The 62,026-nt window shown below is 44.6% G+C and overlaps 2 protein-coding genes across 2 annotated transcripts; both read right to left on the minus strand.

The window, feature by feature from the left end:
* Positions 1 to 4,549: 4,549 nt before the first annotated feature.
* LOC123023293 (C-type lectin domain family 2 member D-like) lies at positions 4,550 to 10,933 on the minus strand. The gene is made up of 6 exons (XM_044429785.1): positions 10,912 to 10,933; positions 9,933 to 10,089; positions 9,413 to 9,535; positions 8,375 to 8,574; positions 7,067 to 7,164; positions 4,550 to 5,095 (listed from the first exon to the last, which is right to left on the minus strand). Exons 2-6 carry the CDS (start codon positions 10,021 to 10,023, stop codon positions 4,951 to 4,953), a joined length of 657 nt encoding a protein of 218 aa, XP_044285720.1. The 5' UTR covers positions 10,024 to 10,089; positions 10,912 to 10,933; the 3' UTR covers positions 4,550 to 4,950.
* Positions 10,934 to 28,322: 17,389 nt separating this feature from the next.
* On the minus strand, positions 28,323 to 50,138 carry LOC123023291 (killer cell lectin-like receptor subfamily G member 2). The gene is made up of 10 exons (XM_044429784.1): positions 49,442 to 50,138; positions 48,554 to 48,651; positions 46,703 to 46,817; positions 36,957 to 37,057; positions 36,527 to 36,579; positions 35,831 to 35,875; positions 34,619 to 34,678; positions 32,934 to 33,136; positions 30,411 to 30,514; positions 28,323 to 29,227 (listed from the first exon to the last, which is right to left on the minus strand). The coding sequence occupies exons 1-10, from the start codon at positions 49,664 to 49,666 to the stop codon at positions 29,053 to 29,055; spliced, it is 1,179 nt and encodes a 392-aa protein (XP_044285719.1). The 5' UTR covers positions 49,667 to 50,138; the 3' UTR covers positions 28,323 to 29,052.
* Positions 50,139 to 62,026: the final 11,888 nt, after the last annotated feature.

Genomic DNA, 62,026 nt, shown 5'->3' on the forward strand with positions numbered 1-62,026 from the left:
CTGGTTTTTCGGCGCCAGGTAAAGACCTTTTTATTGAAACATCATTTCAATTGTTAAAACATATGATCTGGCCAGGGCAACTTCTTCTTCCTTCTCTTTCTCCTCCTATATTTTTATTTTATACTGATAATTTTAATTTTATATTTGTAAATCAATGTATTTTTTGTATTTTTATATTTAATGGTAATTTATTATGTACTATTGTATTTCAATGTATTTTATCATGTTGTAAGCCGCCCCGAGGTTTCAGCAAAGGGCGGCATAGAAATGTTATAATAACAACAACAACAACAACAACAACAGAGGGAAATAAATTCAATTAATATACCCATTTTTGCTTTGCTGCAGCCTGAGTTGTGTTTCATACAGGATCTCTTTTGTGCTCAGTATGTCTCTCTGGGCTGGTTTCTGGGGATGAGCAATGCAACCTTAGGCCTGTCCACTCAAAAGCAATCTCCCCTGAGGTCAATGGGCCTTAATTTTGAGCAGACAAACACAGCATTTCTTAAACACAAGAGACTGGTTAAAGAAATGAATTCATTTCCAATGCCATAATTTATGTAATCTAATACAGTGGTATCTTGGTCCATAAACTTAATCCATTCCAGGACTCTGGGTCTGACCCAAATTGGTCGAGAGCCAAATTAAATTTCCCCATTAGGTTCAATGTAAATAAGGTTAATCCTTTCTGTAAGTTTTTTAATCAGAAAAAATTATTTATTTATTTATTTAAAACATTTCTATGCCGTTCCCATTGCAACAAAGCCTCAGGGCGGCTCACAAAGAATACATAAATAATAACAATGTAACATTTTTTTAAAAATTGTTTAAAAACCCCCGGTGCATTCTCAGTTAAAAATTTTAAAATCCTATTAATCCAAATAATTTAACAATTAAAATAAGTTTTAAATAAAAAAGGTCTTAGCCTGGTGCCGAAAAACAAATAACGACGGCCAGGTGGACCTCTCTGGGGAGCGCATTCCATAGATGGGGCACCACCACAGAGAAAGCCCTCCTCCGGGTACTCACCCTCCTAATATCCTTCACAGAGGGTTCCTGGAGAAGGGCATCTGTTGTTGATCTCAAGGGGCAGGAAGGCATATATGGGCGCAAGCGTTCCTTTAGCTATCCAGGTCCCAAGTCGTTGAGGGCTTTATAGGTCATAACCAACACCTTGAATTGGGCCTGGACTTCAATCGGGAGCCAGTGGAGCTGACGGAGAACTGGGGTTATATGAGAACAATGCCCAATCCCCGTCATCAACCTGGCAGCTCTATTCTGCACCAATTGAAGTATCCGGACCGTCTTCAAGGGTAGCCCCACGTAGAGCGCATTACAGAAATCTAATCGGGAGGTTACCAGTGCGTATGTCACTGTTGCCAGGCAGTAGTTCTCCAGGAAAGGACGCAGCTGATGTATCAGCTGAAGCTGAAGGAAGGCACTCCTTACCACCGCTGTCACCTGAGCTTCTAGAAACAGCTCAGGGTCGAGGAGCACTCCTAAGCTGCGAACCCTGTCCCTCAGAGGGAGTGCAACCCCATTTAGGACAAGGCCCGAGTCACCCACCAACAGGACCTCCATCTTGTCTGGATTGAGCTTCAGTTTATTGGCCCTCATCCAGCCCATTACCTTGGGTTCAGCACAGCCACTGCCGCACCTGAATTGGTGGAAAACAAGAGGCAGAGCTGGGTATCATCAACATACTGATGATTCCGCAGCCCACACCTCCAAATGACCTCTCCCAGCGGTTTCATGTAGATGTTAAATAGGAAAGGGGACAAAATGACCCCTGCGGTACTCCATGGCATAGCTGCCATGGCGCAGAGCCATAGTCCCCCAGCACCACCTTCTGGAATCGGCCATTGAGATTGGAGCGGAACCACCACAAAGCGGTGCCTCCAACTCCCAATCCCGCTAACCTATTCAGAAGGATACCATGGTCGATGGTATCGAAAGCCGCTGAGAGGTCCAGGAGAACTAACAGGGACACACTCCCCCTGTCTCTCTCCCTGCACAGGTCATCGTACAGGGCGACCAAGGCAGATTCAGTGCCATACCTGGGTCTGAAGCCGGACTGAAATGGGTCCAGGTAATCAGTTTCATCCAAGAGTGCTTGGAGTTGTCCCGCCACCACCCGCTCTAGCACCTTGCCCAGAAACAGGATGTTGGCCACTGGTCTATAATTGGCGGCCACCTCTGGATCCAGGAATGTCTTCTTTAGGACTGGCCGGACTACTGCCTCCTTTAAAGGGGCAGGTACCTGGCCGTCTCTTAAAGAGGCGTTGACCACCTCCAGGGTCCAGGTCCCAATCCCATCCTTGGCTTTTTTAAGTAGTCAAGATGGGCATGGATCTAGTAAGCAAGTGGTAGGACGTACTTGTCCAAGCACCTTGTCCACATCACCAGGCCGCAACAACTGAAAAATGTCACTTTGCTTCACAACAACAAAGATCCGTGGCCATCTTGCCCCCCCACACAGAGAACAAGTGCAGCTATCTCTCTGCCCCCCCCCCCCACAGCATGACCGCGATTGTGCCCATCATCCCAGCATGCTGGGGCGGGGGGGGACAGGTGTGAATGCAGGCGCACTGGAAGGGAGAGAGTGGTGTGAACGTGGGTGTGCTTGTGGGGGGAGACAGGCATGATTGTGCTGCGGGGGGAGATGGCCGAGATCATGGGTGCACTCCTGCAGGAAAGACGGGCACAATCTCGACCATCTCCCTCTTGCTGCCCACTCGGGGGGGGGGGGGGGATGGCCACAATTGCAGTCACCACTCAATGTGGAGTTTGCGACCTGAGTCAAAATTTTTATGAAATTTTTGTTCGCAACCCGATTTGGTCTTGAACTGAGGCATTCGTGAGGCGAGGTACCGCTGTACACTGGTTGTGTAGGACTGGAAGTGAAGATCTGCCACTCTCTTGTAAATGGCTACTGAGAACTTGTTCCTGCTTGTGAAGGGGACTACTCATGAGCTGCTGGCCAGAATGGCTTCTCCATACTGCCATGGCTGGAGGAAAGCTTCTGAAAGCAGCTCCCAGGTGAGCATTTTGCAGATTGCTGACGGCTAAGCTCACCCAGCTGCCATTTGTCAAAAGCAGCAAGGATTTTTGCTGCTGTCTCCAAGTGGCTCATTGGCTATTGGGGCCCACCCAAGGTGGGTCATGTTGTCTGGGTTCAGATGACATGGCAACCTACCATGGGTGGCAAGAACCATGGAACAGTCCAGCAATGATGGACCAGATGGTGCTCTGGACACCTCCACTACAGGACTACACTACTAACTCTGGAATTTAACTTGTGGTGAATCTGAGCAACTTTATGCTTAAAGTTCTGTGCAAGTTCATCACAGTGGGCCACCAAGGGTTTGATAGGATCCGTCTTGGGCCAAGAATGGAAGAACTCCTCAGGATGGCACTGTACAGAGGCAACGGAGATGTTTAAAACCAGAAGGAACTATAAGGAGCTCCAAAGGGATTTCTCCAAGCTAGGAGAATGGGCAACAAAATGGCAAATTTAGTTCAATGTAAGCAGGTGTAAAAAAATGAATATTGGAGTAAAAAAAAAAAAATCCAACTTCAAGTGTACACTGATGGGGTCTGAGCTAGTAATGAGTGAGCAAGAAAGGGATCTTGCGGGTGGGGGATGGGCAGCTCAATTAAAACGTTGGCCCAGTACTTGGCTGCTGTGAAAAAGGCAAACTCCATGCTAGGCATAATTCCGAATGGCACAGAAATTATAACTGCTGGGATCTTTCTCCCCTAATACAAATCCTTGCTGGATAATTCTATTATCTTTCTTTCTCAACTAATCCAGGTGAGGCAGTGACAGTTTTGAATCGGTGCCTGAATGGTGTGATGATCATACCACAAAAATGCAAATCATTTCCTCTCTAAAAGGCGGAAGGGGGAAATAATGTGGTTTGGCTTACTTAAGCTAAATGATTTTCTGTTAGTGATTCACAAATCCAGCATTCACATAGTCCAGCGGTGGTGAACCTATGGCATGTGTGCCACAGCGGGCACACAGAGCCCTCTCTGTCAGCACGCAGGCCAAGTCGCCCCAGCAGCACCCCAGCAGCTGAGCATCAGATAACAGTGTACATAGGGGCCATGTGCATGCTTGGAAAGGAGTAGCGGCGCCAGATGATAACATCACGAGCTGTGACTCATTAGCCGTGACTCGTCTGAGCTTTCGCATGGCAGGTCAGTGCACTGCCAAAGATGGATGGATGGATGGATAGATCAATAGATTTATTTATTTGCTTTCTTGCTTGGACTGGCTGTGAGTTGTTTTTTCTAAACTAAAACCTCAGTATTCAGGTTTTATTGCAGTACTGGCACTTTGCAATAAATAAGTGGGTTTTGGGTTGCAGTTTGGGCACTCAGTCTCTAAAAGGTTCACCATCACTGAGATAGTGAATTTTGCACTGATATATTGACTAATAGAACAGGAATGATGCCACATCAGATGTTTTTAAAGCCCCGAGAGAATAACAAAAACAGCTTTTGCTTAACATAGCCAATAACCAACAGTCAATAAAACTGCAAGTTTTAGTTCTCGCACACCTGGTGCTAGCAGGAATTTATTCACTTCTGAATAAGTGGAAGCCCAGAGAAGGCAGTGTACCCGCAGCAACACTCTTACTTGTTGCTGGCTCTTGTTCCTCACATTTCCCCAATGTGTATGCTTGGGTATTTGTGTTAAAGGCACCAACTTTATCCATTCCCTTGATGTGCTTACCCCTGACAGCAGGGATGTAGCACCAGGGATCCTCTCTGGCACTGTCCATGTGCAATGCTGTTCTCAGACTTTCAGACATGCAGGGGGTAAACGTGCAGTTCACACTCTACCCAGTCAAACAGTAAAAGTAAGGGCAGCATTATTTTCTTGGCCTACTGCCTGCCAGCTAGCTCTGTATTTATTTCTCCTCCTATAGGCCAGAAGTCTGCCTATGGGTCTGGTGTATTGCTTGGGATTGTATATGCAGCAGGTTTGCTGCAGATCCACGGCAATTTTGTATGGCACCCTGATGAGATGGCTCTGGCGTCATTGTCTAGGTATGCGCAGTCTCCTCCTTCCCCAGAGACCTCCATTCTGCAACACAAACACACAAACCTGGAGTTAAGTGAGATAATGTGCATTTCCAGCAGAAACGGACCTCAGCACTCTAAGAAAATGCAGCACAATCACTTGCAAAGAGAGGACCAACACAAATTGTACCCATGAACCCAGCAGCCTTGGGTGGCATGCAGGGCCTAACTGAAACTGGCCTCTTTCCTGCCAGAGCTCCAGTGTGTGCTGAGCAGCTTGCTGTTGCCAGTTTAACTTCTCATGGAGCACCCGCAAAACAGTGGCCCTCCCCTGAGGCCCTGAAATGGTGGGACATGGAGGGGGGCAGGGATTTGTGAGAAATCCAAATAGAAGATGAAAGCTGCCTGGGATACTGTACATGACATACCGCCCCTTGTCTTTAACGTTTTTCTGCTGGGGTGGGGGCAACAGAGACGCCAGTCAGAGCCTGGTGGGCTTCAGCCGGGACAGTCACGGCTTGGGACCAGGATACCTGAAGGAACGTCTTCTTATATGCCCTCCCACCCTTAAGATCTGAGGCAGAGGCCCTGCTCCGGGAACCCTCCTTGAAGGAGGTTAGGAGAGTGGCCTTCTCTATGGTGGCGCCCCGACTGTGGAATTCGCTCCCCAGAGAGGTTTGCCTGGCACCAATGTTATATTCTTTTTGGCACCAGGCAAAAACCTTTTTATTTGCCCAATATTTTAATATTTAATTATTTTAACTAGATTTTAACGTTGTTATGCTCAGCTATCCTGGGCTCCAAGATCACCACAGATGGTTACTGCAACCAAGAAATTAAAAGACGCTTGCTCCTTGGGATGAAAGCTATGGCAATTCTAGACAGCATACTCAAAAGCAGAGACATCACCCTGCCAACAAAAGTGCGTATAGTCAAGGCTATGGTTTTCCCATTTGCAACGTACAGCTGTGAAAGCTGGACCATAAGAAAGGCTGAGCGACGGAGTGAGGTCTTTGAATTGTGGTGCTGGAGGAGACTCCTGCGAGTCCCTTGGACCGCAAGGTGATCAAACTGGTCAGTACTAGAGGAGATCAACCCTGACTGCTCTTTAGAAGGCCAGATCCTGAAGATGAAACTCAAATACTTTGGCCACCTAATGAGAAGGAAGGACTCCCCGGAGAAGAGCCTAATGCTGGGAACAATTGATGGCAAAAGAAGAAGGGGACAGCAGAGGTTGAGGTGGCTAGATGGAGTCACTGAAGCAGTTGGTGTGAGCTTGGGTGGACTCTGGGGGATGGTGGAGGACAGGAAGGCCTGGAGAAATATCCATGGGATCATGATGGGTCGGACACAACTTTGTGAATAACATAACATAACAAATGTAACAGAGCATGTTATGTTGTATTTTGTTGAACTTATTTATTGTTTGATTTATTTATGGTTGTAAGCGATTCTGGGACATTTTGTAAAGGACGGGGTATAAATATTGTAAATAAATACATAAATAAATGCCAAGTGACTTTTGAAAAGCCACTTGGAACTCTTCTGACTTCTGCTGCTTCTGCTATGGCTGGAAGCCATGCACTGAAATACTGCTCAGCCATCATTGCCCTCAAGCTCCCGCCCTCGCAGAATGGTGCCCTGTCGTCCCCACTGCCCACCCATCCATGGAATAGGGATAGGAAAGACATCAGTTTTCTTCTTAAACTCAACTTGATCTCCTCTGGAATTCCCAAGCAACAGAGAAAAGCAGGTGGTTCACTGCTGCAAAGTCATCCTCAGAGACCTAATGAAACTGGGCTTTATGCCCGATATTCATTGCATAGAATCTGGTCCCCAGCTTGAGGTTAGTGCTCTTGCACAATTATACTGGCAAGAGCAGTCATAAGCTCCATCATACAAGCAGTGAATTGCAGACCTGCCTACGGTAGAGCACCTTATGGCTAATGGGACAGCGTATCAATCAATCACTCAAAAGACACTCCGATCTCTGAGGACACAGAACCAAAGACTAAAGAGAAGGAGGGTGACTCACACTGAATTTGCTCCATCTGACCATGTCCATGGCTTCCCAGGGTGTTTTTGGAGACCAATCCAATAAAGGTCTTTTCCTATGAGTCGCATCACAATTTCCTTCAAGTCAGAAAAGGTGACAGTCAGCATCAAGATCTGTGATCGGCCACCAAAACAGGAAACCAGTCGCTCCCCAAGCTGCTGTCCTCTACATGTGTTGGATGTCAACATCCATCACCCCTAGACAGCATGGCCATCGGCCAAGAATGCTGGGAGCTGCCATCCAAAACATCTGGAGGCCATCTGGCTGGGGAAAACTGAAGGCTACGATCATTTCAGATAAAAAAATAACAACAAGCAAAAGTATTGAAAAGAAGCCTTTGGGCTACTGTGGATTTGATCCTCTGCCTGAAAGACGACCCAAAGTTTGTAGCTATAGGTGTGGGTTTCTATTCCCCTAAGTCCTAGGCATAAACTGCATTAGGGGGAATGCTGTGGACCAATCCTGCTATTAAGCTTGGCATTCTGGTGAAAAAGAGTTAAAGTTAGGGCTGAATTTCATAACCTGCCATCACTACAGGTTAATCGGTGCCTTCCATGTACGCCTTATACTCACTGTCATCTGAAACAATATTATGAATGGTGGGTGATCCTTTGCAAAGGACTCTGTGGTAGCAGCTGTTCTGTGCTGACTCTTTTTTCCTAGGGGTAGATTCAAATTAAGCTGAATCCTGAACCAAACTGAGCAGATTCAGAAAGACTTGAGAGATATCCAAAGCTCCTTCCCAGTAGACTTTGGCCACTCTGGATGTGGAGAGCCAGACAGTGTCTATCAAAATGGAAGCATTTCTCTTCAAACTCCCCCAACAGACGAGGGAGTGTAGTTTTGTGCTGGGCAGTTCCAGGTTCTGATCACACTGGATGGTTTTACGAGGGCTCTCCAAACACAGTGCTTTGCTGCAGGGATGCTGAAGCAATATGTTTCAGGGCTGCTTCGGTTGTCAGTGTTCTTGGCTAGTTCTCTCTCGCAAGAGCAGGGATATTACAGAATGGATTTTCTTGACTGTAAGGAAAATGAAGCTGAGGGTAAGGATCTGATGTCCCCGTAGTCCCAGTAGACTTTGCTAGCCTTGCCTTGATGAAAACAACTGCACCAATTCATCGAGGGGTACAAGATATAAATGCAATGTAATAATAATATCTGGCATAGCAGCAGACAGCCATCCAAACTGGTTCACAGGACTGTCCTGCCCCCAAACTTTATTGAATGTGTGTTTTATATGCATAAGCTCAGAGAATTCTCTGACAATGGAATGCTTTCCTCGCTTACCAGTTCTTCACCTTCAATCTTCACCAATGTGGCATTGTGCAAGGAACAGAATTTCTGACTGTATGTCCAGTTCCTTTTTTCTTTTGAAAAGAAGTAGCACTTCCCTTCATATCCAATCCAATAACGTGGGCATGGTGGACCACAGGTTGCAGCAGAATTCATATGAAGGGTCAGTTGCTGAATCATTTTTGCTGCCATTGCTAAGGAAGGAACAATATCAGCTCAGTTTTCTTCTCTAACAGACAAATCAGGATGAGAAGACTAGTTGAGCCCTTCCATCCACCCTTCTCAAAAAATCTCAGGCTCTCTGAGCAATATTTGTAAAGTAGTGCACAGCTAGGGGGTGACATGTTTACAAAGAGCTGTTGCTCAGAGTGATACAAAACAGTTCGATAACACAGTGATGGATGGGCTCTGAGGAGTTACGGGTTCAAGAAAATTCTGGTTCTGGCTTTCTGTGTGAATGTCACAGACTTCCCATAAGAATTTCTGCAAATCATTTGAAGCTCACAACCTTGCGTGTGTTGAGTATGGCTGCCTGGAACAGGGAAGCTTTGAGCAAGACAATAGCAATTAAGGGAATATTAGTGAGCAAAATGTTTTGGGTGGTCCTACACCAGGCTCCACCTGTTAGCCTGCTACTTGGAGGAAGTGTAAGAAAGTTGGAGCCACACCACATCTAGTTTAGCTTAATATCGTTTGTTTCTTGGATCGTTTGCGATGACATTATCCTGCAAGCAGAATCCAGCTCTTCTGTTATGGCAACTGAGGTGTCGCAGAACCGATGCCAAGCTAGCTGAGATTAGATTCCAAATCATGTGCAAGAAGAGACTACAGCCAAAATCATTGTTGCTGAACTGGCTGGGCAACCAGTTGGGCATAATGCTCATGCAACCAAGTGTGCCAGCAGTTCTGCCTTAAGCCGATGCAAGCCATTGTGCAACCAGCTGATGCACATTATGTTTATGCACCCCATTGTGCAATTGTTACATGAAGAGGAATTTCAAGAGAAAAGTACCAAACTTTTGCATAACTTACCAACTGCAATGCCAATGCCAATGAGTAGGAATAGGATAACAACACGATACAGGAAGGCGATGACTCTGAGAAAGGTAATTTCCCCTGCAAGTGCCTTGATCTTGCTTACTGCACGGTCACAAACTGAGAGAGGAAACAACTTGTGAATCACCATTTACCACATAAAGTCTTTCTTCAGCCTTTTTGGTTAACTTGAGAAGGTTTATGGAACAAGCGGGACTGATGTGCACATTCTGTTTCCCCCCACCCCAATTTTTGAACCCCTGAATGAAGTTGCTCATGTTGCAGTATCAACTTAATAGTTGATTAAGTTGCTGCTTAATAGTTTAGAGAAAAACTCCTTTGAAACCAATAAACAGCCATGTTAAGAGTGTGACAAGAATAATTTCTTACTTGTACAGCCCGTTATTGCAGGAGGAAGGCAATGGGCACACACAGTTTTGCTCTATACATTGGTTCTCCTTATCTGCTTATACGAGTCTATCTGCTACTTGCTCCCAGGAAAATAAGTGGCCAGTACCTGTCCCCTTTTCTTTTTCTTCCTTCCCCACTCTTGGAATAAAATTCGTCCGTTCTCGTGGGTCTGTCTCAGGAGTTCCTTTGTTTGCCATTTCACTCTGAGAATAGCAGCACTCCAGAAACAGTTCTGAATGGTAAAGCTCCTGTTTTGGGCTCTCCTGGATCAAAAGGAAACATTCAGAGCATAAAAGCATACTTAAGAACAATTTGGTTAATAAACTAGGGCAGCATTAATAGGAAATTTTACTAAAATCCTAATGTCATTTAGCTTCAGTAATATTAGCATAAGTATTGGTTTTAGTATTAATGTTGGTTTTATTATTTGTATGTGAAAACTCTGTGGACAATTCACAATAATAAGGCAAAACCACAGACCACAAACACAATAAAATAAAATATCACATAAAAGGTTTTTACGAAGTCCTTGGAAGAAGGCCTAAACTTAATCAGGGGTGACTTGACCAATGTCAGGTGTTGGTCTAAAATCTTGACCAAATTAGCCTTCCCAGAGAGCACCTGCTTGCCTCTGTTTGCACCTGCTCATGATGCAGGTTGTGCTCTGGGGCATTTTGATAAGCTTTTCCCCCCATCCTCTGGCAGAGCAGAGCTCAGAGCCTAGTGGTGGAGAATGTTGCATCTGCAGGCCAAATCCATCTCTCCAGGTTTGCAAAGACGGATACACACGTGGCCTGACCATTCATCATTTAGTCTCCTTCCAGCTTCGGCATATTTCCCCTCCCATCTGAAATGGTGAAAATGCCCCTGCTGAAGCTAAGTGAGAGCCTTCAGCTAAAATATGCCAGTATGCTGGCCTCTTCCAATGTGCCTTTGACCCTGTCCCTTTTCTCCTTGAAAGCCAGTGTGGTGGAGGGGTTGAGAGCGCAGGACCGGACTCAAGGGGATCTGGGTTTGGGTCCCCACTTGGCCATGGAGCTTATGGGGTGACTTTTGGCCAGTCACAGACTCTCAGCCCAACCTACCTCACAGGGTTGTTGTTGTAAGGATCAGATTGAGAGGAGGAGAATTCTGTAAGCTACTTTGAATTCCCCGGAAGGAAAAAAATTCAGAATATAAATATATGAAAAAATTATTGGCCCTTCCTACTACTGGAATACAGTCTCTGCAAGCTTCTCTTAAACTGAGCTCAGCTCTTGGGCTGAAAAAGGTTCCCTATTCCTGCCCTAGCACCTGCCTGAAGCTTTATTTCATTGGTGTTCTGGAAGGGCTTGATCCTGGAACATGGAGAAATGGAGATGTACAGAGACAATGGATACTGGAGAAATCATCAAATGAGTTTGATTTTGGAAGAATCTGGCCCACAGACTTTTCACTGGACTGATCTTCCTAAGTCACATGGATTCCACAGGCTTACAGGCCATTTTTTTTTATTTCACATTATTTCACACAACGTTAGTCACAGAAAATATGAAAAACAGATGCCAACTGTTCACTTCCCCATGGACTAAAGTGTGGAAATGCATAGCAGGTTCAACTCCCCACTCAGCCATGGGGATTCATACTGGAGGGATCTGCACAACAGCAGGAATGCGAAGTTGCTCAACACTGAATTTGCACAGACCTATACAAATGCACTTTTGCAAAACCCAATTCTGTTGATGAGCGGATGATGTAATCAAAGTCACCTGACCATCTGTAAACCATTGGCAGAATGGATTTTAGAGCATCCATGAATTCCTTATAGACAGCAGCAATCAGACAGGTGGAACAAGTGCAGTAACACAAGTCACCACATGGGACAGTCTGCATATCATTCTTGCACGGAAGTGTACTCATTTTCAGGTGCCTTGGCCCAGGCAGCTCTTCCATGGTTTTGACTTGGGGGACTCCAGGTTACCCCCTGAGGAAGTATGACAGATCCATTGGTTACTGCTGTGATAAAAGGTCAATGTGAGATATGCATCCTTCCCAGGCTTCAAAATCCATGGTTTAAGTCAGCAGGTGGACAACACTCTCCAAATATTTTGGTCTGCAACTCTGCTCATTCTTCACCGCTGACTTTGCTGGCTTGGGCTGAGGGATCACAAATTGTGCACTTCCCACCCAAGTAATCAAAGCTCACCTCTTAATGCACAGAATGTATCACCAATCATGGATGCATCTTTCTGCACTGCTGCCACATTGCTAAAGTGAACCCCAAAGGAACATTTTCTAACAATATTTGTTTTGGTGTTGCATGGAGAGAAATTGGCTGCCACTCCTTTGCTTTGCCTTCTCACTGATCTGAAGTAAATTTCTCTGCAGGTCACCTGGGCCAATCATGTGAAGTTTAATTGCACATTAAGTCAACAATTATGGGACAACTAGGTGGAGCAGAGAGCTGCTTGTGAATCACAAGCAATCATAAGCAGCAGCACTGCTAATAGCAAAAGGAGTCAAAACTTGCTAGCATTCACCTGATACAAGCTGTAAGCATACTTATTAGGTAGACAGACTGCTTATATGAATGGATATATATTTGAAATGGAGAAGTTAATCCATTTTTCTCTTCTTGTTTGTTTTTTCTTTTCTTTTCCAGAAATGAAGAGATATGTTTATAATTTCTATATATTGATAGGTTTCATGAATCCCCCAGGAATTCACCTGCCATTCCCTTTTGGCTTTCCTGTTTTGTTTGCTGTTATAGTTTTGTTGAAAATTCAAAGTTGTAACTGAGGTAAAAATCTTTATTTTTTTTTAAAGGTTAAAAGGATTTAAGGATCCCCCAAAAGACAATATTTGCATTCAAAAGATATATATAGGGAAAGACATTTTTGTTTTTGGGGGTTTTTTTTCAGCTTTTAGTTTTAGAGTAGGCATACTTTAAGGGAGCTCTTGAGGGCAGGAAAGCAATGGTTCCAAGGAGAATAGCATCTCAGAGAAATTCTCATCGGTTCTTTTGCTTGTGTCTAATGTGCACAACTGCCCTATCCTTCCTTGCAGTTTTAATTTTGACAGTGATTTTTTAACCTAAAAGTATAAAAAGAAAGAAAAAAAGAAAATGTTTGTGTCACTTCCCTCTTTCCCTCTCCTCCAGCAGATTCAAAATGGAACCTCAGAAGCACAGTTCTTTTATTAAAACCTAGCTGTTTACAGAACTGACACTTCCGTTCCTCCCCTCCATTTCAGGAGAGCTTCTGCCTCCACCGTTGGCACGGTTCCTGCTGCTTGCAGGCTGGACAGCAGGAATGCGGGACACTTCGTAGACGGGCTGCTCACTTCACCTGTTTTTGCCCCTGCATTCCTGCCCGCTCCAGTTCTGAAAGGGCCCTCCCCCTTTCCAAGGTGGGCTGGTTTGCGCACACTGCTTGGGCAAGTTCACGAGGCAGCCTTGAAAGCGTCAAGTCCTCTGCCATCCCCCCGCCGGCCCTTCACCACCGACTCCTCCAAACTGGAGCAATCTATCTGAACAGCCTGCGATGTGCAGGAGACAACCCCCTGTGCATGCCAATGATTGCAAAATGCACATATATGAAAATAAGTAATTGGGTGACCTAATTATGAGTAAATTGCACTACAGAATGTGACCCTGGGGAACTCAGAGCCCCCAACATGTGGGATGAAGGCTAGCAGCCAAATCATACAGGTCTGGCCTAAGGACTGCTAAAAATAATGTATATGATATTCTGTGAACGCTTATGTGCCAAGCATGACTGTTGGGGATGAACTTGGAAAGGGAAGTGTGGGAGCAGGCAAAGTTGAGGGGAAAGAAAAGAGCCCAATTTAACATAGTAAGTGTACATTTATTACTACTCAGGAGGGTAAAATACCAAAGTACTCCCCTAATAAAAAGCATTAAAAGTTTAGTTGAAGAAACGCGATGGTATTGAAATAGAAATGAGGCAGCCAGGTAGTTTCAGTCACTGGCTGGCTGTAGTTAACAGAGCAGCAACAGATAAAATGCAGCAGGTTGCACTGAATATTAAAAAAACAAGAAAATGTCAGGGGGAAAAGGTTCTCGAGTCTCCAGGGCTGGCGAAGCAAAACAAAAAGCAAATCACAGTGTACTTTTTATAACATTCTTCTGAGTTTTGCATTGCTAGAGAAGACATTTTTTCTATTTTTCCCTGCTGTGGGCCCAGTGAAAACCACCCATTCTAATGGGAGCCTCAGGAGTAAAATCCCACTTGGGCTTTTATTTCAGGGCTAACTGCAAGCCAGGGATGGTTAAGAAAAGCTTTAAGCCCCTACCTGTACGCTGTTAAAACCCTGATATGATTCCTGATCGTGAGTTTAGTATCCTTTGCAGTGTGGCCCTTATTTAGTTTTCCAAGAAAAATAAGTCTTTCCCTTCTTTACCATCCCATTTTCTGACAAGCCTCAAACTGTATGTCGGTTTTGTTTAAGGAGCCGATTTTACAGTCTGCATAGCGAGCACGCTGGTGGGAGTTGTTGGGAGCGCAGGGCTGGGCCGCAGGCGACCGCGGTTCTAGTTCCCGCTCAGTCATGGAGCTAACTGGGCCAGTCACAGACTCTCAGCCCAGCCTACCTCACAGGGTTGTTGCTGTGGGGATCAGGTTGAGAGCAGGAGGAGAAGGAGAGCAGCTCTGAGTTCGTTAAGGACGGAAGGAAGGAGAGAGATAACTCTAAAGTGAAGTCCGGAAAAGACTTACCCCACCCCCCGAAGCTAGCTGCAAACGCGGCGCTACTGCTCAGCAAGGCAGTGGGTGATTCCCTGGCAGCCCCGGCAGTTCCTCACTTCCACACATGAAGAGGTTTCTGCTAAAAAAAAAAAAACAACAACAACTAAAAGTGAGATCGGCTGAGCAAACAAGAGCAAAAGAGTGAAGGCTTTTTTTAAAAAGGGGACGGGAAGCGGAGAGCTAGCTTTTGATTAAGACATACGTACCCAGCTACTTCCTTGGTTGTGCAACCCTTAGAGAAAGCTCCGCCAAGAATGCACACCGTTCTCTTGTTTCCTGTTAAGTCTGGCTCCCAGTCAGGCTAGTAAGTTCGGCGAACTAAATTTCTGTGTTTGTACGTTCCTTGTTCATACTTTTATGAATTCACTGCCCCCTTGCAAAGCTGTCAGATCAGGCAGTCCGTTTCTGAGAAAACGGGCATTCGCCTTTAAATCGACTTTGTATTTAAGTCGGCCCTCCACATTCATGGGGCGAGGGACACAGGACCCACATGAAAGTGGAAAAAGCACAAAGATCGCCAACCGCCCCGCTTCCCGCCCGAGCTCCCCACAGCCTCCTCTCCGCAGCAAGGAAATGCCAGGGAGATTCCCTGGCTGGGCGGGCAAAGCAGGAAGGCGTGCTTCGGGGCCTCCCTCTCCTCCCTTTGGTTTTCCCTTGTCACACCGATCCGCAATTAAGGCTCAAATGGTCAGTTTCTTGCGAGGGCAAATAGGGTTACTTACAATCAAACACATGGATCCATGGGTGATCACCCAATGCTAATTCCATTAGGATTACATAAAATACACAAAAGGGGAGTAAATACAATACACAGGAAGGTGCTTGGATACTTTGATATGGATAGGAAAGTGACTGGATACACATCACAGCAGGGTAAAGAAAAGTTACATTTCACTCTAAGTAGATGCCTTTGACAGGCCTTCTAAACTAAAGTTACCTTGAACAGGCTGCCCAACTTAAGTAAACAAAAATGTTACATGTGTGAACCTACAGGGTTAGGAAGGCACTTTAGCAAGCATATAAAACACAGAGATTACACTTTGACAGTTACCCACTAATGAGTGGGGTCACCTGGTCTTCACCACCGGACACCGAGGCATCTTTTGATGTGTTTAGGGCAGAACGGAGGGGCAGGATGGCCACATTTGTTTTTCTGAGTACACCCTTTCTCTGTGGTGATGCTGATTGTCTGCTTTAATTTGTAAAAATGTATAGGCTTTTTGGCAGTTCATTCGTAAGTACGGGTTGTTTGTAGGTTTGATGTTTGCAACTCCAGGACTGTGTGTGTGTGAAAGTAATGTGGAGCTATTGACTTTTAACAGTGATTGAGTTTCAAATACACAAATACAGGCCAGGTTTCAGGACACAGATTCAGCTCTGCTCCCTCTGCAGTATATGACAACTACCAGGAGCTCTGCAGCTCCTCCATGGATTTATTTGTACCCCTGCCTCACTGCACCCCATGAAAGGTCGATCCTGTAGGTGGCAGACGCTTAGATGGGAGTCTGACTTTGGACAGGTATCATTGACTGCATTTGTGAGTCATGACAACACATCTTCCTCACAGGGTAGCTTATTAATAGGTATCAGCTGTTCATGCAGGAATTGTTGCATCCATGATGGATTGTTGTCCATCTGAACCTCATCAACCAGCCTCATGATGCCTACCTCCATAGGAATAATCCATGGAGCTTGTAGCAAGAGTGTTCAAAAACCTTGCTGCTCTTTGTCAAGTGAGGGCTGCTGGAGGAGGGCAGGGAAGGCTGCTGGAAAGTCCAGTGCAGGCAAGTATATAGCTTGCTCATGTGCTATCTGAGAGGCTGTATCCCGAAAAGGATACAAGTAAGAGCTGCTAGGTCCATGCAGGTTGACCTTCTCCTGGTTCGCCCATCCTCATCGCTAAGTCCTGGAGCTGTCTGTGTTAAGGACAAAGCAGAAGCTTCTGTCTGAAACAGGAAGCCCTGCTTCTTCAGGGTACCAGACTTTAACCCACTGGGATTGGAGGTACTCGGTGTTCTGGCTGTTCTTTCCCTGCATGCCTTTGGCCCATCCAGACTACCTCACAGGTTTTTCTGAGGGCAAAAATGACCAAGCACTCTGGTATTACACAGATGAAAATAGGACTACACTGTTGCACTGCCATAAGAATATCTTCCACATATACACTGGTGCATTTTTAAAATTTGCATGAAAAGCCATATGCATTCTTCATGTGCATATCTCCTACTGCATGTACCTTGTGGACAATTTTCTCCAATTTGAAAATCAATTTTCCTAATATAGTGCATGCTAATGTTATTTTCACCAATATGTCCATCTTTCTGTATATTTCTCCCTAATATATGGATTTTTGATCACAGTTTTAATTAAAGGATTCCTCTACAAAACAAAATGTGTGAATTTTGAAGTATAACTGAGATTCGATTTGCATATTGGTTCAAAAGTGCAGGATCCAGTAATTGCGCATTGTTCGGTGTGGACCAAACCTATTTATCACCTTTCCCTTCCCTGCTTTGACTATAAAAAGATGATGCATTATTTTCCCGCATGGGTATTACAGGAACAGGAATAACCCTGAACCCAGTCGTACACTTATTAAAGATCTAAGCATTGTGCTACCAAACCAAGAGTTCCTCTATATATAAAATGTGGTTTCTGCTTGCAGAACTGCACCACAGAGAGACAATAATACAGTGATGCAATGACTTGTCATTCAATAGTGCAGAATGGCAGAATTGCCACACAAGGATGTAAATCTCACAAGAATTTGTTCGCCTTTGGCAACTGCAGCACCAACTGCATCTATTTCTAAAACATGCAGACCTAGTTGTGGTCACATCATGCGTCTTCATTTTTAGCTTCACTGAGGCTGGATTACGGGGATCTTTGGAAATGTTACTTGGTGTCAGTGGTGCCACTACAGCTCTGACCAATGCCAAAATCATTTGTGGATTGCACTGGCTGCTGGACTCTTCCATATCTGAGCTTCTGGCTTCTGGGAACAACATGGAATATTGGCTGCCCCCTTAGAGATTGTATGTGGGTGTCAGTCTAGCAGAGAGTTTCGGCTCTCTGCCTCTTCCTGTGTGTTTTCAAAGAAGCACAAATGTTCAGTGATCAAGATGCTTGTCAGGATACTTTCTGGGCTGCACATTACAGGAAGGATATAGCCAGGTTGGAGTCAGTGCAGCATAGGGCCACAAGGATGGTGGCTGGATGGCAGGGAAAGCCTCCAGCATAACTCTGAATGAGACTATGAAAGAAGGGAGGATTCTTTAAGCAGACAAATAAACAAAAATATTCATTTGAAAAACATTCTTTAAATAAGTCATTCTTAAAATCGATTATAGACCTGTCTTCTAAAATATGCTTAGCGACTTTCAAAATCTGTTTGTGGAACTGGCTGTGATAACATCCTGTGACATACAATTGCACAAACATCACAGGTCTTATAACTTGTGCTTAACCATTTGTTGGTGGTTGTTTTGGGGTTTCAGGTTTGTTTTTATCCATTTCAGCAACTATTGTGTGGCATTTGCTGTAAGAGGTGGAAGTGGAAACTATCCCCTATGCTGGCTAGAGCTGAAGGGAATTCTAGACGAAAACATCTGGAGGGTAACTAATTCTTGCCGGGGTGCAAAGCAGCAGGGGTTGGTAACAAAAGGACAGAGGAAAAGAAAGCAATGAAGGGGCTGGGGGTGAAGAGGGATATGTTGGGACCCAGACCTTGCCACTTTATTCCTTGATGCCTGAATGTTTCTTCAGATTGATGGTTACCAGGGGGTGTTATCATATGCTAGAATAGTCAACCTCCTTTCTTGCTGCATAATTGAGGGGCAACTTACCAAAAAAGGAGGAACCAAACATCACCAAAAAGGAGGAGATACATCCCCCAAAAAGAAGATACCAGTTTGCATAAATTTTGCAAATGTGGATTTATAAACGAAAGTTCAAAATTTTAAAATACTATAATTTAAATTGAATTCTTCCCATAGCGGGGAAGAAAGTGACCAGATGAGCTGTGTACCTGCTGAATGCACAGCTCAAATCCCTAACTATTGAGGGGCCATCAAGGTCTGTCTCCCTTTTTGTTCTCTTTAAATCCAATTTGGGTGGGATTTTAATTCAAATAAAGAACACCTGCAGATGGAGGACTGTCCTCTGTAAAGCAGGAGACCTGCCTCTCCCTACTCTTAGGGTCATCCCAAGGCATTTTGTTTCCTCAGGTGAAGGACAAGGTACAAGCTTCCGATGACAGCTATATAGCATCACAGTTAGTTGCATCTTAGTCCTGCTCTGCATCGAAACCAGAGCAAACGTGCGAAAAGGAAGTACCCTGGTCCTGCTCCTTTCTTAGGAGCTTGCATCACAAAAACCTATGGAGGGCAACTACTTGAAGAGAGGTGGAGGAGCACTTCCTGCATCTTTGGCTCTCTGTATGCTTGGAAAATCAGCATTCTCAATCATGAGAAAGCCTTCTTCAGTTCTTTCTCATGGAAGTTCTCTTCAGAAAGTCACCCTCCAGAAGGTAGGGCTGCTGTGCTTCCCCTCCCCAGATGCTTGCTTGGTTCAGGTTCAGAATGCTTGCATCTTGGCTCCAACATGAGATAAATTGGGGATTTTTGTGATAGTGCTAGATATTATCTCCAATGACATCTTGTAGTTCAATGTCAGAGTACCTAATTCAATTGCAGGGAAAGGGAGAGACTGGGATTGTTGTATTTGCTTTTGCAAAGACCAACAAGCCTACTTTGCAGCATTTCTGACAACACTCATTTTTGAAAAACAAAAGCTATTGCCAATCTTCAGTCATCTAGCATGTGACAGATGCATTGAGAGGTGGTCAAGTCTTCCGGGGCCCTGCTTCCTGTGTAGGTCTCCTCTTTGCCTCTAAACAGCGGGCAGTACTACTTCTCAGAAAGCAGGTGGAAACAGTCTGCTTCAATTAATCATTTTTTCCACCAAAAGGTAACTTGGGTTGTAGGGAACGCAAACCAGTGCTAATCTTGCCAAATGGAGGATGAGGAAGGCTACATGGCACTGAACTTCCAGCTGAGGAAGGAGCAAAGGAAACCAGTTCCTCCATCTCAGGTCCAAGGTAAATAACTGCTTGCTCATGGGAACTGGAGCTCCTTGGGCTGTTGTAACTATTGGGTTATTGTGACATTTCAGGGATCTCAGCTGACTCCAGCTGGAGAGACTGAGTTCTTATTCCCACTCAGTCATTTTGCAGGTATGGTTATCCCATCTCCCAGAAGGAGGGAAATTTTTTTACGCATGTACATTTGGCAGGGCTTTTTTTTGTCATAGAATGCACTGGAATGGCGTTCTGGCACCTTTTTTTTTTTTTTATGGATCTTTCCAATGGAGTGATTTTGAATCGCCTGCGGGCTGCTTGTGTGTCCGTGCTGATTGTGAGGGCACTGCTCGGCTTGGGACGCTGCTCGGCTTGGGATTGGTCGTGTGATCGCGCGCTGAGTGCTTACTGCCAGCGGCGACCATTATGTTTATGTGTGTGTAGAGTGACTGGCTACATGCAAAAGGTAAATAAATTCTTTATTTCAAAAAAAAGTTGGTGAATTGAAAATCTTTTTTAGTGTAAAAATGTGACTCCAAGACAAGAGTTCCAACACCTTTTTTTTTTTTTTTTTTTTTTTTACAAAAAAAGCACTGACATTTGGTAATGTGAATGAAGCATGAAGAAAATTGGAGTTGAATTAAGACTGGTAAGATGGTTGAAGAAAGCTTTCCTTTCTTGCCATGTCAAACTCATTTAGCTCATTGACCTACTTACTGCTGAGAAGATGACCAGCTGCATTTGGAGACACACAAAAAGATTGATGGCACCATCTTTCCTCTGTTAACCACTCCAATCCCGTTTCCTTTGCAAGTATTCCTCTGCAGTGGTGGCCATTGCAAGGTCTTTCCAACCCTTCAGGCAATTCCAGATTTCCCCGGCAAGTCGGCCATTGACCCAGGACCAGCAAGACAAACTCAATCTCCCTATATGACCAGAATCATATACCTCATGTGTCTCAACAGCACAGCTGAAGGCAGGACCCTCTTTGCCCAAGATACACCATAGGGGGATATTCTGCCTTTGGCTATGTGGTTGAGCCAAAAATTACCCTTTTCCTTGTCACCTCAGTGAAACTTTGAAAACCACTGCAGGTGCTTGCCGTGCATGATTCATCCTAAGCATTAAAATAGCTTTATACCAGTATCCCCGTTCCACAGAGGCTGAAGTTCTTTTCCCACACCACGACTCTTGCAGAAAAACCGCTGAGACACCCCAGCCAGCATCGGCTCACTGTAAGGGTTGTGTGCACTGTCATCCTCTTCCTAATTGGGGCCATGACCGGATTCAGTGTCTGGGGTGAGTAGTTCTCTGGGATGTGCATTTCTTAGGGTTGTTTCTAGCTGTGTCATTCTGTTCATACAAACACTGAGCAAGCAAGTTTTGAATCATGCACAAGGGGAGAATTCATGTGTACAACTAGTTGCACAGCAGTTATGCAACTGCATGCAGATCTTAGGTTTACAAAATGATTGGCTAGTGCATATGCAACCACTTGTACAAATGGGGGGGGGGGAGGAGCAGAACTCGACTGGTATAGCACTGTCTTTCCCTAACAGTACCTTGGATTTAGGCCTTGAGTAAATTAATATTGTATACTTTGTGCTAGGAATACCCTAGTTTGAAAATACCACATTTTCAGTGGGTAAGAGAACTTGCAGCTGTGCTGCTTATACAAAATTATACAAATGCATGCACTTCACATACACAAGAATGGTGGCTGGTTTGCAGAGTAAGCCATATGAGGCAAGACTGAGGGAACTGGGTCTTTTCAGCCTTGAGAAGAGACTCAGAGGGGACCTGTTAACAGCATATAGGTATGTGAGGGGGTGTCACACAGAGGTGGGTCATGACCTGTTTTCCCCTGCAGAGGAGGGCAGGATGCATTCCAGTGGAGCAAAGCTCAGGGAACCAAGATTCAAGTTGGATGTCAGAAAGTATTTCCTGATGGTTAAGACCCGTAGGGTATGGAATGGGCTTCCACAGGAGCTGGCTGAAACCCCATCGGTGAGGGTGTTTAATCATAGATTGGACATGCACATGATAGGCATGTCATGAGCAGACCTGGCTAGAGCTGGGGGTCAGACTAGATGGCCCGTAAGCCCCCTTCTGACTCACTCTGTTTCTATGTATCTAATAGATCATATTATTGTTTCAAAGTCTACGGTTTTAGCTTCTATGTTTGTTTTAGTCATACATATTCAAAATGTAAAGAACACACAGCAGAAAGGGGTCTTACACATAAATGCCGTTTTGATACCTGACTTATGTGAAGAACAAGGAAATGCTGGAAAAGACACTCGCCCTGATCCAGCGGCACTTGTGTGCAGCCTTCGTGAGATCAGTGGCCATTGCATCAACCATCCATTCAGGAGGTGTGCCTTAGCTTTTCTGCCACGTGAGACATAAATATGTTTAAGTGTCTCAGAGTGTTCCCCAGCCTGGTTCCCTCCTTCTATGTTGGACTGAAGCTCCCAGTCTTCCTGACCATGGCCATAATCCATGGTCGTCCAACACAGCCAGAGGGCACCAGGATGGTGAAATTGGTCTCAAGCATTGTGCTTGCTTTCAGCTTGGCTCTTGGGCATTTTGCTCCAAGCCTCCCTTTAATCCTGCAAACAACCTTCCAGACTATTTAAATTAAAGCAGGCATGGGCAGGCTGTGAGCTTCAAGCAGCATCTTTTTCCTCTGCTTTTCCTAAATTCCCTAAAAGGATATTCATATTTACAGTTTTTCACATGAAGCAGCCTATGGATGTTCTTGAGAAAGACTTTGTTTCTCCAGAAGCCACCCAGACAACAGGAATCATCCAGTGCCAGGAGACGATGTCTCAGTTGCAGAGGTTCCTGTGTAAGACACTTAACAACAGCACTGCCGGTAACGTCAGTCTTTTTTGCTGTAACAAGGCTAAATCCATGCAAGAGAACAACTTAGTACCTGCCTCAGGTTTTGCACTACAGCACCCATAAACCCTAAGGGGCTAATGGGACTTGCAGTCTAAAACATCTGGAGGACAGCAGATTGCTTATCCTTGCATTAGCCTGGGGTAGAACCAGCATATGGCGCAGTGGTCAGATTGTTGAGCTGGGACTCAGGAGATCTGGTTCTAGGCCCTGCTCAGACATGACTCTCACTGAGTGACTTTGGCCTGTTCATTCTCAGCCTGACCCACCTACCAGGGTTCTTATGAAGAGAATATAAAATGAAGAGGAGGACATCTTTGCAAGTCACCTTGGAGTCCTTGCAAGAAGAAGAAAAAGCCAGAATATAAATGAATTGCAACACTAATTAGAACTATTAATCTCATAGGGCTATGCCTCTTAGTTAAATTATAGAGTTTTTAATTATATTTAGAATTATACCTGGTTCTCAAACACCCCAAGATAAATAAATCTCGAATGTACTTTTCCTGCTTCTCTGAATGTTGAGAAATTTCACAGGTGTGGCACTTTCTCAGTATGATTTCCTTTGGTCACTAGAGGGGCTCCCCTCACATTGCAACTTTGAGCTCTTACACAAATATGCCGGAAAAGCAGAGGTGGAGGGGCAGCTTAAGCCAGACTTTCCCAACCTGGTGCTTTGCAGATGGGTTGGACTACAACTGCCATAATTGCCAGGCAGTGATGGGGATCATGGGAACTGTAGTTCTTTCCCTGGCTCTGATCCTTGGCCCTCAGCCATCCATCATTACATGGTTTCTTGGCTTTTGTGCACATTTCCCCCCCCGTCTAAGATATTTCTTCATCATAGTTCCATTCCTAAAGTTTAATGACTGGCAGTAGGAGCTTCAAGAGAGCATTTGCAATGTGGTTTTTTTTTACTTTTTGGCCCTGCCCCTTTGCTTTTCACTGAAACGGTGCCCCTCAGAGCTTCCTGAAATGCAACCCGCCCTTGGTGGAAAATTTTTCTGCAGCCTGTTTTGTGCAGCAGGCACTTGGCCGTTGCTGCTGCTGCCGGCGGCTACTCCTGTGAGTGTGCGGGGAGGGGGAATTCCATTTTTTAGAACTGACTCAAGCCACACCATGCCTTTTCCTCTGCTTCCCTGCTCCCCTTTCAGAGAGTGCCCACTGCAGACTCTGCCCTCAGGACTGGTTCCTTCATGGGAATAAATGCTACTGGGTCTCAAAAGGAAAAGAAACCTGGCGTAAAAGTAAGGAAGACTGTGAAGGAAAGCTGTCTCAGATGCTAGTGATACAGAATCAGGAAGAAGTGGTACGTAACCTCTGCATCCCATGGAAACTGCTTGTGCAGGATTAGGTACAAGGGCGCCTTTTCAAGGCAAATAAGTAGAATCATAGAATAGAAGAGTTGGAAGGGGCCACAAAGGCCATCGAGTCCAACCCCCTGCTGTTGCAGGACACCAAGCTACACCATCCTACTCAGGTGGCTGTCCAGGTTCCTTTTGCATGTCTCCGGTGTGGGAGAGCCCCCCACCTCTCTAGGCAGTTGGTTCCACAGTTGTATTGCTCTGACCGTGAGGAAACTTTTCCTGATGTCCAGCCTGAATCTGGGTTGCTGCAACTTGAAATGATTATTCCATGTCCTACATTCTGGCATTAGTAAGAAGACTTTGTGACAGCCTTTGAGGTACTTATAGAGGCATATCTATAAGTAAATATATATTCCAATATTATGTATCTCTTACAATTGCATTATACCATATCCTTTATCTGTGGACTTGACTTTCATGATGGCTATTGATTTCAAGGGGATGCATGAAGCTTTCCCTCTCCTGGATGCTCTGGGCTCTTCCCATTGCTTCTCTCTGCCCACCGCAGTGCTGTTTAACACATCTGGGGGATTGTGCTGGTGTAGCAGTGGATAGTAGCTTTTCCTGGCATAGTAATGCCGAAGCAGACCGCCAGGCTGCCCCCACCTTGTGGTGGTTCTCCATGCCATTGTGAGAGCTGAAATGAACACTCACAAGCCCACACAAAAATGTCTATGCACTTTTTCAAGTAAACACATTCCGTATACAGGTTTTCCTCAAATGCCCATTTTGTATACCAATTTTCCTAATATATGCAGTTGTTGGAGCAATATATATATATAAATATATTGCAGTGTTTTCAAGATTATATGCATTTCTGTATTTCCCTAATATTTTTCACACTTATTTTTGTTTGGAGAACTAGATCACAGAATTCTGGAAGTGCAAATACTGAACGATAACTACATTCCAATTCATATATTGATTTGGAAAGTGCAGACTTGCTTAATTTCTATTGCATTTTTGTGAAATTGTTGTGAACCATCCAGAGAGCTTGGGCTATTGGGTGGTATAGAAATCAAATCAATACTGATAAAATTCTCACCTGTCCCTAGATTCAAAAAAAGTCTTCGTTCTTGCTGGATTTCATTTGCAGTATTTAGAATCGGGGAGGAAGAAATTGTACTAATAGGAATGATCAGGAACTGAATGAGTCAAATTCTATTGCCAACAAAGCGGGTCCTGTGCTTTACATGCCCTAACAGCTTTCTACAATTCAGCATTGTAGATCTGATGTGTTGCTTACAGACTTTCATTCAAAGCATTACTGAAGGGGCACAACTGCTGTGGATTGGATTAGAAGCCTCATTCCCTGCAAGAAGATGGACCTGGGTTGATGGTTCCCCCTTACAAGACCAGTTGTAAGTATCCTGCATTGTTTTCTTCTGTAGGTGACCCATGGTCTCAGCAGCTGGGCCTGCCAAATTTCTTTTTTGTGCCTACTGAAGTCTTTTTCTTAGCTTTCCATCATTGCTGCCTTCATCACATTCGCTACCTACCTATGATAGTTTATGGTGCCCTTGGTCCAGCCAGCAAATGTCATTATTGATAACTAATGTTTTTATACTTTTCTGAGAAAAGAAACATCCAGAAAGGCTAAAATGGCACTGAATCTAGGAGAAGGGAACCCAACAAGATCCAGGACTCCTTTTTTTAAGGAACATGTTTAGGGCACTCTCTGGTGTCCTTGCTTTGTTTTTAGGGGAAAGGGGTGGAGGGAGCTGAGGAGGAAAGAAGGAGGATGATCTTGGTGGCAAGATCACGAGGAGGGATTTTTGCAGCTCTTGCCAGCCAGCTCTGTAGCCATTCCTGACAACCCACAATGAAGCCACCACCCTAGATTTGGATGGCATGACAAGCCACCTTGGCTGGCAACAACCCTGAAACAAGCCATGAGTTGGGAAATAAGACACCTTCAGAAACCATGGTGCTTTCCAGTGATGATCCATCATGGTTGATCAACCACCGTGGTTTATCATGTCATGAAAACCAGATCATTGACTGGAACCCTGCCTTGCACAAAAGTTTAAGAGGGTCAGGAAACCTGGGAAGGCTGGATCTGGCCACCTCCCTTCCCCATTTTAGCAGGTTGAACATCTGCTTAGAGTTCTTGAAAAGAGGCATTGCGGGTAAGTGGGACATTCAACTTTACATGTACAATTGTATCTTGAGCACCCTTTACCCTCAGGTAGGCCCTGAATGTCTGCATCCATCTTCTACCATTATCTTAATTTACAGAGAGCATCTGAGGGGCCATTGGACATTTCAGATTCCCAGAGCCAAGGGCAACACAGCAACTCTGCCTCAGTGCTGCAAATCACAGCTCTGATCCACTTCCCTCTCCCCTTTGCAGCTGACCCTGGAAAGACCTGCACTAGCTGTTTTCAGAAATTAAGATGGGGAGTGGGGACATTTCAGGAGGTAGGGAGGGGCCAAAACTGGAGGAGCCAGGATATGAACTATCTCGATGCCTCTCTAGCCTCCTTTCTCCTCCCCCACCCCCGATGCTCCTGCTATACAGGCAAAAAAGCCAATCTAGCCAAAATGTGAGCAAGAGGACAAGGAGGTCAAGATTGCCACTCCTCCCACCCTGCACTGGATGACCATAAGCCTCCAAGTTTGCAGGCTTGTGGCATTGCCATTGCAGGCTTGTGGTCCTGAAACACCCTTACTTTAATATATTTACATAAGTGGATTCCATCTAGCAGGAACTCCCAAACATTGCGGTGCAGAAGATCCACTGGCAAGATCTGCTGTGTTTTGACAAGTGTCGTTGGTTTTCTCCTTCATTTTGCAGTCTTCAAGAACTAAGCTCAACTGGAACAAACTTCTGTGGGAGACTGAATGGGAATCAGATTATTGCTGAGGCCTGCAGCAGTGTAACCACGTGGATGTGTGAGACAGAAGCTTTCCTGATATGACCAGCATGACGACACCGCAAGCATTATCCAGCAGGGTGGGCTGATCCGTCTTTTGTGCAATTCAGCAGTGTTAGGATGCCACCATGTGCATCTTAGGCAGAAGGGAAGTCTGGGAATTGGCTGGATGGGCACGCTGGGCGTTGTAGCACTCTTTTCCTAAACACACACAGCATTGCACTGTTAGAAACTTTTGCCAGCCCTCATTCTTGTTGGCATCCTCATTCCTTTGATGTCAGCACCTGATCTGCATATTGAGCCTCCTTTCCCTGAAACTCCCACCCAGGTCACCTTCTCCCCAATAGAATCTAGACCAGCCACAGATCTGGAATCCCATGGGAAGTATTTCAGTGGGAAAATGGTGGAGGGAGGGAGAAGCATCCTGTTGCTTTGCCATTTCTTTGCTAAAGTAGCATTTCTTTTCATGGAAGTTTACCTGAAGGAAGCCACCAGAGGTGTGACTTATTATATCAGCTGACATCTAATGTTTCATTTGACTCTCGGCAGCTGTATGCCTGGGGCAGCCGCGAGGTCTTAGAATTGGAGCTCAAGCAGCTTTTATTAAATATTGTATCGCCAGCTGGCTGTGGACTCAGGTGTAGCATCTTGTTGATATGTCAGTAATGAGCTGTGGGGGAGGGTTTGGGGGGCAGGGTTGGGGGTTGTTTTGCTTTGTTTTTTGTTATTGAGGGATGTCACTGGCCCACTTAGCTGGTGCATGCAATAATATAATGGAAGCATTATGTTTTGACTGACAGAATTCACTGCACCAAAACAGGGATGATCAAGTATGTATAATCTGCAGCCTTCCTTGTCCAGAGGTCTTTTTTAGACATGCCACTGGTCCGGCGGCCTTCAGTGGGGAGAAACACCTTTGTGATAAGACGATACCAAAGAAGGAAGATGCTGATGCAGCTGGGGGTGTGGGCTGGCTTTCTTCCTGCAGTCTCAATGCTCCAAGTGTGGGACATTTCCCATACAATATAAAAGTAGTCATGTATCTGGGAGAGTATAAAGGTGTGTGTACATGGGGCAGAAGCAGGGGAGCTAAATCTGTCTATGGCAAGCCATTCTCTGAAATGAGAAACAGATTTTCTTCCTCTTCATTTGGCTCCACAGAACTGAATGGGATCCACTTAGCCTAGCTGTACTGCGCTGATTGTGCTGCTTGGTTAATTCATTATATGCACTATAAGTGTGTAGCCTAATATAGTGATACAAACCAGTACATAAATTACTAGTACTGGCTCTAGGCTGACTCATGGCTGGTTCTAGGTTTGAGGGGGCCCACAGGTAAAGTTCCCTGCCCAAAAACTCCAATATTCCTTTGAAATATGCAAATTCACCTTTTTGTAAATTGTCCCTCTAGGTATCCTCTGTGGAGGAGTCAGGTGGGACTTCTGGACTTTTTAAGCCTCCTCTTCCCATAAGGACACACACCTTTATCCCCATGAACACTGTATTTCCTTCAGTGTAGATACTCCGTACAATGCAAAACCCCAAATCTTTATTATTGTAATGAATTTTTATAAAACTTCTATTATTTTACCAACATATTCTTAAAGAAATTGCATCATGTTTATCAGGAATATTATTTTCAGCCAACAGAACTATTTTAGACACTCTAACAGATTGATCTCCTCTAGGAGAGACTAGTTTGATCGCTTTGCAGTCCAAGGGACTCACAGGAGACTTCTCCAGCAATCATTGGGTATATGAGAAAGCAACTGTTGGAAGGTATCCAGTATCGCAATCTGAACAAAATGTTGGCTCCATTCTGATCTGTAGCCTGAAAGATTACCAGCAGCCCAAAATATGTACTAACTTTTTAACTCTAACATGCAAAAACAAGCACAGAGTCTTGGTTGCCCTTGCAGTCCAGGACCTAGAATCACAGATCTTCTGGAAGGGGGCAGAAGGTCATTGGGTCCAACTCCCTGCTATTGCAGGACACCAAATTACACTACCCCATTCAAATGACTGTCCAGTGAGGGAAAGCCCACAACTTCCCGAGGTGATAGGTTTGATTGTTGCACTGTTCTGACTGCCAGGAAGTTCTTCTAGGTGTCTAGTCTAAATTTGGGTTCTTTTAACTTGATTCCATTATTCTGTGTCCTGCACTCTGGAATAACCTAGAAAAGATCCTGTCCTGCCTCTTAGTGACAGCCTTTCAGATACTTGAAGAATGCTATAATATCTCCCAACCTGAGGCCATCTATTCATGTATGTGCTTATCAATGGTTTCCATCTCCTCTAAACAAGGCATGTTCCTTCTATAAGCATTAAGGTGGCTGCAGATCCACTTCCTTGCTACATGGCAAGGTGAAGGTATGGCAAAGTTGGGAGGACTCAGGTATGCACAGTCTCCATTTTCTCCTCTCACCTTCAACCTGCAACAAAAGAGCCAAGTATCAACAGGTTAGGCTCAACATTCTCCCCGTTTCAAAGGAATGAAATCATATGCCAAAGCAGATTGCTCAGAACAAAAAGGTACTGCATTTTCACTCTTTGGGAAGCCAGAAAGCAGGGTGTCTGGTGCTCAAGTGGATTCATAAGAGAAAAGATGGACCTTAAGCTCTATTCTTGATCATATGACCCTGTTTGAACTTTAGGGTCACCATTTTTCCAGACATTTCACTGGCTAGTGCTAGGGACAGAGTCTTCTTAATGATGGCACCACAGTTAGGGAATTATCTCCCCAGGGGGATATGATAAGATTTCCCTCCTTGTATTTTACTGAAAGCTTTTAAGCACACTGGGGAAATCTCTGGGGGGTTTCCTCTCTTCTTTGTCTCTTAGCTACAGGGTCAATTTTGGTGAAAAATATGTCTATAGTCACTTGTTTTTTCCTGCACTGCATAACCCTCTAGAAATGAGAGACCACGTTATTATTCATCAGATTCAACACTCTGTTCGTTACATTTATGTTGGGGTGGTGCTTCTCAAAGAAATCCTGGCATGGGTACACTCCTGCAGGAAAGACAGGCACAATCTTGGCCATCTCCCCTGCCCCAACCAGCATGATCGCGGCCATCTCCCTCCCACCCCTGAGTGGGGAGATGGCCAGGATCGCAGTTGCGTTCGTGCAGGAAAGATGGGCGCAGCGCAGCACAGCCGTGATTACGCATGTGTTCCCTGCATGAACATGATTGTGATCATGGCCAACTCCCCATTCGGTGTGTGGGGGGGGGCTAGATGGCTGCGAACTTGGTCACCACCCAAAATGGAGTTTGTGACCCAATTCAAAATTTTCATGAAATTTTTGTTCATGACCCAAGGCGTTTGTGACCCACTGTATAATGGGTCCTGGGCAATTGTGGCTTTCCAACTGTTGGACTCCAGTTCCCATCAGACCCAACCAGCTTGGCCAATAGTAAGTTATGCCAGCAACAGTTCATCCACATCTGTAGGGCCGCAGGTGCCCCAGCCCTGACAAAGCAGCATGGACCCTCCTGTAAGATATTCCATATCCGAGACATTGGCATTTGCAGGAAAACGCCAAATCCATCTCTAAGGAATGGCTTACTTTGCTCTCTCCATTTCAGACTCTTGAGATGTAGAACAAGGACTCACGTGTTCTTGAATTCTGTCCCATCTACCCATTTCCAGGCTTGGCCAGAATCCTTGGCCAGACCAATCCAGTGACCGACAGTGCCCATATAACGCAGAACGAATGCCTGAGATGGACAGAAATGCAGGTTCAAAATGGTGTCTTTAAAGGAATGCCTTTCTCCTTTAAAGGAACTCTTCGTCCTTCTGTGTGCTATATTTTAAATGCCCATCTGCCTTTGAAATCTACATTACATGAGCCCGGAGGACAAGTACTATAAGAAAACCTGTTCAATGCATGGCAGTCAGAACACAAGTCCCCTCACAGACTAGAGACAAGAGAACTGGGAACATTCCCATTTCACCTGCCCCACATCCTTTCCCCAGAGGGAGAAGATGAGGGGCTGGTGAGGCTGGTTCCCAGCTGCCACATCAGGGGTGCTCCCAACGTGACTGCTTGCAACCAAATGCTGTTGGGACAAGCTCCTACCCCCTGGTGTCTTTTGGCCCATGGAGGGTCATCTGCTCCCACACATTATGTTTGCCTACCCCTTCCATAAGGGAAATGGAGGGTTAGTACAAATGACAGAATCCAGTAATATTGGACCAATTGGGCTCTTTTAAATGGACACTGAAATAATATTTTTAACACCCCTCTTTTTTGGGGAAACAGCCCCATGGTGGATTATTTCTTTTGATGAACCTGAAATGAATTTGATTCCAGGAGCTCTGGAACTCCTGTCTGAAATGTCCACACCAGGAGGGTTCTTTTAACCCCTGCAGCAGCATGTGAGCCAAGCACAGACTGCAGTATTTTCGGTATTTCCCTGTTCATTTCTATTGTATTAAAGTCAGGACAGGTGTTAGGCTGCCAGGGCTGGGGAAGGTTGTGGTCTTCTCCATGGCTCCAAACCTGTGCAGCCTTAATTTCCCAGAATTCTAGGGAAGGCGCCCGCATTTGGTCAACTCAATAGACAGAATCCCACAGCCCTCCTGGAATAATTCACTGCTCTGAACAATGTCCATCTTCCTCGTATAGATATAGACAGAGACAGATATGGCTGAGCTGTCTTTGAGCTTGCATTTGAACACACACAGAGAACTATAGGATTAAAAATAAAGTGTGGCAGAGGAAAGTGAGTGCAAAATGTACATATAATTAACATAATAATAGAAATGTTAGAAATGTAATAATAATAATAATAATAATAATAATAATAATAATAATAATAATAATAATAATAATAATAATGGCCATGTGTTATCAACAATGCTTTGAGAAGGGTCACTGTAAATATTATAATATTTAGCTTTAAGCCTTTAACTCATTTAAACTCCCCACTGCTTGGAATCCCCTCAACTTAGAGGCTTTTGAAACTCCTGCAGGCTAAACTCTGCAGAGCTGGAGCGGCAGAACTGATCTTTTCCTGCTTGTCCTCTGGTCTTTGCTGTTTCACTCGGTCTCTCCCTGGCACTTCAGGGAGGGAGTGGGGGAGGCTGGAGGAGGCTCTGGGTCAAGTATATCCTGGCCTCTCCCATCCCCTCCTCTGCCAGCCCCTCTTTCTGCATCTCCAAGAATGATTTTCTGACCTCAGAGTTGCAGCCAGGGTTGTTCTCGCCAGGCCAACTGTGATGGGGTGGGAGTTTCCACAATGCATGCCCGGGGTGATAGGGTTGCTCACCCCAATTTAATATAATTGTCATTGCCTGAAATGTGGCATTTCATTTCTCTCCAACTGCTCTGCTCAATTTTTTTTCTCCCCACCCATGTTTCTCTACACCTAAGGATAATAATTCATGGATTTGATGGGGCAGGCTTTCATTCATGAAAACTTATGCCAGAATTAGATGCATTAGACTTTAAGGTGCTACAAGGATTCTGCATTATTTTTCCCAGTTAAGTTGCAATATTACAATAACCAGCAGTGCTCACTTCATTAGCACACTGACTATGCTTACTGGTTAAGCATTTATACTCACAAATAGCAGTACATTTTAGCTAAATATGCCATCAGGACGTAACAGACATTTTGAACCAATAGAGGGCAGAGCAGGGCTGAGAAAGGATGTGTCCTGCACAGCTTCCTACCTTGCAGATTCCTCTGACATTGAATTTCTATGCATTTTTGGAGTACTTTTCCAATGGGAGGAAAATTCTTAATCTGTGAGTGGATGATGGAGCAGATTATGCTTGACAATCTGCAAAACACTGTCCACACAGCACCTGCCTTCCCCCAAATACACCCTATCTGGACTTTATATAGCAATTGTGTTACATTTATGGCTCTTCAGGATGTTGTGTACTCTTAAAGGTTGTGCAGAAAAGAGAATTTCTGCAAATGCACCATCTCATCCTTGCAGCTTTAACCCAACCAGTTGAATGGTGCTTTAGCAGCCACAATGGAGGATCTGTTAGTGTCATGTCATGGCAATGCAAGTTTTATCAACAGTTAATTTTCTGCTTATATCTGAAGACCTTCCATGGTGCTGCATGGAACCATTCTCTCTCGCATGTAAAATGTTCTCACATATATTTGCTCATCTCACCTTTTCTGGCTCAGTTTTTATCAGAGCTAAAGTGGCATCTTGAGAATCACAAAATTGTTGACTGTCAGACCAGTTCCTTTCTTCCTCTGAGAAAAAATAGCATTTTCCTAAATAGTAGATCCAGCCACTTGGACACGCATGATCAGGCAAATTAGAGATATCCACATTGGAGGAGGTTTCCTGAGGGTTAAGGCTTCCCCATACTGCAAATGTAGAAGGAAAAGTGTCTTTTGAACTGTGTTTCCCATGAGAATTTAAAGAGATATACTCACCACCCCTGTACCTCAGGCACTCCCCAGTAAACACCTGCCAGATCTTTTCTTGAAAATCTTCAAGGATGGGGTCCCATCTCTTCACCCAGGAATCCCTCTCCAAGAAATCCCATTTTACAAATGGGATTTTGCATCCTCACCTCTGTGAGGTAGGACAAACAGCTAGATATACTTTGTCTATATTCTAGCACCATTCCCATTAAAAAAAAGCTTACATGCTGGGCACACAACAATTTAGGCTTTTACACTCATAGAAAAGGACAGACTGCTTTCCTGGGACTTCTTTTTGACTCTTTGAGAAAAAGAAAAGTCAGGTCAGCCTGTTTGCCAAGCTGTCCACTTAAATAAGACCACCTTTAGGCTAGACAAAAAGGACAAGATCAGCTTTATTTTCCAACTGAGTATATTTACTAAAGAACCAAGCAGATAAAAGTTTAGAAGTAGTCAGTTGTTTGGAAGATTAAATGGAACAGAATTATCTAATTGAAGCTTACCTGGGACCTAATTCCCCAAAACAGCTTGTGTGCTGCTGGGTGAGACACCAGAGAATCTGCAGCATGACCTAATCCTGACTTGACTCTTTGCCAGCCACTCAAAGACAAAGGAAGATTTTCTAAACAAAGGTATATCTTATGGGGCCTGAGCTACTTCCAGAAAGGTAAATTCAAAGTGCCCCATCAGTTTTCTGGAACGACCTCACCATGTACGCTCCAGATGATTACTGCATCTACCTATAAGGCTGGGCAGGTTTGCACATCACAACAAGCCACACTGTATAGAAAGCCACGCAGGGTGGCTTGTTTGCTCTGGGGTCTACCATGTTCCTGTCAGATGGTTGGGCACAGCTGGGGTCCTTGCCCCTCTTTCCCTACAGGCACACACAGGGCTGTGACTTGAAAGACACAGGGGTAACACCTCAGGGGATGCACTAATTTGCATGTGGTGTGAGCTGAGTGGCGGGGGGGGGGATGATGTGGGAGGGATACACAAATGGGAAACACCAACATTTAGATTCCTTGTAAAATTCGGTGACTTGCCTTTTCATTCCATTCACTCACTCTGGCCCAGACCACTTAGCCGTTTGGTGGAATCATGAGAGATGCTTCTCCTGGGCTATTTTCATGTTGCTTTTGGCAATCCTAGGATGTGGATCCAAAGCTTATGTGAGCAGGGCCAGTCTTGTTGTTGCATCTCATCCAGTCATTGGGTAAGAGGCAAGGCAAGGACTGGGTGGGAAGGAGCCCCTCATCCTGACTCAGATGCTTCCCAGTAAGGAGGAGCCAGAAGGCACAGCTGTGGCTCCATGTGGATGGGGCCGCAGAAGCCAACTGCTGGAGTCAGAGAGAGGGATGCCACAGGAGGACTGCTGAGATACATCCCAAAGCAAACAGCGATGATAACAAGGAAGCTCACCTATCCACACTATAAGTATGATGATCGGAAAACTTATCAAAAGCCAGATAAGAAATCTCCCTGAAAAACAACAAGACACAAAGATTATGCTGATGTCACTGCTGAGAGCGGGGCAAGGAAAATCTAAACTGATATCAACTGGAGCAAGCATTTTGCGGCTCTAGTGGAATAAGCAAGTTAGGAAAGGCAGTACAAATGCAGGAAAGCGATGGAAGGAATCTCCAGGTTGCCCCCAGCATAGTTCAATCTTTCTTTTTTCCTTCAAGACTGTGTACAATATAAATAACTATAACATCATAAATTGATCTAAATTGTTGTGATAAGACATGACTACAAAGTTCAAGGACATCACTTTCAGAATTGTTCTCAGTAAAGCAAACTATGTTGCCAAATATAAGCTTACAAAGCATTTAAATAAAAAAGCAGAAGAGTGACACTTGCATAAATAACAATGGGATGAACTACAAAGGGGAGCAACCCAACAATCCTCACAAGAGGAAGGGAGGGGGGGAGAAAGAAGAGGAAGAAGAAAAAAAAGCAGCAGCAGCAGCTTAACAGATCAAAGAGGGAAATAAGTGTAAAAGTAAACGATGGGACTATAAGGACTAAGATGGGACTCACTAAGAATCCACTTCATAAAAACAGCTGGTGACATGGAACACCCTCAAGGGATTCAGCAGCTTCTGACTGCCAAGCAGCCATGCCTACAAATGCTTACATGTGTGAATTAGACCTGCAATTCCACAGACTTTGTAAAGATCTTCTGTGAAATTGTGACTACATGCAAGGCACCACAATAACCCAAACTCAAGGGTGCCATTTCCCATTGAACCATGGGTTGCTGATGAAACATGGGTTATCCTGTTGTCTGAACCCATTTGAAATAACAAGCCATAGTGAACAACCCACAGCTTACAACCCACCATGTAATTTACAAGCTTTGGCTTATTAGCACAGCTGAGTTCAGACAATGCAATAACCACACTTCAACAAGGATCCACACTCAACCCACAACCCATTGTTCCAAATTAGGGCTGTGTGTCTGATGCCATGTTTGGGTTCATGTGCCCACATAACACCTATTCTGTATAAATTACACAAATTGGCATTTGAAGTCTGGGCCCAATTTAAAGTGCTTGTTTTGATGTACAAAGCCCTAAATGGCTTGGGACCTGGTTATTTGAAGGAGTATCTTTTCCCATATACTCTTACCCAACCATTGAACTCTGGGAATGAGTCCTTCTGGAACAGCCATTCCTAAAAGAAGTAAAAGGGATGGCAATTAAAAGAAGGGCCTTCTCAGTGGCTGCCCCCCACCTTTGGAATGGGCTCCCCACCTTTGGAGTGGGTCTACCTGGTGCCATCACTACTTCCATTTCTGCACCTGGCAAAACCTGCCCTCTTTCAAAAGTATTTCAAAACCTGATTTTAATACCTGATTGTAAGAGTTTGCTTTGCTTCCAACAGGTTTTTCCCCCCTCCTCCCCCTTCTACTTATAATTGTACTGTTGGCCTGTTTTTAATACTGTTAGCTACTTAGACAGCCCTTACAGGGCTTTTCAGCAGCCTATAAATTTGAAAATACGAGGGGTCTTCAAACAGTTTCTGCATTTTTATATTTTATATTTTATAAATATATTTTATTTATTTTTTGCTGATGGCATTAAAAAGTCAAATGCATCACAAACAAAGGTGGCTATGAAGGAAAATGATGTAATTTGTTTTTGAAATTCTTAATAAATCGAGTTTTTTAAAGTGTGGAAACTTTTTGAAGAACCCTCGAAAATAAGTAAATGAATAAACCCCACACTCTTAGGACTTAGTAACCAGCCCAACAATAGGCTGGACAAAAATTGAGTTGCCTTTTGGATTAGATTTTGTAGCCAAAGCATGCTCCTTCTGACTTGCCTTGCCTTTCTTGGAGTCTTGCTGCTCTGGGTAAGGCACCAGGGACACCTTGTCTATTTCAACAGAGAGAAGCACACTCAATCAGATCAAGGACCTGACTAATCCAATTCCACCGCCACCGCCATGCTTTCCCTGCTTTGCTGCCTAGCAATCCACCCAAGTTGCCATGTCCACCTCACCCCAAGATCATCTGGAATGCATCAATTGGTCCTACAAGTCCATTTCTTGTATTCAGCGACTGACTGGATCTCAGGCAGCAGATACTGGAAGAGGACAGCAAGGAGAGAGGTGGGTCCCACCCTGTCTGCCCTAACCTTGAACTTTCAACGGAAGAACTATCTTGCCTGTCCTGCACTTTGATCCAGAAGGATCCCTAAGCAGGTGGCTTATGCAAAATCATACACAATTGTTAGTCTGAGGTGGTTTTTACCTGTTCTGACGAATCACATTGCCCCGGGGTTGCATATCATCTCTTTCCACAGGACTACAGATATCTCCACTGTCCAAGGGCAGAGAAGGAAGAGTCGGATGCAGTCACAACTAGGCCTTAAGAGCTGTTGAACAACCGTTGTTGGCTCTTCTATGGTCCAGGTGGTGGTTTGGTTGCCTATTTGGCTGTCTTTTACACTTCCTCTTTCAAACTTTAGATTTTAGAAAAAAATGGTGCAGGCATGAGCATCTTGCCTGGCACTTTCTGATGCCTTGAACATTCTTGGCTCCATGTCCTCTCCCACTGAGCAACCCCAGCCCACCAAGTCCCCCTTTTCCCATTTCCCCTTTTCCTCCCTTCCACGCTGTATGTCCTTGCCCTGCAAAGAATAATTATTCCTCATACTCATCCTTTCCATTGTTACCTGTATCCATCTTGTCTCAGCTCCCTCACCCCATTCCAGCCCTGATCTTACAAAGTCATGAACAGGGAAGCCACCCAAGTTTGCTGCATGTAACTGATCTATAGCCCCAAGAGTTTCGTGTTGCACTGAAGGCAGATTGGTATGTAAATGAGCTGGGCATGGCAATACTTGGCTTTGAAGGTCAAGCGAAGAAGTTTGCAAGAGCTGAGCAAAAGCAGGCATGCAGGGAGAGCTTACAGACCAAGAAGGGTGGACCCTGTTCTAGTTTGTGGCTTGTGCCTTCATCCAGTAACTTCTGTTTTAATTGGACTATTGTGTAAGAAATGCTCAGGGGCAAGGCTGGCGATACAGCCTTCCTAGATGCTATAGAGGGAGAGTTTTTCACGAAGAGGGTCTGGAAGGTGACAAGGGGGAGAAAGAACCTTGACTTGGTTTTGACCAACAGGGAGAAGCTAATAGATGGGGTGCAGATTGTGGGAGCTCTGGATGTGAGTGATCACTCCATCCTTTGCTTTGAGATGAGGGGACTGGGGATGTGCAGCATGTTGAGTACTAGAAGCTGGGACTTCACGAGGGCCAACTTTGGCCAATTGAAGGCCAGACTGGGGAGAGTCTCCTGGGAAAGGGTACTGGAAGGCAAGGGAGCTTAGGAGGGGTGGATGGCACACAAAAGGGAAGTTTTGGAGGTGCAAGCCTTGGCAGTACCTCTAGTTAGTAACTGGGGATGCAAAGGAGAGGGCTGCCATGGATGCAAACAGAAGTGTTAAGAGGGATTAGATGCAAGAGGAACCTCCGTAGGAAATGGGCACTGGGGCAAATAGACAAAGGGGTATATCAGGAGGAGGAAGCCCATTGCAGAAGGATTCTTCGCAAGGCCAAGGCTGATTACGAACTGAGATTTGCAAAGAATATCAGGAGCAACAAAAAGGGTTTATTTCAGCATGTAAATAGCAAGAGGAAGGGGAGACAGGTGGTAGGACCGCTTAACAAGGAGGAAGGGAATTGGGTGACTGATGTGAAGGAACGGACACAGATGCTAAATTTACTAGAAATCCTAATGTCATTTAGCTTCGGTTATATTAGCATAAGTATTGATTTTAGTATTAACATGAGTTTTATTATTTCTACGTGAAAACTCTGGATGATTCACAATAATAGGGCAAAACCACAGAATGTTTTTATGAAGTCCTTGGAAGAAGGCCTCACTTAATCAGGGGTGACTTGACCAATGTCAGGTGTTGGTCTAAAATCTTGACCAAATTAGCCTTCCCAGAGAGCACCTGCTTGCCTCTGTTTGAACTTGCTCATGATGCAGGTTGTGCTCTGGGGCATTTTGATAAGCTTTCCCCCCCATCCTCTGGCAGAGCAGAGCTCAGAGCCTAGTGGTGGAGAATGTTGCATCTGCAGGCCAAATCCTTCTCTCCAGGTTTGCAAAGACGGATACACACGTGGCCTGACCATTCATCATTTAGTCTCCTTCCAGCTTCGGCATATTTCCCCTCCCATCTGAAATGGTGAAAATGCCCCTGCTGAAGCCAGAATTGTGGCTTCTAGAGTGAGAAGGTATTACTACCACTCTATACGACTCTTACAGCCAGAAACTGTGACAGCCAGATCATTTCTTTTTATCCTGCCACCCTGACTTTCAAGAAGCTCAGTGTAATATACAGGGTACCCCGCTGCCCTTTTATCCTCACAAAACCCCTCTGATGTGGGCCGGACTGTGAGAGAGTGACAAATCCAAAGTTGCCTGGTGAACTTTGCAGCATGAGATATGAACTTGGTTCTCCATCCAACACTGTAACCACTGCCCTGTCTGAGTTCTCACAAAATCACTGCTTTAAATAAACAGCTGGACCATAAGGAAGGTTGAGCACCGAAGAATGGAGGCCTTTGAATTGTGGTGCTGGAGAAGACTCCTGCGAGTCCCTTGGACTGCAAGGAGATCAAACCAGTCAGTCCTAAGGAGATCAACCCTGCTTGCTCTTGAGAAGGCCAGATACTGAAGATGAAACTCAGATACTTTGTCCACCTAATGAGAAGGAAGGACTCCCTGGAGAAGAGCCTAATGCTGGGAACAATTGATGGCAAAAGTAGAAGGGGAGCAGAGAATGAGGCAGCTAGGTAGAGTCACTGAAGCAGTAGGCGTGAGCTTAGGTGGACTGGGGGGGAGATGGTGGAGGACAGGAAGGCCTGGAGGAATGTTGTCTGTGGGGTCGTGATGGGTCGGACAAAACTTCGCAACTAACTACAACAACTACAACAATCAGAGCATTCACTTTGAAGTATCAGAATTTACAAATCTCCACACCTCCTCTGACACTTTAGCCACAAGGCAGGTTTCATACGTACAGTGAGTCATTGAACCCCAAAAAAACTCCTTTGCTATCTTTCACATCACACCTTTGTCTAGCCAGCTGGAGAGCTTTGGCTCTTGGGTGGTACAGAAAGGAAGACATCATCATCATGGGTGCATTTAGTATATATACTGCCCAATAGCCAAAACCAATCTTCATTATCCCTGGTCACCCTCTCCTTCCAGGGAACCCTGCCTCAAGTTTCTGCTAGCTTAATACTACTTACCCCACAGATAAAGCCTGGACAAGCAGGGAATCCTCACATACGAATGGGGCGGCATAAAAATGTTTTAATAAATAAATAAATAAATAAAAATACCTCACTTGTTTGTGTGCGGACCTTTAGTTGAGGGCTGCCTTATATAACATCTTCCTGCAGCAGCATTTCACAATAAAATCAAGGGAAGTGTTTCATCATGGTAATTTCAAAGAGTTGTAGACATCAGCTGTTTTTCCCAAGGCAAAATCATCATGTAGCCTCTGTAGCAGATCACAGGATCCCACCTTTCCTCTGATTTTCCTTTGGTTTAAAATTTAAAAGCCATTCCGCTATGAATCAGAGGAGTACTTATGCAAAGCTGACGGTGTTGGTTGTTTTTCTGTCTTGAGCCAGAGCGGCAGAAAATTCTCTCAGCTGGTTGCTAGACAAAAAGGAGGAAGGAGAGCAGTATTTGCTCTTCAAGGGGTGTTGCAGGGCGTCGCTAAGCAGGCACGTATGATTCTTGCTGCTTTGTCATGCTGGACCTACTTGCCCTAATGTAAGGGTCACATTCCAAGGGTCATTTTGCCACTGGATGGCACAAAGTCCAAGAGTTCGCCGGCATGGTTAAGGAACATTTCAAGGAAGCAAATAGCGAGAAGTTAGCCGTCCATACCTCCTGATTAGATTTAATCCACACTGTAAGAAAGGCACGCAAACAAAGGAAAGGGTAAAATGCTAGAGGGCTTCTGTTCATGGAAGTTTGTGGCGCTTTTTCACGTTGTCGAATGGTTGCACCGCCCCTCCCCCGCTTTTAGCTGCTTCTCCTGCTCCCCGCCCCCCGCCCCCATGGGAAGAAGTAGCTTTAAAAAAAAAAAAAATTCTCGCTTGTTTCTACAGCGGGATGTTCCACTGTGCCTTGGGTGGGGGGGCTGTTGCGGTGTTGGTGGGACGAGGCAGCGGCAGCGCGCCTGGGGGGCGCCCAGCTTTTCCGAGCGCTCGCAGCAGGCTGCCGCGGCCGTTTCCTTTCCTGCTCCTTGGCTGATTCCGCGGCAGTGCTCAGACGGGTGGCGTTGGGGGGCGGCGGCGGAGGCTGTCTTGGCAGCAACAGGAGAGCCTCGATCTACTGGACACTTGGTGCAAAAGATTCGGGGAATGAATCGGAAGGAAGGAAGGAGGCAGGGGCATTCGTGAGGCTTGCGCAACTCTGAGGCTCTTCAGTTGCCTCCCCGCCCCGCTCGCTTTTCTCTCTGAGTTGCACATTCTCGCTTCTCTCCCCTCCCGCTATGAGGGAAAAAACAAAAACTTTGTACTGTCCTTTCAAGCCTTCCTGTTTTCTCTTGCTGGAGAAACAATGAGCTGGCCTGCACATCTGCTCAAGTCTTATCTGTCACACCGATCCGCAATATAGGCTCGGAATCAGTTTCTTGTCAGGGCAAACAGGTTTATTTACAATTGAATGCATGGATCCATGGGTGGCCAAAATAGGGACACCCCATGATATTTTCCTTAGGGTTATATAGAATACACAAAAGGGGAGTGAATACAATACACAGGAAGGTGATTGGATGCTTTGACATGGATGGGAAAGTGATTGGATACACGTCACAACACCATAAAGAAAAGTTACATTTCACTCTAAGTAGATGCCTTTGACAGGCCTTCTAAACTAAAGTTACCTTGAACAGGCTGGCCAAGTTAAGTAAACGAAAAGGTTACATGCGTGAACTTACAGGGTTAGGGAGGCACACTGACAAACCCGTAAAATACAAAGATAGCAATTGACAGTTACCCACTAATGGAGTGGGGTCATTTGGTCTTCACCACCAGACACTGAGGCACCCTTTGCGATCTGTTTATGGCAAGGCAGTGAGGCGGGATTATATATCTTGTTTTTCTGTGTACATATCAGATCATCTTTCATGGCCTTACTCACAAGTAAACTACATTGGTGTCGGTGGGGTGGGGAACAGACCACGCGGAGATGGTTATCCTTGCTTGCCTTTGGGAGGAAGGAATGTTAGCTGTAGCAAATGACATAATCCAGATTCTGCGCCCCTCCCCCAAAAAGGTTTAATTAATATTGAAATACTGCCATAAAGATCTTATCTAACAGCTCCACCTTCTCTCTCTCTCTCTCTCAGAAGAAATAACAGGAAGCTCACTTGCTCTTTCTCAAGAAATAATAGAGGAAGTAATGAGGGAAACTGCTACACTTTTCCAGGATGCCTTCCAACCAGCTTCCCTTGCATAAAACAATGAGACGAAACTACAGGACCGCTTGTATAACGTTTGGCTCTCCCTCCCTGCATCCCACCCTGAGAGCCAAAGTGGAGTAGCGGTTCAGAGCACAGGACTGAGGCTCAGGCGATCCAGTTTTTAGACCCCACTCAGCCACAGAACTCAATGGGCGAGTTTGGGCCAGTCACAGACTACCTCACAGTGTTGTTGTTGTGAGGATAAATTGGAAAGGAGAATTATGTAAGCTGCCTTAAGTCCCTTAGAAGGGAAAAGAGGCAGGATATAACAGCAGCAGCAATAACATGGATACACAGTGGAATACCGCAGTGCCTGGCTGTGCTTCCAATGTCACACTGTGCACAACACAAGCATCCATAGCTCAGCCATGGCAGCTGGGTTCTTGGGAGGGGAGGCAGCAAGGTGTGGTGGCAGCACAACCCCCAAACTGTGACTTCCCTGCCAGTGAAAGGTTATGTTGTGCTCCCAAGGTGAAGCATTTTGGAAGCACCTCCATATATGAAAGGGTTCAAAGCATGTAGTCCCAAGTTGCTTCACTCTGGGTGTTTCATCCTCTGTCCTTATCAGGAATCCCAGTTCGTCTCCTGCACTACCTTCCCTTGGTCTGGCCCAGTGGTTCTTCCCTGAGACCAAATATCCAGGGAAAGTTGGTGAGGCTCCCATCCATTGCTGCTTTTCTTTTGAACCTCATTCAAGCTGCCCAAGGACACTGAACGTCATCCCCGAACTAGCATCACCACCATGAAATATTGCTATTCCACATCTACAATTCCCATCATCCTGCTGGTGGGGAATGAAGAAAGCTGTAGTCCAACATGTATGGAGGACACCAGGTTGGGGAAGTCTGGTCTAGTGCATGAAGTGGTTGATCAAATTGTCATTCAGTTTGGAGCAGTGGGTGGACAGGAGAGGTTTCTGGATCTAGGAGGATGAATTCAAGCTGCTGAACTGGCAGGACATGGAAAGGGCTCAAGGATGGAGAAGCTGGCAGGGCACATCCTTCTTCCCCACCTCAGTTTGCAGGGAGGGGATGAGCCAGGTGTGTGAAAGCAGACAACCTGAGCATCAGAGAGAGCAAAGGTGAGGGTGCAGACAGCTCCTCTCTCATTCTGGAAACGCCAGGCAGTTCTCGGGTTTCTGGTGGAAGGCTGGATTTGCTTTCTGTCGGACTGCTCACCTAGGTCCCCTTTGCATCATTTACAGAAATGCCTGACGTCTCAGCTCATGTTTTCCTCCAAAAGAGGCCAAACCCAAGTAAGCACTGTGTCCCAGAATGCCTCACTGCTTGAGGAAGTGGGGTCCACGCAAAGCACGGGGGGGGGGGGATACTTCTTGGGAGGTGGAGCTTGTGCAGATGGGGGCTCCAGCTCAGTCCCGGCTTGAATTCAGCTGCTCTGCTCTGTGACTTTTTCCTTTTCTAGCCGGTCAATCCCCACCACCCCCCTTGTGCAAGCCTGAGGGAAGTCCTTCATGGCTGAGTGGGAGGGGAGAGCATCAGCTGGGCAGCAGCACCCGGCTGAGAACTGCACATTCCCCTGCCAACACCCCTTGGCACCCAGCCTTGCCAGAGAAGCGTGCACGAAGTTCTCTCTGTAAGGCTGGAGCAGGAATGCAGTCACATGCCACCAGCTCCTCATTGCTGCAGCTGGCCAGAAAGGTGCTTGAATGGGCAACAGGGTGGGGACACAGACATCACCTCTCTCAGTCTTTCATGCACATACACACCTTTTCCATACCTATGCATGCACAGGTCCTGCACTGGCAAGAAGCTTCTGCACATGCCCACAAGCATACTCCTCAGCTGTTCTCAGCACCAGGCATCTGGGTCAAGGGGATAGGCAGGCTATTTATCCAGAATGTGCCTTCATGTGCATTGCCTTCCATACGTAAATGTAAATCACTGCTCTTGCAGTTTCATTTTGTGAAGGTGTGGACACCAAAGAGGTGTGGTCAAGTGCTGTTTCAGCAAATTGTGCTTTATTGATGCTGGAAAGATGCCCAGAAAACCTTGCATATGTTTGTTTATTGATTTCAGGTATGTCTTTTTTTCCCCAAGGCAATTCAAGATAAAGCAAGAAGAGAAGGTAAGAGGCAGACCTCTCAAGGTAGGGCAGAGAGAAAAGCAACAGATAAAAAGCAGATTACCCAGAGGCTTAAACAGTCTTCATGTGGAACCCCCAAAATAGCACAATTGGTATGAGGAAAACCTCTCTGTGGAAGCCACAGCCTTGAATTTACAAGTGCTGAGCTGGACTGTTATGGACAGGGCATTATGGAGAGGACAATGTGAGGTTACATTCATAGGGTCATCATAAATCAGAGATGACTTGACATCAGGTGCCAACAAACTAGGCTAGAGAAAGGTGCATGGATGTACGAGGAGGACAGGGGCTTCTTACTCTTCTGTGCTCAAAAGCCACAAAAATCCAGCTGCACCTTAAGGATTCACAAATTTACTAAAAGTGCTTTGGAAAGGTGCCATTTTTCATGGAGCAGGAGCAAAATAGCGCTTGCTGAACTAAAGGTACCAGAGACCTGGTGATTGCTGTTGCATCTGAAGCCCCTGAATTAGCTGGCTTTTTGCCAATACACATGTCCCCTTCTGCTGCCTCTCTTGAAGTTTTCTGTCCAAGATTTTTTTTTCTGAAATCAAATGCTCTCCTCTGCCCTGTCCATACGTGCCCTTTTACAAAGAGCTGTTTCTCTAACTGACAGGATCCTTTAAAGATGCTCACATTTGAGAAGTAGAAGAAATCTGACTGGGGCATTGGAAATCCATCAGATTTTCTCAATCCAGCCCTGTGGATTTTATCCTGTCAAACCACTTTTACTGCTGAGTCAGACAGATACAAATTAACCCAGTACAAAGATTTCAGCCTTTAAAATAGGCTGCAGTTTGCACAATTAAAAAAGATGTCTGGAAAATTTACACAAAGTCTGGGTCTTCAGTTAGATTTTCTGGATGAAGGACCCCAAGAACTCTAAAACATGTTCTAGAATATGAGCAACGACCAGAAAAAAGCCTTATGAAACAATAGGGGGAAAGAAATGGAGGGTGGGGGGGGGGGGAGAGAACACCTTACAGTTGCTTGGAGGATGTGTGGGTTTGTAGAAGGGAGCAAAAAGAAACAAGCAGCCCAAAGAGGACTGTGAATGTACAGAAAGCAGAGAATTATGCCATGCAGAGTAACCAGGTTTGTCTGTTTCAGCAACATTGAAGCGTCTTATAGAAGCTCAAAGATTTACAGATTGATTATGGCATAAGTTTTTGTGTACTGGAGTCCATTTCATCAACTTTGAGAGATGAGGTGTCAAGCAAATGTTGAGAGTATTCTTGGGAAATAAATATGCCATATTTGAGGAAGAAGTAATAGAACAGCCTGCAGCAAAATCCCATGGCTGGCTGGGAAAAGCTACGAGTTATTAAGATTTGTTCTGTCTAACCTTGCATGAGTTTGCACCAAAGGAGAAGTAAGGACCAGAGTTCCTCTAAGTGCATCCTCTGCTCACAGTCTGTACATCCTACCAGAGTGGTGCTCACAAGCCCTTTCACACACAGAGAACCAATCCTTCTTTCCCCCCACATATTCTTTTTCTGCAATCTAATGGGGAAAGTGCAAGGTGAGGTGTAGTTATGGCTACTCTCAGGCAAGCACTTTAAGGTTCTATAAAATCAGGCACTTAGCTGATCTATTGCAAATCTCCCAGTGATGGACCATCCATCGTAAACATTAAGACAAAGGAGATGCTTGTAGGAAGGCAGGGCCAACTGGTACGCTCCTGGTCATGGTGGAGCTCGGATGCCTCTCTCACCCTTCTGTGTTCCTAGAGAAGAGGCTGGACTTTCAGAACTTTCAAAAGGGTCCTTCCAGTCCAGCGTTCTGTTCACACAGTGGCCAAACAGCTCCAATGAGTATATGACCATCCATTTTTTTCACCAATCTCCTGCATGCATGACCTCTATTGTTCCTAATTCACTGCTGGTGCTGGACAGTAAGGGCACAGAGCTTGTACCTTGCCAAAATCCCCTTAAGTCAAAGAGTGACCAGCCAAAGTCCGGTGTGCCACCGTGTACTATTGAGTGGCATACAAGTTTGCACACTCTGCCTGCATTTACTGGCTTAAATAAATCTTCTGTGTGCAACTTTGGTCCCTATCCCTCTTTCACAATCTTTATATAGGCTTAGTTCCTGCTTCTTCCATGAGTACAATCAAAATTTCAGCTTCCACAAGACTTCAGGCAGCATAGTCTACAGCAACAGAGACAAGGTTGCTTCTTTTCTTATCTTTCAGCATAAGAGAGTGATGTGAGAAATAGTAAACAGGAGACCTCCCTCTGCATATTCACAGACCCAGAAAAATGCATATCACAAGGAAAGGGTGAAGTGGAGGGAGAGACAGAGAAAGAAGAAATAATAAACCTATTTCTTTGAAGCAACAATATCCGTGCTGCCTCTCAGTATCAGGGGAAGCCTATGCCTCACTCTTCTTCATGTTTGTAATTTCAAAAAAGACCAGCTTTGATGCAGATCCACTGGTGTTCAATGCTGCATCGTGCAGAGCTCGCTTTGGCTTCATCATTTAAATACGCACAATCTCCTCCCTTTCCAAGGACCTCCAACCTGAAATACAAGCTGGAGTCAAGCAAGTCCGCAATGGCAAAATGTAGGCATCTTGGCATCTTGGAAAGCGTTAGTTATTCAGCAAATGGAAACACCATGTGTATAGTAAAATCCCATCTATGTGTCTTACAGGAATGGGATTTTAACTCTTGTGCTGAATCCTATTTTCCCACCATGTTCTGTTCACTGTTCTATCCTATAAATGTTTAAGAGAAGAGTTAAGCCTCATTTCTATCAATTAGAAGAGGATCTTTAAAACATCTTGACTTCTGAAATACCTTTTCACCAAAGTGAAGGAACAGAATGCCTGCCCTTCTTGTAAAAGGTCCTGAATGTTCGTTCTCCTTGGCACCTCTACTTAAAATGAACATGTAGCAAGTGAAGTGAAAGGGTTCTATGTGAAGCTTTGGTGAGACCAAACAATTTTAGGAAAAAAAGAAAAGCAGGTCCTCTACTTTTTCTAACAGGGTTATTGCCTTCTCCTTCTCTTGTGTTTTTAAGGGGCATTAATTTACAGGCAGGGACTGCAGGTGGCACAGTGGTTTAAACTGCTGTGCTGCTGGGCTGGTTGATCGAAAGGTCGGTTTGAATCTGCACAACAGAAGCATGACTGGATGTAACATCAAGGGGAAACCTTTACCTTTTTAATTTACAGGTCACAAGACAATGCCCTGTATTTCAACTGGCAAAAAGGAGACTCTACAACATACTTCCATTTTTTACATTATTAAAAGTATCCAAAGAGAAATGTAAGTGTGTGTATGTGTGTCTGAATGCAGAATTCAATGCAGTTTTAAAGAACAATCTAACAACCATTCTTAATCAGATTTCTTTGAAATCTGGCCAGATTTTAAACCCACCTCTCAGAAGGCTCCATGTGCAATCTGATAAGGGCAGAACTAAGTGGGTTGATCTGATAAGGAATAGACTTTTCAGTTTTTATAACAGTAGGATGCTAAAAAATAAAACAACAAAACCAATAGCACAAACCTGCTCAGTACAGTGACATTAACTTTCTAGCATGCATGCATAGAACTGTATAGAAATAATGAGTGCATTCAAACAGATCTCCTAGTACTAACTAACAAAATGCATTGTGCAGTGATTGCATCTTGTCTGTCTTAAGAGATTTGTTTCTGATGGGACCAAACCTGGAAGAAGTAGTGTGAAAACATGGAAGGTCTATCAATGGAAGGCCATCTGTTCGGCATCAGGTTAAGACTTGCCTCTACTCCCAAATACTTAATGCATAGGATGGGCAATTTATCTCAGCTGTCTTTAATGGGTCCAATATTTTAGTGAAACTGGTTAGCTGTTTAAATTGCTGTACTATCCTGTATCTGTGGCTTGTGCCTTTGTGAGTTGTTGTGAAGCACCAAGAGAGCCACAGTTATTGGACAGTGCAGCATATAAATGAAAGCAGCATTCCAGTCCCCAGTAAATTTCTCCGCATAAGGCAGGGAGATAGCATATTAAAATCAGGTCTATATCAAACTTCATTCCTGTCCATACCAAATATCTTTCTATGTGGTGCCTGAGGTTTTTTTCTTTAAAAAAATATTCTGATGCTACGATGATCTTCGAATGCTCTCAGATACCTCATTCATTTTCATGTTCACGGCCTTCCTTGACCGAGACCAAGCCATGTGTTTTTCCCAGGTATTTTTTAAGGTTTGATACTGGTAAGTACAACTGAATAGTCTTAAGTTGGCCAGGATAGTAAGTGAAGGACTTACGTTGCATTTTCACCATTTGGCCCCTTCCATTGCTCACTAGGATCTCTCCGGAGACCAATCCAAAAGATGTCTTTGCCTTTGAGGCGCATCACAAAATCCTGCAGAAGCCAGAAGGGATGGGTGATGTTAGAGGCCTTTGTCTCACCGGACAAAAAGGCAACATGGAGCATATGCAGACATAATCTATAACCATCACCATAATATTGCAACAAATGATACATTAATTTAAAATATATATTTATATATATATCTGATGTGCTGGAATCCTATACTTCTTTTACATTCTTATACAAATCTTATATTCTCTGCAAGAATCTTAAGAGCATTTAAAAAAAGATACTGACTTTAGAAACATCTTCCAAATTATATTAATTTTCACTACCATAAACATTTGACTTTCTTTTTACTCATGTTTTCCTCTTGTAAATATTCCCTCATGAGAAGGCATGATTATTTTCCTGTTATATTTTATTGTGTGTTTGATGTATTGTCTGAGTTGTTGTAAACTGCCCAGAAAGCGTCACTATTGGGCAGCATAGAAACAGAAAGTATATATAAATAACATATGCTGAGGACTGAATCATAATTAATACTTTTTATTTAAGTGTTATTTTAATTGTTAATATTATTTATTTATTTTATTCTTTGGCCAGGTCGACTCAAATTATATTGTTTTTATATTGTGATTATTTATTTATTGTTGTGAGCCGCCCCGAGGCTTCGGCGAATGGGGCAGCATAGAAGCTTCCTAAATACATACATACATACATACATACATACATACATACAGCCTTCAGTTTCTTCATGCAGCATAACAGTTGAGCATCAACAGTTTCTCTACATGAAAGGACCTGCAGTCTTTGACAGACAAAAGATTGGCAGTCTCACCTTTTCCTCATTTTCAATTATAGCCAGGGTGGCATTATGTGAAGAACAAAAGTTTTGACTAGCAGTCCAATTTTTCTCTGCCTTTGAAAAATAGTAGCATCGACCTTGATGCAAAGTCCAAGCGCCGTGGCACGTCAAATTAGAGGCTGCTGCGGATTTACAATCACAGGTTGGTTGTTCACCTCGGCCCACTACAGCAGAAGAATACAGAGGGTTACAGAGCATTTCATGGCATCCTGATCAAGAAGCATGAAGAGAAATGGAATGAATCGGACCAGGCCATGTTTTCTACTGAGGGCCTCTCCAAAGACGGTTTTGGTGGGAGAAGGTAATCTGTTGCAGTCCGCAAGTACAAAATTCATCCGTCCCATGGTTTCATTGGAACTGACCGTGCATGCTAGCTCAGTGATGCCTTTGCAATGCTGAAATTGCCCCATTCCTGGCCATCTGAAGCCGTTCCTCATTCCCTCTACCCACCATCATGGGAGGCAAAAGGAACCTCCTACACACCCACACACACACACACACACTACAGACAGGGCATGTGGGTCCCCCTTGAGTGAATTACCAGAGTGAACTGCAGTCCCATTGTAATGGTGACCCAGGTGCAATTCCACATCTAGGACATCCAAGAAAACTTGTGAGAAATCAAGGTGCTCTCCAACCTTTTGCTGATTGCTGCATTAGATGCATGTGGGTGGCTGGGAGGAGACAGCTCAGGCCTTTACCCCGCTCTAGGCAGCAAGGTTGAACAAGACCAATTGGAACTGGGTGCTTGGAAGGACACTGTCGTGCCTGACGGCTCGACAGAGATGTCTACTCATGAGGAAGAGGCAGGAGCTAGCAGTGAGAGTCAGGCATTGGAACAAGGGGACTTATATTTGAGGCCAGGTGCCCAGACGGCCCCTCTGCAGCCTGGCTCTGAGACCGCTGAGCAAGGAACCTCTCCACAGCCTGACCCCGTAGCCTCTACGAGAATAGCCTCTACCAGATCACCCCCGTCTGTGTGCTTCTTGATACTCTTAAAGAACTCTAATAGGTAAATGAGATAGGACTTATCTTTGTGGAAGCCATGCTGATTCTTTTTCAGCAAGGTTTGTCCTTCTATCTGCTTCCTGGTCCTATCTTTAATAACACTTCCAAGCAATTTACCCAGAACAGATATTAAGCTAACCGGTCTGTAATTTCCTGGATCCCCCCTGGATCTCTTTTTTAAAAATTGGTGTTACATTGCCTGCTCTTCAGTCCTCTGATAGAGCGTGATCTTAGGGACTTCTTAGATATTTTTGTAAGAAAGTGAGCAATTTCATATTTGAATGCTTCAGGAAGTCTGAGATGAATACCTCCTGAGCCCCGTGACTGATTCAGTTTGTCAGTATGGTTGATGATGTCACCATTTTTCATTACCACCAGCCTTTATCCCTCAGACTCCCTTCCTGAATACGTAAGTCTGAGATGAATACCTCCTGGGCCCCGTGACTGATTCAGTTTGTCAGTATGGTTGATGTTGTCACCATTTTTCATTACCACCAGCCTTAATCCCTCAGACACCCTTCCTGAATACGTAAGTTCAGGAACAGGTATCTGTTCTGCATCCTCAGTTGGGAAGATCTCTTTATCCTCCTTTGGTGGTCCTTTTATTCCATTGTCATCCAATGGTCTAGCTGCCTTTGTAGCTGGTTTCTTTTTTCTCATTTTAAAAGAATTCTTTATGGTTGGTCCTGATGTTAGTGATGTGCTTCTCAAAGTGCTTTTTCATCTCTTATTTTCTGCTGGCATCTCTTTTTGCTTTCCTCATTTGGGAAAACCTTCTCTCTAAACACTCCTTTGGCACTGCTAAATAACCATGTCAATGAACCCTTGACCTTTGAGTCAATTTTGCTGGCGTATGGTATATATACTTTCTCAAATTCTATTATTGTGGTTTTGCATAGTTTCACAATGCAAAATGTAATCTTGCATTACATCTTCCACTGGAAGCTGATTTTGTGCAAATGTACTTGTATACATTTGTGCAAGTTCAAATTCCCAGAAACAAGCAAATCCCCACAAATACTCAAGTCCTTAAAATATGCATATTTTCATGCTTTAGCTTATGGGGGAAATGCATGTTTTTGTTTGTTGTTTTTAATCCTGTGCATTTTTCTATTTTTATCCATAAATAGAATGGATGGATAAATTACATATATTTAAAAATCCACTGATGGATGATGGAAACCACTTGGCTTGGATGAAGACAATCAGCTGCAGAACCTATAGGCTGGATTCTTAGAAATTAAAACTGAATAGGGACCATGATGGAGTCTTCCCTATTCTTAAGCCTCAGTTGAAACAACCCTCAGTAACCTGAAAGAGGCCCAAGGGTGGCCAGAAAGGAAGTGCTTCAGCCTGCTTGACAGTTGCTTTACACACTTAAAACTGGAGTGTACACCTTGGGCACCAGTACACCTACCTGAGCTCTCTGCCTCTCCTGAGAATGTCTCATGGGTGCAACCCTATACAAATCTAAACAGAAAAATCTAGAGCCTCCAGCATGCTCCAGCCACTATGGCTGATCATAGCATCCTGGGATTTCTAGCTTGTCCCCCCGCCCCGCCCCCACACACTCTCACAGGTCTTTTAAAAATATCCTTTAAACTGGGATGCTGACATTCTGTAAATGCCCTTGAGTACCCTTGTTAATTTGGTCCAAAAGAGTGCTTTTGTCTTTTAGCCTCAGCTCACACCCCACTCCTGTTCTTTGGTTCTTATGCATGTTAGTTTTCTTTTAGTCTCACCAGTTTGCCCTTTGGGAAATTATTTGATCCAGCCATGCTCAGCTATTTTCTGAATGAATAACACTGACTACCATGGCAACCAGTTTGGGGGCATTCCCATGACCTCAGAATTCTCAATCGCCCATTTTAAAGGCTGATTTGCCTGAATCAGAGGAAGGCTTGGAGCATAATTTTAAGAGCAAAGAGAGGCAAACAGAAGCCCTTTCCTCAAGCAACTCCTATTCGGCTGATCACATTTCCAGCATTTGAGTTCACCTGAGAAGAGGTTCTCTCCTTCCTGTTGAAATGGAACACATGCTCCTTTCAGAAACTCAGTCGGCTCACTCTGCATCAGATTCAAGGCCAGAGGACTAGAGTCAGATCAGATGTTTTAAAAGTATAGACTGAATCCTATATATTCGTCAACTCTCTCTGTGTGTATGTATATGTGATGCGTCAGGCTGAGCTTGAGAGCAAGGAAATGCCACAGGAAGAAATAACTTTGCACTCTCGTAGCTATACCCTCACTTTTCCAGTATCTGAAGTCTGCAGATGGGACTGTGAATTAGCAAATTTCTCTCCCTCTTTCAGTCTCTCTCTCTCTCTCACACACACACACACCCAGGGAAGTTCTAACCAGGGATTTTTTCATTCTCAGTCCATATTTTTACAGGCCTTGGGATGACTGATTGGTTGCTTTGGCAAAGCTCTCTGATGTTACAGTACCTGAAAGCCAGACTATAAGTAAACCCATACAAGTAGGAAGTTGACTGAAGGCAGGCAGCTGTGTCAGCTCCCAGGGAAGTTTAGAAAATTGACATCGATCAGGCAACTTACCTGCTAAGTAGATGATGACACTGAGAAGGGCAAGCACAATCAAAAAGAGGCAAACTATGGTGTATACCAGGCGTCTAATGATCTGGGAACTTGCTAGAGGACAATAAAAACGAAAATCCCATATCATCAGCACTTGTCAGACTGATTCCCTGAAGCACTAAAAGAATTTAGAGCACCATCAGATGCATGTGCCTGGGCCATTTTTGTAGCCCTTTTTCCTATCCAACTTGCATAGGGTTGTACCTTAAGGATCCTTAAGATATATAAGGGATGCTACGAGGAACAGAATGGGGGCACCCTTGCGTTACAGTGGCAAATGGTAATCTAATGACAGATGTTTCAGAAGGCCTAGATTCACCTGCAGGGGAGCATGAAAGCTGGTGTTGGAGCACTCACACATCACTGCCTTTGCCACATGTTGCAAAGCTGTGGCTGATCTCACTGTTAAAGTCAATACGCCAGCTTCTGTTAGCCTGCTGCCTTCCCTATGAGTCTGACTTCAATTTCCAACCAGCCCAGCACGCATGGCCAGTAGTCAAGACCATTGTCATTCAAGACATCTGGGGAAGACTGCACTGTTAAATCTGCCTCACTACATGTCTCTGTCCCATTTCAACTTTTCTGTGACAACCTGACATCCAAAATGCTTGATGGGCTTTTTAGATAATGTAGTACAAAGGAGAATGTTTATAGATGAAGAGGCCATTGCATCTGTTAGCTGTTAGACAGGCAGACTGTACATGACATGTAGAGAAGCCCAATTCCAAGTAAATACATCTCTTTAATGTTCTTTGTATCTGGCATGTGAGGGATGCTGTTCCCAGCAACTTGCTGCTTGAAAATGGCAGGCAAAGGCTGCTCCTTAAATCTTAATTCACACACAGTAAGCAGCCTGGACTCTCCATTCAAGTGCCAAACTGACTACTAGGTTTATGAAGGGATGGTGTGGGGAGGGGAAGAAAAACCACGATTCTATCCCTTCTGGGACAATAGACACTACTGGGACAAAAATCTTTATGTTGGACAGGAAAGGTACCAGTCATTCCTGTGAAGCAGTTGGGTCACAGAGGTGTTGGTAGATAGAGAAAGAATCTAATGACCAGGCCCACAGGAATGAAATGTGGAAATCTGCATCTAGTAATTACGGATGCACAAAAGTGTGTGTGTGTTTAAAGAACCCTGTCTCATAAAGACCTCCCTAGCTAAAAATCCTACAAAAATCTACCCTCCTCCACCCAACTTTCCCCCCCTTAGCCACCAATCCCACAATCTCCCAGAAAATTGCAGAAACTGGCACTGATCTCAGTCCCTTGGTGGCAAGGCTTACCTGCCATTCCTGTAACTTGGGGCTCTCACATGTATTTAACAGCAAATGCACCTGAGAAATAACAAATGAAAAGTAGATTTAATTCAATAATGGGAACACAACAATAATGCGGAGCACTGAGGGGAGACAAGTATGGCGTCGGGACGAGACAGATGTGATTAACGGGGCTCTGTTACCACGCTGGTAACTGCCCGGTGGTGGGCTGTGGGGGCCCAATCTAAGCCCTGTAGGGGTGAAGATAGATTGCTTGGCAAAGTTCCCAGCAGGTGTCTGGATGGCAATTCTGCGCTTATTGGGAGAAAATCAAGCTTTTCTCAGTTGGATGGTACAGGAGAGAATTTCAGCTCTCTGTAAGTCCTCGGCATACTTTTTTTGTTTAGTCTGCTTTAGCTATTAGCATCAGATCTACTGGGAACTATTTTTATTTCTTTTCTTTTTTTGCAATGGTACCCGTGGAAAAAGCTGCATCGTTTGCTAATTGATATAAAAGAAGAAAGAGAAGCCCTTCGGATGGAGGAAGGAAAGAATTCTTCCCCCATCCCCACGGAACTGAAAGGCGGTGAATTACATGAGAGAGAGAGAGAGTCAGAGCTCTTTGTAAGTAAGATCTTTGTAAGATCTTTTTTTTCTTTAATCTCTCCAAGGGCAAAGAAATAAAATAATAAATTAATGTTTAACTGAATGATAGAAGTATCTTTCTTTTGTGTTGGACTGCTTCCAAGAAATAACAGCCATCTTTGCTCCTTTGTTCCTGGGACTCTTGGACCCCTGCCAAGGCTGCAAAATCACTGCCAATATGGAAGAAATTAAAGACATACAGAAGACACTTTTGGAAATACAGGCCTCTTTAACAGGCTTGCAACTATCCCAACAGGCGATAATAATACAACAGCCTGTTTTAATTAAGCAACTTGACTCTTTCCTAATTGAACAAAAAGCTAGGTTTGATAAGTTAGATTTGTCTATTAATCAGGCTTTGATCAAACAGAATATGCCTGAGCATAATATGCAAAATATCCAGCAAGCAGAAGAAAAATTTGAAACTGAGAAGATAACAAGTGAATTATTATGGGATGGGCCTATAAACAGACAACAAGCAGATGGATATTTGGAAGCATCAGGAAAGTCAATACAACCAGTAAATTTAATAAATAAGCCTCCACGTGATCTTCTTGTTATGCTGGAAAAAGAGAAGATAGTTGGGCTACAGTCTAAGACACATGATCTACTGCAGACACCACATCATTCTAATCTAAACAAAGAAGCAATGGGAGGACATGTTTTATTACATGATTTATTACAGGCATCTTTTTTTGTACGAGCGGAAAAGTTGGCACAATCTGTGGAGCTAATGAGCAAGAGTAACCATCTAAGAGAGGCTTTGTTCATGTGGCCACATTTGAAAATTCTATTACAGGTATTACGACATTATAATGTAAAAAAAAAACCAGAAAGGTTTGGTAGAGGTGTAAAAAAAGAAAAAGGGGAAAAAAAGGAGAAAGGAATCAGAGGGAAGATAAGAAGAACTTTCTTGTTATTTCAAAAAGGGATGACGTATATAGGTTGGTATGCTTACATGTAACGTAGAAAAGCTAAGCTACTGTGGTTGGTGAAGCATTAGTAATTTAATTTAAAGAAATTTTGGCTAAAAGATATTATAGATACTAGTTATCATCAAATAGACCAATTAATGATGCTTTTAAAGATGTTAAGTGGATATTTCTGATTTTATTTGTATCTGAAAATAAGAGAATTTATATAGGTAATAATCACCAAATAGAGTTGCTAAGCCGCTTTTAGATATAAAAAGGGATGATTAGGCTAATTCAATACGGTTTGTGAAAACTTAACAACCTAGTTTAATGAAACATTGTTAAATGGATATCACTGACTATATCTGTAATTGAAAATAGGAGAATCTACTATCTTAAAAAGCAATGACTTATATGGGTTGGCAAGTCTGTATGTGCTATTGTATGGAATTAACTATATTTGATTAAATGGTGTGTAAGTTTAGATGCAACATTAGTAAGTGAGCTTAAAGAAAATTGGCTTAAAGTTATTACCAAACAGAGTAGTTAGGATGCCTTTTGAGATGTCAGATAGTTGTGTGTGTGTGTGTGTGTGTGTGTGTGTGTGTGTTTATGTTACTTGTAATCGTGGGTTTGGATGAACTTATCACTGAAGAAGAAGGAAGATGTTGTAATTTCACTCAACTTAGACAAGCTTCCCTTAAAAAAATGGTCAAGAGAAACAGGACTTTGTAAGAAAGGATGGGGTTGATTTCACTGAAGAAGGAGGAAAAAGGAAGATAGTGACTTCTATCAAATTTGGATTTACTTTTTTATTTGGCTGGAGAAACGGGACTTGGTTTTGATCTAAAGATGTTTTCATGTTTTTATAAATGGATTTTTGTATGATCATAGAATGTTAAAAGATATCTTGTAGGGGACTGACCCAGTAAATCTGATGTGTGTGATGATTGATGTTTGTAGTTTTAGTTTAAAATCTTAATAAAAATTTAAAAAAAATAATGCGGAGCACTGGCTCCTCTTTTTCTTGGTTCAGTCACAAAACCCCACACAATCAAGGAAAATGCCGCCAAAGAGTAAGCGAAGGTCTACGTGGCAAAGGTCTGCTGCTGTGCGAGTTCTGTATTTGCAGCAAGTGCACAAAAGATAAAAGTTAAAGTTAAAAAGGGACCCCCGACCTTTCTGAAAGTCCGAACTCCGTTGCCTCCTTCTGCAGCTGTGCAAACCTGGAGCTGTTCTTCTGGAAGGGGTCTCTGTTTCATCTCAGCAACCCGCGCTCCACACAAGAGCTTCTCCTTTCCTTCTAGAGGTTCAGACCTTTCTAGCCTAACGGATGTTTTCTATGTTTTTAAAATAACCCAATCGCACACGGTTCTACAAAGATGCCGAGCAAGTGCGCTGGAACACGCGGAAACGAAACGAAACGAAAACGATATGGAGCACCTCTATCCGCCCTAAAGAGCCAGGAGGCGGCAACGACCGGCGAGTGAGAAACGCTTTTTGAAGAGAAGGCTCCGAGCCGGCAAGTGCTTCTGAGCAGGAGAAGGTTGCTCGGGACGGACAGAAATGACGAACGGGCTAAAAAAGCGGGCCGAGCGAGCCCGGCTAGGCCCTCGCCGCGCGGAAAGGTAACGCAAAGCATGCAAAAAACCAAAACAAAACAAAACCCTCGTAAGCCAACCCCAACGGCCACCTTACGTATGACACAAAATCTCCCTCGTTTCACGATGTTTTACTTTGAACTAAACAGCCGTGGCACAGCCTGCAGTACGGGCGGAGCACGGCAATTTTCTGCCAATGTCATCCCTAAACTGCTTTCTAACTTTTTCCCACCGGTTAATAATCGCGCAGGAAGCGGTGGTGGATACAAAGGGGTGACATCCTGCTCACCCGTTTCCCCCACCCCCAAAGATGCACCTTCCTTTTCTGCTATTTATTTAAAACATTTACATGCCATCCTTCATGACTACATCTCAGGACGGCTTACAACATTAAAATCAAAATCCAGTAACAACAGTGAGGGATAAGCAAAGTTTATAAGACGCAACAGTCAGGCTGGTGTGCCATAGCACAAACCGAATGCCCAGATCCTTGGCATGTACAATGGCTCGTCCTGGGTCAACAAGCTCACAATCTCGTGCAGACTGCAAATCTTCCAGGACTGAATCCCCCGCATCTCCAGGCTGGCGCGGGAAAATCTCTTGCCTGAAGGCTTGGATAGCTTGAAAGCGGTGGGCCAAAAGGATGAAAAGCCATGGGCAAACCTCTCTGGCCTGAAACGGAAGGCTCCTGGGATAATGCATAGAAATGTTCTAATAATAATAATAATAATAATAATAATAATAATAATAATAATAATAATCCTGCAACGGTCTCCTGGGACTGCCAGCCCTTCGCCCCAGCTGCCAAAACTGTGTCCATTGGAGTTGTTATAGGAACTGGCTGGAAGTCCTTCTCAAGGAACTCTCCTCCAAAATAAATGAGTAAGCGAGGTGGTGATCAGAAGGGCTTTTTCAATCTGGCACCCCATCTTTGGAACATGCTCTGCAAGGGAGCTGCACCTGGTGCCGTTTCGCTCTCTTTACAGCACTAGGTGAAAACCTTTTCCTTTTCTTGCTGTTTTAATAGGTAAGGGTTGTTTAATACTGTTTTTATTTGTACTGCTGCTCTGCTGTGTACTAATCTTATTGTAGTTGCTGTGAGTTGTTGATCTGATTGTATTTCGTTTTATTTAAATATGATTATTTTATAGCTTGTTTATAAGTCTTTTAAATTTGGGAATTGCCCAGACAGGACGTGGGCTATGGGGTGGTATATAAGTACGAACTGCAATTTTAAGTGGCTTCTGAGCTTGCTTCTTTTCCATTCCTCTTTCCTTCCCATGCTTTCTTCCTCTCCTGCTGGCTTCTAAGAGCTACCCAGCTATTTACTTCCGTAGGCCACGCTTTTGGCAGCAGAGGCGTGCTGGAAAATGCTTGTAACACGCGCGGTAAAAAAAAAAAACCCCTGGACATCCCCCCCTCTCCCCCCCCCCCTCCCCCCCCCCCCCCCCCCCCCCGCCCGCGACGGTCGCCGATCCTCGCGGCCCATCCTGGCAGAGCAGCGCGCAGAACACGGCGGAGCCGATGTCGCGGCAGGCCATCCTCTCCCGCAGGCGCTGCGCGCTCACCTCCGCGTCCTGGGCGGCCGGGCCCCCGGGGCGTCCTCCGCTCGCGCTTTCCCACGCTCGCCCGCTCGCCCGCCCGCTTTCGAAGCGCCGCCGGCTCGGCTGCTCGGCTGCTCGGCTGCTCGTCAGGCGCCAGCCAAACAACTCCGTCGGGGCTCCGCCGCGGTTTCGAGCCTGTGTTCCTGGGAAGTGGGAAGAAGCTTCTGCGCGCGTTAGCAAACGCCTTTCCTGCCAAGATGTCACCTTCACCCCCCACCTCCACACCAGGCCTTTCGAGCTCGGTTGTGGGTGGGAGGGACTCCGCGCTCCGGTTTGCATGCCCAGACATGCCCATGGGGCAGTTTCCAGGAATCGAGAAGATTCAGAACTCAGGCCTTTAAGGAGAAAAACCTGCACCACCTTTATATGCTGATACGTATAGGCAAATATACCATATTTATAATGATATGATATATATTAATGCGCTGTATTATATATTATGATATATTAATTATATTAGAAAAAATAATATTTAAATTTTATAGAAGGCAAGGTAATTCACTGTTGCTTGCTTTACGGACAGGACTGTGCAGTGTCCCAAATGATGCTGGCTCCACGCGTGCCTGTCTCTGCGCGTTCATACTTTCCCTGGATCTTTCGGACGCACATCTGGGGAAGGATGGAGTGCCTGGAATCGGCAATGCGCTGCATGGCGCCTTGAGCCGTAATCATTTCATTGCGAACTGAACGAGGCACTGTGGCAATGGGAAGTGCGCAGTATTTATTTATTTGTTTGTTTGTTTGTTTGTTTGTTTGGGATTTTTGTGTCCCGTCCCATCGCAAAAGCCTCGTGACGGCTTGCACACAATAGACGGCAATAACTCGTGTTCTAGGCTGCAAACGTGCATGGTCACCCCCACCCCCCATGAAACCAAGAGGCCACCGAGTAAGGCCTCCTTGGCACCCACGTCGCCAGCAGCAGCAGCAGCAGCAGCAGCAGGCGGAGCCCCGGAGCTGCTTTGCTGTGCCCGTCCGTGGGCACAGAGGCAGCGGCCAGGCGCCGTCCCGCATCCCTCGGCAGCCGGCGCCCCGCAGCAGGCAGAGGCGCGCTGCGACGTTGCTCCGAGCCGGCGAGCGGAGCTGCAGCCAGAGCCGCTCCCTTGTTCTTCGGCCTTTCAAAATTGCCCCTTTTCACTTTCTGCCATTCTGGAAGACATGCTGCAACATTCTTGGTTTCTAAACTTTTTTATATACCAAATGTTAATGTAATAAATTTTTAGCAACCTCATCATCACAGAATTCTTAAAACAGCACAATACAAAGTTGGATAGCTTTATTAGGATCAACCAAAATCTCTAACATAGGTATTACCCAACTTTGGATTATTTTTTTGCGGGGGGGAGTCCTTTCATGGACCAGCACCACAAAGCTCGTTTGTTTCCTTGCTTTTCTAATTACCTGAATCGGCATCTCAACGCCTCTCTCCAGATCTCGCCCTTGTAACTTCCCCATGGTCAAGGCAGGTTGCAGCGGTTCCAGTACCACCTACACTGACTTTTGAATGCAGTACGATTTACTTCCGAATAAATATGGCAACCCTGTGAATGAAAGCCCTCCGAAGATGGCCCTTGTCAGTCCTTGTCCTTGACGGCCCTTGCGAACTTAAGGCTGTGGCGTCCCTTGCCGTACCGATCCATCTCCCATTTGGTCCTCCCCTTCTTCTTCTGCCTTTGACTTGACTGTCTTCTCCAGGGAATCGTGCCTTCTTATGATGCGCCTGAAGCAGCCTCAGTTTTGTCATTTTTGCTTCCAGGCTTGATTTGAACTGGGACCCACTTGTTCTTCTTTCTGTCAGTCGAGGGTATTCACAAAGCTTTCCTCCAACACCGTGTTTCAAGTGCATCCATATTCTTCCTGCCACGCTGCCTTCACATCCACGCGTAGTGATTTGGAATAAAATAGCGTGGAAGACCTTGCAGCAGAGCATCCCCACACTTGATATTTTCTGATTCTTTCATTGCTGCCCTTCCAACTTTCAGTCTTCTTCAACATTTTTGTTTCCCGTCTCCCTCTGAATTGAGGAATGAGCCAAGGTTTGCGAAATTTTTTGCAAGTTCAATTTTTTAATTGTTGAAATTATTCTTGTGTAATCATGATTTCCCCCCTAACGTTAACAGCACTCCTGCTTTTGCACTTACTTCTTTCACTTTCATCAGGAGATTTTTTGTTGAGTTCTTGCTGGGTTCTGCCAGTAATACATGGTATCAGCTGCACTGAATTATTGGTATCCTCCAATTTTCATCCCTTCCTCTGATCCTAATCCAGCTATCTTCATGCTATGCTCTGCATACAGCTTGAGTTTACAGGGAGATAGAATTAACCCTTGTCTGACTGCTTTGTTCTGTTTTGAAATGTCCTGTTTCTCAATATTCTGCCTTAACCACAGCTTCTTACTTGCCTAACAGTTGTTGCTGATCAGGGTGCAGCACCCCCCGTTTCTTTCAGGACCATCCACAGCTTCTCATGAGCAATACAAAGGCTTTGCTGCAGTCCACGAAGCATAAACTGATCTTCTATAATTCCGTGGTGCACTCCAATCTTCAGCACATATTTGCAATGCTATCTCAAGTGCCTCTTCCATTTTGAGATCCAACTTGAATGTCAATAATTTTTCACTTCACAAACCTGTTTTGGATTCCCCAATACAGTTTATGTAATTCTGAATATGCCCTCCCCTTTCTGTACAAAGATCACTCTGTACTCCAATTTTTCCTGCTTCACATGATTTCCTGCACCATGACACCCCAGCTCTCCATAGCCACGTCTATGCAATCTCTCTTTTATTATTTATTTATTGAAAGCATTTATATGCCGTCCTTTACCACAACATCTCAGGACAGCTTACAACATTAAAACCAATAACCGATAAAAAGAATCAATAAAACAATACAGTAAAATAGTATATAACCAGTAAAAAATAAATGTGAC

Source organism: Varanus komodoensis, unplaced genomic scaffold (genome assembly GCF_004798865.1).
Source record: "Varanus komodoensis strain SLA01 unplaced genomic scaffold, ASM479886v1 scaffold207, whole genome shotgun sequence".
Taxonomy (NCBI): Eukaryota; Metazoa; Chordata; class Lepidosauria; order Squamata; family Varanidae; genus Varanus; species Varanus komodoensis.

Bases quoted from the DNA above. Each gene is read 5' to 3' on its own strand.
- LOC123023293 (XM_044429785.1), bottom strand. From the start codon at position 10,023: ATGGCAAACAAAGGAACTCCTGAGACAGACCCACGAGAACGGACGAAT. The intron at 7,165-8,374 runs GTAAGCGAGGAA...TCTGACTTGAAG, and splicing joins AGATTGAAGGTGAAGAACTG to GAAATTGTGATGCGACTCAT. The intron at 5,096-7,066 runs GTGAGTCACCCT...TTTGTGTTGCAG, and splicing joins TCAGATGGAGCAAATTCAGT to AATGGAGGTCTCTGGGGAAG.
- LOC123023291 (XM_044429784.1), bottom strand. From the start codon at position 49,666: ATGCTCTGTAACCCTCTGTATTCTTCTGCTGTAGTGGGCCGAGGTGAA. The intron at 35,876-36,526 runs GCAAGTCAGAAG...TACTTCTTTTAG, and splicing joins AAGACTCCAAGAAAGGCAAG to GAATGGCTGTTCCAGAAGGA. The intron at 30,515-32,933 runs GTGAGATGAGCA...TGTCCATCTCAG, and splicing joins TAAAAACTGAGCCAGAAAAG to GCATTCGTTCTGCGTTATAT.